Genomic DNA, 70,000 nt, shown 5'->3' with positions numbered 1-70,000 from the left:
TGCATTACCATTATATAATTTCAATTAATACGATCGCTTGCAGTTTAGACTATGGCGCGATTTCCAGTACTTCTATAATAAAGATCAGATGGATTCTAAATGTTTTGGAAAACTATTTTCCCATCACAGTAACGCCACAGGTTTGTGTGAGAAAGAACAATGTCGCAACCTGTGTTTACGAAGGGCGTCTGCTCAATGAAGAACACAAATGTCATAGCGGAGTTTTAAAAAAAAAAGAAGAAGAAGAAGCATCGAACAAAATGTTAATAGTCGTTTGTGACAGTCGTATTAGGGATGAGCATGTTTACAATGGGTGACTGTGGATCAATGGGTTCTCAAAGGCCGGAGACACACTGCGCCAAAAATCAGGGGAGTGCAAGGTGCAGGAGATAATATCACTCACTCTCATCTTTGGCAATGTTGGGCTGAAACGTCCACAACTCACGCTACTTACATTGACAGTTTCGAAAGCCACGTGGTTCCTATCTGAATCAGTCGTTGGATTTTTTTTGTTTGACTTACAATAAATGGACCATCAACTATTTTAATGGCCTCATACTTCATATGCATATGGATACATAGAAATGGGCTTTAAGCTTATAACTCAATTATAAAGTCGTGATTTGTTGGGGTTTTTTTTTGTTTTTTTTAAAATATATATTTATATAACTCCATTATGTGAGGATTGACCATATTTATATATATATCGCATGAGGCGATCACGGTCAATTCCCAGCTTGGGATGTATTTTAAGTTTCCATGTTCTCCTTGGGCATGCGTGGCTTTATAAACATGTAATTCATATCAATTGATGTCTGCATGTGTGTGAACATAGATTATGTGTTTATTTGTCTTTGATGTTTGCTCTGATGGACCGGCTCCAGGACTCCCGCTCCCCTGAGTGAGAAAAGGCGAATTGGTGGTTAAACGGATTACTGGATGTGTGTGTGTGGGGGGGGGACCCAAAAAACAATCATACGCAAGGGGGAAAAATGGCAACAAAGAACAAGTGGGATATCAAAGCATTATGTGTGAAACATTTAAGAAATAGATCTATGGAATATTATGAAGATCAGGTTTGAGGCGCGCAGCGCTGCCTGCGCTTTACCAACTCTCACCACTTGATGGCGACAAGCAAAAACTTCCATGCCTTGAAGAAATGTGATAGTATATGTGATTATTCCGCACACCATCATAGCACTGTAGTCTTGCATAACAATCATGACAGCTAAACGGGTTTAAGGCGCACAGGTAAGAAGCAACAACGCCGCTTCACAAGCTGACATGTCGACTGTGTGCTACCGAGACGTGTTAATAATGTTTGTCGTGGTGTCGAGGAGCTTTAGCCTCACTAGCAGGCATTAGCACTATAGCCTATTCAGGATAAGTTTGTTAAAACGCGACTGTGGAAGCTGTGTTTTTCGCCGAATACGTCGTTCACCGTGAGATTTTATTTGTCGTTGAATGCTGCGTGTGAGGGCACGGTGCTGCTGTGAAGAGGCAGTGTCAGATCAATATTACATGTAAAGAGACGGGCCAGTGTTTGAGCTAACCAGCTAACAGGCCATTATTGGCTGTCAAGCGAAAACAAGCACAGAGGGCACCCCGGTGGGAACCTGCAAAGTAAAAGCTCATGCTATCAACAAGACTTTGCTGCAGAAAATGGTTTTGTCCCCTAAAATTATGAACAAAAATTAAACATGTGATTAAATCAGCCTTGATTATTTAAGATTGCAATTTTAAATTTTTTTCTTACATTAATCTCCCGAAATGTCTGTTGTGTACTTATTAAATGAGGCTAATGAGAATACGCAAAAGGTGTTTGAACGAATATGTTTTCCTATTAAATCTGAGCCGATCCATTAATCGTCAGATGATGAGCAGATCCATTTATTCATCTTCTATACCAGGTTACAGAATACTCTTCAGACAGGTTGCCAACCCATCACAGGGCAAACACAGAGATGAACAACTACACACACTTGCAGTCACACTTCGGGGCAATATATAGTCCCAAATTAACCCCATGCATACTTTGAGACTGAGGTAGAAAACTGGAGTAACCAGAAGAAACCCACACACTCACAAAGAGAACATTCAAACTCCACACAGAAAGGCCTGGGCCGGTATTTACTCTGTTGAAATCCTCATTGTGGTGTGTCAAAACAATAGTCAAACTGCTTTAGGATGATGAGATATATCTCAACGTGAGACATTTCGGGCATTTCTTCTTCCTTATTTTCGAATCAAACCTCAAGCCTTGAACTGGACGTTCTTTGTCATGTAATATATTATCTGTAGTTGTGTCTCAATAGCAGTTGCGATGGAGTTCAATATTGAAGGGCTCGTGCTCGCTTCCGGTGTGTTCTCAATCTGTGAGTAGAGCTGGCTTGACACGCGCGGCTAGCCGCTAGCTCGGGAGAGACGGCAGCCGCTAAACCCGAGTGACACAGTGAGTGTGTTTACCTGTGGGACCGACAGTCTGACTGCGTTTAAACCGCAAACAGTAATGTTTCCCGCCCTGTCGTCTGCTGGCCCGAAACGCTTATGGGTTGTTGTTTTTATTTTTTGCATTGGTGGTAGACCTGTTATCAAACGGTGCTAACTCGGCTAGCCGCACTATGTTGAGATTAGTCGACGCTAATGTTAGTTACGCTGCTAATTAGTTTTCGTATGAGGTCAACTCCGATGTGATGTCGCTGTCAGAAAGCAGCAGCTGGCTTTAAAATGACCCCACGGCCGTGCAAACGACCTGGCGTCAGCGCAGAGTGGCAATCTGCTTCCGAATCGGTGTGAACTTGTACAAACAGACTCTACACTTGGAATATTCTGGGTTTGTATCACTTGCTGAACGCATTCGATCCTCTCCCTGTGCTGGCTGCTTCACCTTGATTGCTCTCAAATAGGTTGTCCTCTTAATAAAACTCGGGAGCAAGGCATCAAAGTGTCACTTTACAATGTTGAGCCCAAAGCTGTCAACTGAGTTGGGGATATGTGATTTTACACTTGGTGTAACTTGGTTATTTATGTGTGCTCATTAAATGCATGAAAACTGCACAACTATGCTTCATCCAAAACATCAGAGCCTGAGGGACAATCCCCGCATAAACAGTCCTGATAAGAGCTGGGCTTGACTATCAACTTGGATATTTATTTGCGTGAAAGAATTGTGGGACGATACTGTTGCACATAAATGTGTCAAGATAACGCTGCTCTGGAAGAAAAAACCCTCAAGGTCTGATTAAAAACAACAAAGTCTCATTCAGACCTCCGAATCTGGAAATGAACTGAGATTTCTAGGTCTAGTTTAACTGAACCTGTGGATTTGATATCTTTCGGGAAGGTTGGAAGTCACTGGAAAAGGTATTTTCAAATATAAATGCAAAGATTAGTTTGTTTGCTCTGGGAACTTTGTAACTCACTATGGAAGATACATGTTGGTCCAGGTCAGGGGATATTTTATGTTATATTTTCTCCAGGAGCATTATAAAAAAAAAAAAAAACAAAGGTCACAAGAGGGACACAATTTGCTTAATATTGATGCGCATTTGACTAAAAAGGTACCATGTTGCCTGTTTTTTGTAACATCACGAATCCGCTCTCCATAAATTGGACATGCAAGTTCACCTGTGACATCAGTACATTCCTAATCTGCTCTGCGTCTCTTGTTATAAACTTTGTGTTTGATTCACAATGTCTGACGTACTTCACATGGGTGTGTCAGAGACAGTCAGAGCGTTGCACCATATCCAGGTCATTGTTTAACTCCCTCTTCTTCTTTTTTTTTTTATCTCCTTCGCAGACTTACAAACTACTCTATGTAAGATGAACACTGAGGACAAGTTGGAAGGGATGCTGCTGAAGTGCAGCAGCGGAGGAATAGACGGAGGGGGGCGGGTCGCACTGGGCCCCGGAGGAGGGCTGGTGGTGATGACCCTCGGGGAGCGATCGCTCGCAAACCACCCTCTGCTGGCTGAGGACGACGACGAAGAGGACGACGACGAGGACTTGACCGGGACCTCGCTGGTCACGCATGACCTGGTCCCTCCAGAGCAGCTGATGATGCAGGAGGAGATGACGAAGAACGGTGCAGGAGGAGAAGAGGAGGGAGGCGGCGAGGTGGGAGTGCACTTCCCCCTAAAACTCACCAATAAGTTTCCCTGCTTGCTTCACATGCCAGTGAGTTTACGCTGGTTAAGTCGCAGATTTGGTTCTCGTGGCATGTCTGTGCTCGGAAAGAGCCCGGTATGGGAATGTATCTTTTTAACCTGTTGTTTTCCAGTGTCACATCATATTGTGTTGCATTTCGGTTAACAGCCAGTCACACTGTAGTGATGCAGCAAACATGACATTTTGTGATGCTGAGATTACCTGTGGTTATTTTTAGATGAACAATGGCTGTCCAGGAACTTGTTTTACTTTCCAACTTCAGACGTAATCAAAGATCGTTTCGCAACAGCCCGCATGAGATGATCAAGATCACAGTGTGAAGCCATTTTCAGAGCAAGTTTGTAAAAATAATACTCTCATTGTGACTAAATGTCCTCACAAACATCCTAAAATCTTCAGTATGCTCACTGTCTTATATCTGGTGTGTTGGAGCTACTTTAAGCACTTTGTTTTATCATTGCAGTTAAAGAATATCACCGCTCGAGTGGCTCAACATCAGTAAAAATGTGTTTATACGCTTTCCTTCAGCATCGGTAGAGAATAAAGATGCAACAACTATGAACTGTAAAAGACTTGTTTTTCTGAATACAAACATTGAGGATAATCTCAGCTAATCTGCAGGATTCCATGTCGCACATTATTGTCACTGTCTTTTTTTTTTTTAATTGACAGTTTGTTTGTTTTTTCTTGGAAAGCTCTGAGTACATTTAAAGAAAAAAACAACTTTTAGAGGAGATGCAAATGCTCTCACTGGCCAGCTGGCAGATGTAGTTTCCCCAGCGTGTTTCAGGTTTTGTCGGATTTGAGGCTTCCCTCCGCTCCGTCCTGCCTGAAGCAGCTCTGCGGCGAGAAACGCTCACATCGCTTGATTATCCTGCGTTTGCCCTGTTGCACCTGCCTGACCTGAATAAACTGCCGTCTGGCTGGGCGGCCTCAAAAGTAGGCCGTGTGTGCCATATTAAATGTCTTGACTATTTATGGTTTGTCTTTACAGTTGAGCATCAAGCAGGAGCTGAAGCTGTCGGAGCCGGCGGTCCATCTAAAGAAGGACAAAAAAGCAATTAAAGACTTGATGGTTTGTCCCAAGAAGAAGAAAAGGAAGCAACGTTCTCCGGCCAAGGTTCCAATCCAGCTCATCTCAATTATGTTTGATTTTATATATATATATATATATATATATATATATATAATAACCATAATGTGATGAAACAAATGGCACTTGAGTTAAAATGTTTTGCACTTTCTGCTATTTTAGATTCTCAGCATCAATGACGATGGGTCATTAGGTATACCAAACCCCAAGTGTCACGTCTGTGTTCATTGTAACGCTGCATTCAGGACCAACTACCACCTCCAGAGGCACGTCTTCATCCACACCGGTAAGAATAGCGCCGCCTTGTTGAACTGGCTGATCAAGCGAGGGCCTCAAATCCACTTACTCGTGTGTCGTTTCCCTCAAGGTGAGAAGCCGTTCCAGTGCAGCCAGTGTGACATGCGCTTCATTCAGAAATATCTTCTCCAGAGACACGAGAAGATTCACACTGGTGAGTGAGGGAATAACTTATCCAGAATTTTTAGTTTTTTTTAAAATACTGTTTTACATTCAGTAGAGTCATTGGGTTTTACTTGGTCTGAATAGGAGAGAAGCCTTTTCGCTGTGATGAGTGCGGGATGAGGTTCATCCAGAAGTATCACATGGAAAGACATAAGAGGACTCACAGTGGAGAAAAGCCTTACCAATGTGACTACTGTCACCAGGTATGTTGGCCGTTTTCACCTGAAAAGCAGTGAAACTGTGAATTGAGTGCCGGTAAACCTTGGAATGATCAAACCGTACCATCATTGTTTCTGACCGCTGCCGTCAGGAGCCTCAACAGAAATGAGAGGCTCATGCACAGGCTCATCAGAGACTTTCCCATCATGATGTGGGGAAATAGCCACTCCCCCTGGTGGTGGAGCCCAGCCTTACTGATATACGGAATAAATTCAGCATAATGTGAAAAAAACATAAGTTACCCGTGCCGTTATCAGGAGGTAGCGTTAGCTCCTGAGTAGTAACTGTAGCAAGACACGGGACCAAACTAGGTAACATATTCAGACGCATTATATTTTTAACTCTCCCATCTTCGGGAGCTTCTCCTTCTGGGCCAGACTGGTTCAAACTGGTTGAATGACGGCGTTTATACAAGTCATAGCGATAAATACATGGTAAACATTATGGCATTGTGCCGGTATTTCGGATTAACTGGTTTTCCTGTTAACTGGTTACCAACTTCTTTTTAGCTTCCATCGTTGCTGCTTGTCACTGCATAGTATTAAAATAAAACTCACAAAAAGCGTGACACTTTGAAACGTCATTGTAAATCTTGTTAAACAGCGTTTGTCTGGATGGCCATGGATTTCTACCGGGTTTTTAACATGTTAGTAGCAGCAACAAGTGATGCTAAAGGGTCACCAGTTAACAGGGAAGCCACTTAATCTGAAACACCAGAAAGCTGTTAGATGTTTGCAGTAGTTTTTGGTTGAAATGGACTTAAGCCTGTCTCCTTGTGTCCATGAATCTTAAGCTGCGCTGGGATTTGGCTGCTGTGTCCCGGTTTCTTACTTCTCCCACCATATTCACATCTGTCAAAAACTGAAACCCAAGATTCTGAAATTATAAAATGATGTTTACCTATGCTGATGTAAAAATGTGATAAAAAAACAAACATAAAACACTGGGGAAATAGTAATTCAAGTACATTTCATACGGAGACTGACAATCACAAACTGTGAAACATGAGATCCGACACGCTGACTCACAGCCGTTGGAAGTGATGGTATGATATCAAATGAGGCTTTATCAGGCTGGTTAATCACCATGAAACAACAGTCTCTTTATGTGGCTTCATGAGTTGTCAAAGGATGCAAGCAAAACACATTGCGGTGTAAATTGCTTTCTACTGTCTAATTAAGCACAATTGCCTGCGTTTAAGTGCAAACAGACGCGTGTTCCCATGGTTACCGGGCGATATTGCATATATAGACAAACCTGTTTACTGAATCTGCTTTAAAATGGCAGACACATTAATCAGTGGTTTAGGTTTTGAGTTCGTTTGAAATTACTGATCTGCTTTCTTTACTAGCGAGTTCATTTGCGTTGAACCAGACAATGTGAGAATACCATTAAATATCATCGACTGGTGCTTATGTAAGGTCTCATTGATCTCAGAAAGTAAAGAGCTTAAGAATAAAATCTTCAAAGCTGTGCACCAATGACTGGTTAAAATGTGTAACTTGAAAAAATCTGTCTCACGGTTCTTCACCACACTGTGTCTAAAGGTAAAATATATGTCTTGTGTCCACAGTACTTTTCCAGAACGGACCGAGTTTTAAAGCACAGACGAATGTGTCACGAGAACCGAGAGAGAAAAGCAAACAAGACTGCCAGTAAAGCTGGATCTTTACGCGAAAGTGATTCTTTAGGATCCACCTTTCTTGCCAAAGAGTGTGCACTGCCCAAGAAAAAACGGCAAAAGTGTGCGGACAAGAGTTCGGGACCTTCCGCCGCCGCCCAGCCAGAAGGACACGCGTTCGCCGTGGTCGAGACAGAAGAGAAAGACGAGCAGAAACAGAATAAAATCGAAGGTCTATCGCTATATACTGTGTCCTCTAAAGTCAAACACGAGTTTGTGATCACGGATTACTCTGTGGAGCTCCCCGAAGAAGCGGCGACCCAACACCAGGAGGAAGACGTGTCCGCAGAAGAGGCGACTCCTCCCAAACTCGTCCTGAAAAAGGTCGCCAAGAAGGGTCTCAAACAGTCCAGTGAGCCGGCTCCTCCCTGCTTGTCCACTATGTCTTCGTTCGAGGAGAACAGTAAGGTCACCCAGTACACGTTTGAAATCGTGGACAAGCAAGGTCTTTTAGAGGTGGACGGCGCCGCCGAGCCGGAGCCAGTTGACACTCTGCAAGTGGGACCAACAAAACCAGCAGCCAGCAGCACAAACTACGACGACGCCATGCAGTTCCTCAAGAAGAAACGATACCTGCAAGCGGCGATGGCCAACAACAGTCGGGACTACGGCCTGAACACGAGCAGCGTCTCCTCTCAGCCTCCTGTTACACAGACAGCGGTGTCCACTGTCATCGACGAGACGGTTCCCGTCACCATACTGGAGCCGCAGCCGATCAGCACGGAGATAAAGACGACTCACGACAAGAACGTCCTGCCCGACGAGGTCCTCCAGACCCTGCTGGACCACTACTCCAACAAAGCTAACGGGCAGACGGACATTTCCTTCAGCGTGGCCGACACCGAGGTGACCTCCAGCATATCCATCAACTCCTCGGAGGTTTCCGACAGCAGTCCCGTGGAGAGCCTCGGGGCCTCCAGTGCCCCGGCTCAGCCGCCCGCCGAGAAAGTCAGCCTGCTGCAGGAATACTCCAAATTCCTCCAGCAGGCCCTCGAGAGGACCAGCCAGAACGACAGCTACCTGACCAGCCAGAGCCTCAGCCTGGCGTCCGAAAACCCCACGCTGGCCGGACAGCCTCTGTTCTCCACAGAGAAGCAGTTCCCCTCGCCCAGCAAGTTCAAATCAGGTATGAGCTCCCCGCTGAGGTCCACGCTGGAGAAGCCTCACTTTGGGCTACTGGTGGGCGACTCGCAGCACTCCTTCTCCTTCTCGGGGGACGAGACCACGCCTCCCTCCGCAGTGTCCCCTGCCGACGAGGACTTCCTGGAGCAGGTGTCGCCCACCAAAAAGACGGACTCTTCACAAACGATACTGCAGACGTTTCAAATTAGCTCCTTCGACCAGAACTTCAAGTCCCACTTCCAGACTTCGAGATCTGGCTCTTCCTCGCAGTTTGCCGGCGCCAACGGGCAAGTCGGCGTCCGTGGACACAGCACAGACTTCTCAGAGTTCCCTTTAGTCCGAGTCACCGAGACCAGGTCTCAACTGAACTCCTCCCCCGACGTTTCGACCGGTGAATCGTTTGGCTGAAGGAAAGCGGAAGAGAAGAATTCATTTCTGTTCATTTCAGCAGCACTTTATTTCATCTCTCCTATTTTTGCCAAATCAAGTCCCACAGTGACCATGTGCTCTTTTCATTTTAAAGCTGTTTGTTAGAGCAAATATTCACGTTTAGGTTTCGTCTCATAACCTTAAAGAAGAAAATGAAAATTGATTGAATCATATTCAAATGAGCATTTCCCCTTTGAAAACACATAAAGCGACCAAAGTGTGATGCCAGAGATTGATCAATGTTCCCTCCTGCATTGCCATAGTCTGTCAATAACGTCGGTGTCAATCAGTTTGCCTTGCACAAAAAATATCGAGTTACTCTTGCTGCTTAATGCAATATTTCCTCTTACTGAACTGTAGGTTATATTCTCTGTATGTACACCTTTTAGTTAGTTTTTTTTTTTTTTTTTTTTTTACTGTAGCTACCTCCCTATGCTGGTTAGTCTTAAAAACAACAACAGCATATTTCTTAAAAAGGTAGAATCGTTTGAATGCAGCTGTTTTAAACTGACACAATAACAGTCATTCTTCGCTTTATGTTGAAGTCACTTTATTTGCACCTGAGATGGAGGATTTCCACAGGAACAATTTGCTTGATTGTATTTAACTGATCTGGAAACAAGGTTGTTTTTTTTTTTTTATTTTATTTTATTTTACCCCCCAACCACTTAAAGATCGGGTCTAGTTTAGTGCAATAGCCCCCAAAATGTTTGTCTGAGTGAATGTCGCCCTGCGGCTATGCTCCATAAAAGCTAAGCTTTGTTAGATTTTGATTTCAAATCAACTTTATCTCTCGTCTCCCCACAAAAAAAAAACGAGTTTTGGGCCTTAATTAGCTGCACACATGTAATAGTTGCAGGATAATCGTGAGTTTCTTCATGATGCGCAGTGAAGTGAGTTAACAGCTTTGTGCTTTTTGTAGGCACAATTTGCACATTCTTCACTTCACAGGAATGTACGAGTCTGTGTTTCAGGACCACGTGAAAGGAAGAATACAAAATTGAGAATGCAGTATTTTTTTCCATAATTCAAATTCTATATAAATACGTTTTTGTTATAATTTCGTTTTCGCCGACAGCCGTGCAGGATGCTTTTACCTGCTGACACGGCTCGACTGCGTCTGCAGTCAGAGCAGCATCTATTTGAAATGTACAAACATTTGATCATTGTGAAGCAGAATTGACCAAGCGTTGGATTTGTTCACCCACTAATAGGGAAGGTGAGCTGGTTTTAGACCGTCGTGAGACTGGTTAGTTTTACCCTGCTGATGATGCGTTGTTGCAATAGTAATCCTGCGACACATCAGATACCGTAAAGTTACAGTTTAAGACGACAAAATGAACATAATTCAGCAATTTTTAATTGACTAGAAATTCACTAAACGCCTGACTTGTGTGTGTTTCGGCTGCTCCTTATCAGAGTCACTACATCACGCGTGATCTGCCTGCTTCATTCGGGCAAATTCCCCTCATGTAACTGGAACCGTTTGGGGTGGAGAGATTTGCTCGGGTATCGGCTGCAGGATTTAAACCGGCAACCACACCTCCCCCCGGAACGATTAACTCAGGGGTGTCAAACATGCGGCCCGGGGGCCAGAGCCGAACAGCCAGAGCATCTAATCCATATTTATACTTTTTATTTATTAAGTATAAATATGAAAACTGACAGAGGCTGATCTAAAAACACTAGATTGGCAAAAATGACATTCAAAAGCGCCCTTGGTCAGAATTTGACCCCCGACATTAATGCGTCTGTGGAGGTCACATGACGCAACACCTTTCACAATAAAACAATGAGTCGAATTTATGTGAAATGATACTTTAGACACGTAAACTCAAACAAAATTTCCAGATGATGACAAATTGTTTTAATCCCGAATACGATATCCAGATAAAGGTGACTGAGGGTTTTTTGTTTTTTTTTAATTTTGCAAATATATCTGATTTCATTTAATATGTATATTTCAGAATAGACTGTCAAATTCTTGCAGTTCCAAAAGGATCAAAAGAAGGAAAGACTTTGCATTTGTCCATATCTGCAGTTTAATATGGTATGTTGGACTTGTTCGGCCCTCCAGAGGTCAGATTAGGGTGGATGTGGCCCCTCAACTGAAATGAGTTTGACACCCCTGGATTAACTTTTCCATTTGTAGGATTTTTGACAATAACGTCAAACATAAAACAGAAATGTCTTCTTTGTTCTTAAAGTCGTATTTCAAAATGTTTAGTTTTCCTTCACTGCGGTCCTGAAGCACAGGCTCCAATGTAGTTTGTATTTCCAGTAATTTGACTTCCCTGCAGCTGTCTTTGAAATTCGATATGCAGTATAAACCACCTAAAAAGTTGGCATCAGATTCAGTGTATCTGAAACTGACAGACAACGAGTCTGTTCTCGTGCAATTTTTTGTGTTCTTCGGTGTGACAAAGTTTTCTGGACGCGAGAACCCCGCATGTGTGGAAATGAGGTGCTTGGCTTCCATTCATTTTGCATTTGTGCCTTTTCCTTTAATTCCGTAATTTCCATTCCTGCACATGTATTTCTATTCACCCAGTCCACGCCCCAAGGTTACTAATTCCACTTGCACAATAACAACCGACACATAAGCTATGGATTATTTTTCGCCTTTGTAAAAGGCTGCGACCTGGGAGCTTTATTTAATTTTACCTGTTGTATTAAAAAAAAAAAATCCAAAAAAAAAAAGGATAATTTTCAGCAGAATATAGGTTGAATTGTCAGACTTTTTACCTATGTGTTGCAAGGAGAAGCATTTGACTGAGTGTGCTGTGGTTTGATGTTTAAGAACATTTGTTAGACGGCCATAGTTTTTAAGGATTCTCGTCCGTATGCTCAAATGTAGAAGTAAGGCGAAAGTCTGTCCAGGTTATTATGAAAATCCACGTTTTTCATACGAGTGATTATGAGTGAATTTGTACTTTACAACACTGTCGGTTTTCTATACGTACGCACGACGTGGTAGGTGCTGTTGGGTTCATAATTGCGCCAGCCAGTTTGAGGTTTGCGGCTGATATTGTGTTCCGGCTCCACTGACAATCAGGGACGAGGCGCCGCCGCATCCAATCAGCGCGTACTTTCTTTTCCCTCATCCGTCATTCCCTTCCAGATTGAATAGAACGGATCCTGCTGTAAATATATTGTATATTTTTTACGTTCTGAGAAGTACTGTTAGTTCTTAGTTGATAGAGGGATGAGGCCCAAGAGACATTTTTTTTTTTTTTTTTTTTTTTTTTTGTCAGTGGAAGGCTCGTTGCGATGGGAGAATTCCCGACGGCGTGGCTTTCTGAGAGTTGTATATAGTACTGGACCCTGGATTTCTTTTGTGAGTGGTTGCATTGCGATGTACAGTTGTATACACCTTCGGGGAGAGAAAAACCTGCCATCCCCACAAGATTTCCTGAAAGAAACGTGTGATCCCGCCTGAAATCAACCTTTTCGGTGTCGTATATACCCCCCCCCCCTTCGAACAGCTATGAGCAGCTGAAAAACAAGCGGAATATCACTGCACAACAAGAGTTGTGTTCCTAAGCTACTCCACTGGCTACCAGTGTCATTGTAAGCCAACTTTCAAAGCACATTGCTTTCATAAAGGTTTTCCCGCTGGTTTTGCTCTTGCAGCATCTTGAATTACAGAACTGAAATGCCAAACTGTTATAGAGATTTTCTCGTCCACGTAAGCAGTACTATGGTATTTCTTCTTTTTGATTGCCTGTTGTCAGTAACCTGGCCATAAGTGTCCTTGTATAAGCTAGAGAGAGAGAGAGAGAAAAAAAATAATTGTTTGTGTAAAGAGATGTGAATTATGAATTTTTTGATAAAGACTATTTTTGAAACTTGTCATTTAAGGCACTGATATGTACAGTATATCAAACGGTCACTCTTGCTACCCTCATTTATCCCCGTATAAGTCGTTTGTGTCAAGATCTTTCAAATCCAGACAGGAATCTGAGCTTTGACATTTTCGTGCTTGTAGAGAATTTGACAGCGGAGCCTCGCGCTTCAGTATGAGGTCGGACATGTTGATTTGCATGGTCTCTGGCTTGTTGGGTCGAGTGTTCTTGTTCAATGACAAATGTGCAGCTTTAATTGTAGCTGGTTAATTTCAAGTCAAGTAACTCATATGATTAGATTTTTTTTTTTTTTTTTTTGCAATATACTATGATTTGTAAGCAATCTGATTAAATCGTTGTTTTGATTGTTGTGTGTCATGTCCTTATAAATAAAATATTTCACAATATGTGACCTTGGATGGTTTTAGTTTTTCTTACACAGCCAAGGGATAGTTGTTTGAGCAATATGTCTTGTGTTATCAAGCGTTTTCAGGTTCCTCAGTCCCGGGTCGTATGTGTCCTCCTGCCCGAAGTAATGCCCTCCATTTTGAATGTATCTCTCTTTAAAAGGTCTCTGCACAGTCTGAAGACGACTTACTCATTTCAATCAGGTGCGCTGGTGCAGGGTGACATCTGAAGCATGCAGGGTCAAGTACTCTCTGGTCAAGATTGGACATAACTGTTCTGATGTGTTCGGAGGAATTTCAATGAGGGTAACAGCAAACCACTAGGGAGCACTTGAGTTCTGTAAATCCTTCTTCATCTGGGATTATGGCCACACAGGATGTCTTGTATATTAAAAAAAAAAACAATGATTTATTAGATTAGCTTCACAGCCTTTTTGCTCTTAAAGACTTGAGATTTCCTCTGATGCTTACTGATCTGTAAAAACAACACAGGAAAACAAACATGCACAGACTCTTACAAACATCCAATAGCCATTTTGCAAGTATACACGACACTGGAAAGTTATTTGTGAATTTAATTAGAACATTTGGGATGCTAAAGCCTTGGCACAAAAAGCTGCACAGTTTCAGAATTGATTTGTAGTTGATTCTCTAATAGTCGGTGGCTGTGAACCTTTGTAAACCAAGAACAGAGACGCCAAAGTGTACTCCTTTGTAAACCAAGAACAGAGACGCCAAAGTGTACTGATCACTTCTCTCCAAATTATAATCATATCCTCACTTGGGTAAAGGAATGGAAGGCACAAATGATCAACACTTTGTCCAGAGTGATCTACTCTTGTTTTCCAGGTAAGTAATTTATCATTGTTGCACTGCAGGCACAATCAGGAGTCACTCACGAGTAGACCAAAATCTGAAGTAATAGTCAAAGCTTTTTCATTTATAATTCCAAATGTTTCTCTTTCTTTTAACAAAGTTTTGGTTTAAGGAATCTGGAACATGAAAACGGATCTGGGAGACTGCTCTTGCCAGTGCAATTAATTTTAGTTTAAAAAAAAAAACAACTTGACTTTTTCTTATAACTTGGTACAATTGAATCCTCAAAATTGGTACCAGTTTATCTTTTTTTTCCACTTCTGATCAGTAGTAAACTGCTTCTCTTTAAAAGTTATTGTCTTCTGGTCTGGAGCTCTCCTTCCCCAAACCTGTTATGGAAATAAAGTCGACCGGTGAAAATATGAAGGGTGAGTGTACAGAGCAGCGCGTCTATTTTTCGGCTTTAATCATTAGTCACGTTGATCCAGTGCAGCTTGCCAAAACTAACACAGGATCCTTCTGCAAATGCATCTCAGTTTACCTGCCGGCTGCTGACGTTTTCACACAGAGGAGCCATGACCTGAACACTTATTTCCTTACTTTTTTAAATTTATTTTCCCCCTCAATCAGATCCAGTAAGGTCGATTGATTATAGATTTCGCTTTAATGAGACCAAAACGTATTCAGTTTAACGTTGAGGATTGCGCTTCAAGAAAAGGTAGGTCTTTTTATTTTACTTATTAACCGTAAAAGTTAATATTTGATTATTTTTAAATGTGCTTTTCGAGATTGAACAAATATTTGGTGGATTGTGTACTCTTGATATGGTTTGGTCACGTGGGCCACGTTAGAAATTAAAAGAAACGCTTTGTTTGTTTTTGTTTTGTTTTTAATTCTAAATTAGCAGAAAGTAAATTAAAGCTGTAATAATGACGACTGCACGCACATTTGGAGTTGAACCCTGTCTGCATGCGGTGTGAGGATCCCGCACACACCCTGCTGTATCCGGGTCTCTTCACTTTGCACCTGTCGCCGTTCAAGCGGAGCTGCGGGAGACTTCCAATTCAAACACATCCGGATTCCTGTACGTGATCCGAGCTGGAGTCGAGGTTTCAAAGTCAAGTTTTGCGATGAAGACGCCGCCACTGGGCTGGAGCGCTGACCCCACCAGTGAAGTGCAGGCGGAGGGTCGAGGGCTGGACGGGAAAGGAGGACCTGCGGGCTGCAGCAACAACACACACGTCCACGACCTCTTCCATGAGGATGCACAAGTAAGATGAGAATCTCACTTTATAATTGTTCATTAAATATTTTTCCTTCTTCACCTTCCTTTTTTAATTTTTTTTAATTTTTTTTTACTAAGTTAAATCTCTTTATGAAGAGTGAGCATGTTGCTTCTTCATTCCTCCCATATAAGGCAGCACATGACAGGATCTGCAATAGTTTAAGAAAGAAAAGGCTAAATTTGTCCGAATAAAGTGCGTGTTGGGCTATAAAACCAATTCCACTTTTCAAAACACTGCTTCTCTACTGGTTTTCAGCTTTTCCAGAACATTCGTTTTTGCTGTATTGATTAAAATGTGGATTTATGTGATAAACATACTAGAATGGTGGTGTAGAGGGACACAGATAAAAGAGACTAGGTAATATTTATTGAGGTTATTCAGTCCTCTAGCCTCACATTGAAGCATTTTTAGCAAATATTTACTTGATATGCAGAAATTATTAGTTTATTAATCGATATTTTTGTTTATCTTTAATAGAAAACATTTTTTTTATTCAGCAATTATTTGAATAGAGAATAAGAATGGAAAAAACAAACAAACACTTGGAATAAATCTGAAAAACTCTGACGGAGTACCTGGAGTTTTGAAAGTGGCATGAAATAATTGTTTGTTTGTGTTTCAGGGTCTTCAGCAGTCCAGTCAGCCATGGTGGAAAATCAAAGTGTTTGTGTGGGAGCCCGTTCTGTTCGGGACCTGGGACGGCGTCTTCACCACCTGCATGATCAATATATTCGGGGTGGTTCTCTTCCTACGCACGGGATACCTGGTGGTTAGTCAACAGTCGCTGTCACGTCAGCCTGCGTGACGTCGAATGATTCCTCTTCATATTTACTGATCTCTGTCGGACGCAAACCAGTTAAGACAGGTGGCCACCACCTCGCGTTCTGGTACTGCTGGAGATTTCTTCTTCTTTAGTTTGAGTTTATTCTGCCTCTACATGGTGGATTTGTTGTTTGCCTTGACTGTACTGTAGTTACAGTTACTGTAGTTACATTGTACAAACAATTTGATGAAATTACACAGCCGAAATATTTGACTTTAAATTTGATACATACGATATTCAATTACTTATTTTGCCAATTAAGGAAATGATTATGTTGTAGTTGTAACACACTTTTTTAATGAGCTAATAGACATATTATATTTTTTCACAATTGTTTGTGGAAATAGTCTACATGCCTTGGTGCTTGATTTTATACACCTGTGACCAGAGAAGTGAAAACTGAGCAAATACTTTTGTCAATATTCTGCATGTCTTTCTACATCCCCACCTTCACCTGCAGTTATAAATGTTTACTCATGACTGAAAGAATGAGATTGGCGATAAAACGTATCACTCTCCCACTGCATGGTTCTCTTTCGAACGTGTCGGACGTATATCAGGCAATGGGCAAGAGACCCCCGGGGTCACCTCAGAAAAGGGAGAAGAGATTATGTGTCTCCTTATTTCTCTGGAACCCAGCGTGGACAAAGCAGAAAAGATTGAATGAATGAACTGTGAATAGACAACGGCAGAGGATTGCAATATCAACATGTCTCCTGGGGTCCTGCAGGGGAACACGGGGGTCCTGCTCGGGATGTTCCTCGTCTCCACGGTCGTGCTGGTGGCATTAGTGACGGTGATGTCGGGGATCGGCGTCTCCGAGCACTGTGGGGTCGGCGGCGGAGGAGTCTATTCCATGATCTCCATGGTCCTGGGGGGCAGAGTGGGCGGCGCCGTCGGTCTCATTTATGTGTTCGGACAGGTGGGTAACAGGAGCCGACTGCCAGCAAGAATCTTTGTCCTGATGTTCCGACTTCAAACGCCAACGTTCCGCCCTGCAGTGTGTGGCAGGAGCCATGTACATCACAGGCTTCTCTGAGTCGGTGGCAGAGCTGCTGGGGCTACAGAACCAGTGGGCGGTCCGCAGCATGTCGGGGGCCGTGCTGCTTGGCCTGCTTGGAATAAACCTGGCCGGGGTCAAGTGGATCGTCAGGCTTCAGCTGCTGCTGCTGGCTTTGCTGGCCATTTCCACTCTGGACTTTATCATCGGCACGTTCACGCACCTCGACCCAGGTATGCAAGAAGTCCGAGCCGTGGTCAAAAGGGCCGTGTGAAGTTTGAAATGAATCAAGATTACAATCAAATATCAGCCAATGTATTTTCATTTCCAGTGCACAGTCCTCAAAATTTCAGAGCGACTAAAAACTCCTGAAGCTCAGCATGTAAACATAATCTGCATCTGTGTGCACGTGTTCAGAAACGTACATGCATGATTCATTTCAGAAAGTAAAAGGCTAATAAAACAAGAACAACATTACAACTTTTAACTTTGCAAATGCAAACACTGGGCCTGATCTGAAATCCTCGAATGTGGCAAGTCTGTCATGCCTTTTGTGTGGTTAAACATAAAATGTATGAAAAGATCACTTGAATTCATCATGGGTGATTATTTATTTATTTATTCTATATTTTTCCAAATCAATGTAAGTAATTCATCATAGTTTTACAAATGTACTCAAAGCAGCAGTTAAGTTCTGTTCAGAGATTAGTTCTGTATTTGCAGGGAGCCATGAGCTTTTTAGACCACTAGATGTCGCTCTAGTATAATTTTGATTATTCCTACTGGTACTGGTGTGCTTTTTTACCCGTTTATCACAGTGTGTCCTTGTGATGTGCCGTTTCCCTGCAGTTGTATTTGAAACTACATTTTCAAATAGTTTTTTTTTTTTTTTTTTTTTTTGCTTGGGGGAATTTTTGTCTTTTTTCACGATGAGGATATGTTGTCTTTTTAAAGGTTATTTTCTTTTGTTGGCCTCCAGGAAGTCCGACCCCACATTTCCTGCTCTCAGTGATTATCAGCTTCCTTTGCAGTGGGAAGAACAAAGTGCACCAGAACTCAGTTCACTCTTTCAATAACATATTTCAGTGAAAAGAGTGTTTAATGTGCTTTACATTAAAAACAACATTCACACACGAGCTTTACTACACTATCGACATTACTTCTCACACCTCACCAAGACGCCAGGCTTGTCTAATGCCGGGCATCGGATGGTTTTTACTTAAGATAACCATGTACCACGTAATTGTCCTGTGTCCGTCCTATGACCTCCTGTAGCCCCTTTTTAAACGCTCACTCTCCTTAGAGCACACTTCACAGACTCCAGTTTACAATCCCGAGCAACTGTGAGAGCCATCCATAAAGCCGACCCCAGCTTTTTCCGATTAGGAGCTGCTGTGTGTGTTGTGGTGACTTCATGGCTGGCAATGTACCAGCAGGTCCCCGAACTGGCTGAAACAGCCCAGATTAGCCTGAACTCACTGAACACCGAGGCACATCCTGGAGGAAAAAGAGCCACCGCCAAACGTATATGGTCACAGTTTGATTACTTGCCCCCTGTGTCCACTTTGCAGCACTGTCGCTGAGGGAGGTTTCACACTGCTGCGCATCCCTGCTACTGCTGACGCCTGCTGTCGGCAATAGCATAGCCAACTTTCAAAGCTTCATTGGCTTGTCACTTCCACACTCTTGAGAGACAAACCTGTGTGCACGGTATTTAAAAGTTAGGACTCGGTTATTATCGAGCCAGCAGAAAGTTCTCGTTTTTAAGCAATAAAGAGAGTGTTTTATCTAAAATGGCAACAAAAGTAGAGAAAGACTGAATTATTTGGCTATTTGGTGCTTCTGACTTTTATTGTACCTCATAGTCATTTCTGTGTTGTGAGAGTGTTTGTCTCCTACCTGCCTTATTTAGCAACATGACATCTACACCAGTGGTCCAACGCATTCATTCGCATCTGATCTTCCCTAACTGAGGATAAATGGAAAGTACACCCTAAAAAGGTTCTCTCAGACTCTCCCAGGCTGATATTCTTGAAATGGTCTTTTTTTAACATTTGGAAAGGCTCCTCCACATGGAGCGATTTCAGCTGTTTTATTATCATTTACCTGCTACACCTGGTCGCCACCAATTCAGAGTCGAGGCAACACAGCATCATATGAGTCAGTCTAAGGATTGAGTCATTGTTCTGGCAACAATTCTCTCTCTCTCAGAGAGGGAGATGTGCATCAAACCTGCAACCTTGTAAGTCAAAGACGACCTGTCTTACCAACTGAGATGCACTTCAGTAATTTTATTCTCTGCTGCAATTCTGTAGGTTGTTTGGAGTTTATCACCCTGTCAAAACATCATCACTGTGGTGTCATATTGAGTTCAGCCATCCAACAAATGTTATGGGGACCATTTGGAAAAGTAAGAATAATAAAAAGGGACAAGATGATTTTAGGGGAATGTTACATTATCGTAATCTATCTAGGCTGATGAAGTGGGGAATGTACAGGCACAATTTATTTCAATAGAAGTGCAGATAGACAGTCAGAAATACTGATTCAACATCTATGCTCTCAAATCTACACGAGTGTTTAATCCAAAAGTAATAATTTGAAGCACATTTCCCAAGTCCTGCTGTTCTGAATGTTCCCCGGTGTCTGTGTCACATGTCAGTCATGTGTCACAAAAAACCTGTCTCATTCCAACCTGTGGTCAAATCTTGTGCGTTTCGTATTTCCTTACTTTGAAAAAGACTGAGTGATTCTGGAAAGCATTGGGAACAAGAATGTATTACTCTCAAATATTGGAAACACTTAAAGCATAAGTGACTTTGAATGCGTAATTAAATAGTTGATTAAAAAAAAGTAATTTAACGTAAAAAAAAAAAATACAAATCCTAGTGCAGAAATCAAGTAAGCCAAAACAAAAACGTTTTTGAAAAATAAAAGGAGAGAATTGAAAACTTCTGAAGTACATCAACAAAGTGTCTTTGCTTTGGAACCTCCTTTTTTGTGTTTGTTTTGTGTGCGAATTACCGTTTTATTGACCATGTTTAGTAACTAACAACTATGGTATGTTGATGACGTTAACAGAATACATTGTTTTAAAGTACTGTTAAACTTTGACAGAAGTGCAGCTGTTCTGTTCTGAGATTTAAAGATTTGAGGAAAACCATGACAAAGTACCACACTTTTTTTAAGAATACCACAAATGTTGAAGCTTTGACTCTTACTTTAAAATACTTCCAGACGGTAAACCTGACTGATGCATTTTGCATTATCACACCATTATTTTCAGTTTTCATTCTTCAGCAGAGTTCATCTAGTCAAAGTGCATTTTCAGAAATCTGAGAAATGAATCCCATTTAAAGAACTCCTGAAGCTATGAATAAAACACATTTTTCAATGCTTGTATAGTCCGTCATACGGTGGCGGTGTTTATTTCTACTGTCATTAAAAAGTCTCAAAAGTTTTTACAACTTTTCAAATGGCTTTCAATGAAATGTTCAATTATTTCCTTGAGCACCAATAAAAGGATGACGTGAATTATTTCTGCTGGACCCTGACAGTTTAAAACACCAGCATGCAACACTGCTCAGAATGTTTTATTGCTCCCGATGGGAGGAGAATGCATTTCCCACTTGCACTCTTCAATTAAGTGGTAAATGATGTTGTTTGGTCAGTTGTTTCCACTGCATTGTCTGTACAGTCCAGCAGTTTTAACACAAACCCTGCAGAGTGAGGTGGGTAGAGGAATTATGGTGTGACACGCCTATTCCCCACAGCAACAGAAACCATAATGTGCTCCTTGGGTCTTGGGTTTAGGGTGTTAACCAGACTCACCCACATTTCTGGAAAATGACAAAGAGGGATGGCCGGAACTGAGATCTGAAGCCTGCTTCTCCCACAGGGACCACCACATCATCTTTCTCTGTGATCCTTACACTAATAAACGACTCTCAATCGCTCCAGTGGGACATGTCCCACCTCTGTAAGATCACACCCAGGCCTGTCTTCCATGTACGGCAGTTTATTCTGGTTGGTGTGGGAGAATGAGAGGTCAGTCAGACCGAGGGAGAGGCCTCAGATGCTCGTGTAATCCGACTACACATTCCAGTCTCTATCAGAGGAATGCTGAGCTCAGAAAGGCGCCCCACTCTGCCTTTGCACCAGCCTTTCGAAGAATAGGCGTCCAGAAAATGGGTTCAGTCTGACCGCAGCTTGGTCTAAAAACGGAGTTGGTCAGTTGGCATTTTCAGCAAAGTCATGCTTTTAAGCGGGGTTGCATGGTGACTTGGTGCAATGGCTCCCAGCCTGGGGCCCCAAACTCTTTCTGCGTTAAGTGGAGTGGTCAGCACTGCAGCCTCACACGCTTAGTGTTGGATTCGGGACGCAGGCCTTTCTGCGTGTGCATGGATTTGTAAGTTCATTAGATTCCTCACACTGTCCAAAGACACGATTGTGAGGTTAGTATGTGAATTTAGAGTCCCAGCTGGTATAATGTGGGCAATTTAGTGTCACCAATTCACCTCGTATGCATGTTTTTGGACTGTGGGAGAAAACTGGAGTACCCAGAGGAAACCCCCACACACACACACACACACACTGGGAGAACATGCAAACTCCCCCCCCAGAAAGGCAACGGCCAATAATTGAACTTGGACCTTCTCGCTGTGAGGCAAGAGCACGAACCACTGCGGATCCCTGGCACTGGATGGAAATATGAATTGATTGGATGTTTGGTTAATAATGTGCCTTCCTCTTTTTTTTTTTTTTTTTAACTATTAATATCTGAACCCAAAGTAAAGGCAATCTAACCAGTTGTGCAAATATGTTGCATGGTTTTCCTCTTTAATTCTGTGTTACACTGAATGCTTGAAGGTAACTTCATGACTTCTCTGTCTTTGTCTTACGCTCGCATTTCATCTGACTATTTTTTTATGTGGATATTTTAGAATCAAACTGCATTGTTAGGAGTAGGTTCTAACACCAAGTCAAGGTTACCGACCAGCATGGAGTTACAATTGATCATTCCCTTCAAGACTGGAGATAAGTTTGAATTTCACCATCCTGCCAGGCTTGTAATGTTTCTTTTGATGACTTAAAAGTCCCAAAATTAACAATGACCTCATGTTGTTTCGCAGCTCGCATGTTGTAAATTTAAAACAGGTCCAAAGCAGAAAGAGTGTTTCCTCCATTGACACAAAACCAACAATATGCTTTCTCTTTATAAACAATTGGGGTTGTTATCTGTTGGTGAGGGGTTCGAGTGAGATATATGGTTTTCATCCCGAATGACAGTATAATAGATGTGTTCATGTTCAGGATTATATAAATGTAAACGCCCTCAGCTGAAGGTTGAGGAAAGGCTCAGTTGTGAGAGCGAGCAGTCAGGCTTATTTGGATGTTGGACCATGATGTTGTAATATGGGCGGGGAGCTCATGGTGCAGACATCGACACTGGCTGCTTTAGATTTGTTTGGATAGTGGGCGATCTCACCGGGTCACAAAGTGAACAAAAGAAAAAAAAAAAAAAAAGCTTCATCCGTTTGATGCCAGTTTTTACACCTCTACAAATGCATATCCTGGAGTCCATGCTCAGTGTGAACAGAACATGTTAATGCTAAAGCTTAAAACAAAAGAAATAAGCCTAAGTCTATTCTCTCTCTCTCTCTCTCTCTCTCTCTGGGTTTCTCTCTCGCTCACTTTGATTCTTTTCTCTCAAACTTGGAAGCTGCTGAGCTTCTGAAAAGGGTGGTGACTTCCTTTTGGATAAACATGTCATTAATCTGAGAGAACACATTCTTTCCCATCGCAAGATAACCAAGGGGGAAATGTCCGGTGTTGTAACATAGGCGGGCCCTTCAGACTTGTGTGGTTTAAATGGCCCCCACCAAAGCTGAACAATCCCCCTCACACATTGAACAAACTGACCAACACTGACTGACCTGTCCTGGTCCCAGACTGTGAACCTGTCTCGACTGTCACTACGTTTGTTCCCCCCCCCAAAACACCTTTTATTGGTCGACAATAATTTAGTTTGTGCTTGGGGAATTTTATTTAGTTGGTTGCTCCCTTTTACAGGGAGGTAGGTAGATAGATAGGAGGTCTGCTAGCCACAGTGTTGACATGGTCAGTTTTTATATCTCGATGCGCTTCGTGCCACAACCATGACTCAACCCTGAACTCGATGTGCCACCAGTCAGGACCAGCTGTTTTGATATAGTGCTGCGTGATCATTTTCAGCTGGAGCCGGCAATTTGGGTTTTCTATTACATAAAACTATGGCGTTGGCTGTAACTCACACACACTTATACACAGCTCACAAAAGACTAGACCTGTGGTGTTCATGCAGGGGCACGATGACTGGATTAATGATGCCATTCATGTATTATGGGCTTGTCGCTGGACCATTCACAAGGTGTAGGGCAGTTCTGTATTGACGAGACACGCCTGCCGACACTGTAACGCCACCAAAGCCTCGTTTCGCATAATCTCATCATGTCGAGGAGACGTTGATCAATTGTTTGGTATCTCATTGGTCTCATGATATCAAAATGGGAACTACATGATGAGGAGGACTGATTAAATACTGATTCCAACTGAACCAGGACATTTATCAGTCAATTCATGGCTCAAACGTCATGAGAGAGCAGCGAGTTGTACAAAAGGTAAAGCAGCTTCATCGTGCTTAGAACTAAGGTGGATCGTGCGATCAACCTTTTGGTGTTTTGAAATGCCAGGTTATTTAAAAAAATAAAAAGTAGATTTGGCAAGGTGAGAAATGGCTAGTAATGTTTGTGTGAACGTGTGCACTGATGCTATTTCTGAATTGTCTCCTCTTCCAGAGCATGGCTTCATTGGTTATACACCCAGCCTGCTCATCAGTAACACAATGCCAGATTATAGTCCTGGGGAAAGCTTCTTCACAGTGTTTGGAGTTTTCTTCCCTGCTGCTACAGGTTGGTAAACCACCTGCTCCTGTTTGATCCCATTATTCCACTATTATATGAAAGTCATGACCTTTTGAAAATGCCCCCCTCCCATATCAACACTGCTTCTGTTGGAATAGATTTTGCACTACACAGTATGTTGTGTACATTTCTGGTTTCTGTGTGTGTATAGGGGTTATGGCAGGCTTCAACATGAGCGCAGACCTCCAGCGACCTGAACACAACATCCCTGTGGGAACACTGGCAGCTGTCCTTACCTCGTAGGAGAACTCAAACACACCTTCAAAAACACACATGATAGTACAGTTGAGCACAAAAGCTTAACAATAAAATGCTGAATTAAAAAAAAAAAACAGTCTCATTTACAGTAGGTACACATTAAGGAATTGAGACGCTTATGACGTCATACATTTTCTATAGTTATAACGAATTCCTAGAAATCCTTTTTGCAATGCAACCTGGGAAGTGATTCCAGCAATTTTTCGCAGACATGGACCCAGATTATCTTTAAAAAAACACAATAATCCTACACAAACGTTGACATCCACTGGTAATTTATTCCCTGTGAGAAAACCTGCTTTGAAAAAAAACTAAAAATATCCATGCACGCACAACATGCAGACTAGAACCACAGACTTCTTGGTTTCCAGCTTGAATTCTCACCACCACATGGGAGGTTTTCAACCTTTTTTCTCGGGCTCCCACACAGATTGCTACTGTGGACCCCATCCCTCCCTAATCTCTTATCTCCGAAAAACATTACAGTAAAGCTGAATAATACAATAATGACTCTCACCAACTCAAAAAATCAGGAGCCTTTACAATGCTCGAGATCCCAGAACGATTAAAAAAAAAAAATATGCAAATGTATTCTTCACATCCTCGAAGCGGACAAAGCTTCGGACCCCTGCTGTGATGTGTGGAGTTGCTAAAGGGGATCCTGAAGCCCCATTGGTAAATATAAGGGGGCATTTTTGTCTTTTTCCACATTCAACAGTAACTTTTCTTCTTCTCCCTGACTCCGTGGAGATTAAACAAACCCACATTCATCCCTATCGAACCATCACTTGTCAGATTGTTATGACTCGAGTCTCCTGTTAATAGTGAGAAAGAAGCACTTATTCATAATTCTGTGTGTTGTACTGTTGTTGAGCCACAGGTGGTTCCTGTATCTGGTCTTTGTCTTCCTCCTGGGGGCCATCTGCACAAGAGAGGCTCTGCGCTATGACTTCTTGATCGCAGAAAAGGTAAAACAGTTCTTTCTCTTTGTTTCCATCCCACTCTTGAGAGAGGCCCTCCAACAGATGGCTGAGGTGAGGGGATTCCCTACGATACCTCACTTGGTTCATTTTTTTAATTTTCAGTTTCTGTGGATACAGGATTCCCTGCATTTTATTCAAGGTCAAGTTTTATTTTCATTGACCTGTCATGGCAAAATTTTGTGAAACTAGAATCAATGCTGAATGCCATCCAAATATTTGAGAGGCACTATTAAAATGCAAATATTTGGGGTTTTTTTTGTTAACAAATCCCACAAGTCTTTCAATACTCCATTGGTGGTGCACTCATTGTTTTTCTAAGGGGCTGGCTGCAGCGGAACTGGATTGGGTGGAGCTGTTGTGAGCGCACTACTCCACCCCATCCTTTTTTGCGCTCTTTGTTTTTCTTCTTCCTCCAGGTCTCCTTGGTGGGTTTCCTCTTTCTGCTGGGCCTCTACATCTCCTCTCTGGCTTCCTGCATGGGCGGTCTGTACGGAGCACCCAGGATCCTCCAGTGCATCGCCCAGGAGAGGGTCATCCCCTTGCTGGCCTTTCTGGGACAAGGGGTGGGTTGTGCCTTGGATAGATTGATGTAGGAAGGAATGTCTGGATTTTGACAGCATGCTGCAAAATATTAGCTCAAGTCATTGAGGTGTCAATGGAAATTATTTGGGCGAGGGTGTGCAGTTTTTGCAGCAGTGAACCCGCCTGTAAGCACAAGAAACACTTTCACCAAAATGAGCCATTGTTTTTTTTAAACATTTGATATTGTATCAATGAATTCTGATTATTAAGTAGAATTAAACAGCATCACTGTTAATCTTGTGAACGCACATGCTAAACTTCTCTTCTTTCAGAATGTTTTACTCAATAAGGATTTGTTTCTGTTGTTTCATTGTAGAATATGGGATGTAAAACCTAAAGAAAGTAGCTTTTCCATTGAGGATCAGAACATTCTTACTTTTCATTCTTTCTTCACTGTCCTGTGAAATACTTGTAGAGCAAAAAAAAAAAAAAAAGCCAACATGCTCTCTGCATATAGTCAATATAATAGAGTAATCATAGTATTAGAGAACAGTCCACTTTATCTCCAGTCCAGTTTATGCAGAAATGGCAACTGTCAAACTGTCAGTTTGTAATTTACACTTTTAACCTTTAAAAATAAATACATTCCTCAAATAATCTCTTCCATCACTTAGTAATGCATTTCAGTCTTATTAGCACATTATATCCAGGGCTGTAAACTTGCGCGTGACTCAAGTTTCTGATTTTAATCTCACGTCTTTTCTCACACCGCTGTTGAATGTTGAACTTCTTTGAATGTTTCGCATGAAAAATAAACAAAATAAGTTTTGATTTAATACAGGAAATCCCGAGGCTTATTATATGCTAAAAGTGATACTTTAATTTTAGATTTGGCTGTAACCCATTGCCTCTAACCATCAAACCTACCAGTCATGGTTTAACATTGCAGTTTTTACATAAGTGTCAAAGTGAAAAAAGAATTTGAATTAGTTCCCGTTCAATTGAGTTCGTACAGTTCAGTTTACTGTAATTAGTATGATAGTTTGTAATTTGGGGGATTTGACAAGAAGGAATAAACAATCATGGGCCTAACAGCTAACCCTCATGCTATTGATAAGATGAGTGTGAAAATTTTTATATGGATTTTCCAGATTCGGATTTCTTTGTTGGTAGAAGGGAACATTTATATTAATGAACATGTTATAGTTAGTTTATCTAAGATTCATTTCCTTTTTTTAATGGTTTTACAAAGCATTGATCTTCCAATAGATAATGACAAGTATCCAGTGATGGGTAGAACCCACATTCTGACATTTTGTCACATTAATCATTATTTTAGAATCTCAATTGCTTCAACGGTTGGTCTGCACGACAGCCATGACTAAAGGTCATTCACCATTTCTTACCAACCGTTAATAAAACCTCATAAAATAAGGAACAGCCTTCTTGCATTGAAGTCTGATATATGCTGTATTTTTAATAAACCTAATTTCAAACTATGCATGCAAACCATGATCCTCAGTCTGGGTAAGTCTGGATTTGAACCTTCTTGGACGTGTCGTAATTGCAGTTAACAAGCTTTTGCCTGATGAGAGCTCCATATGAAATCATGCTGTGAGGATTTTGCAAATATGTGTGCAATTGTTTTGTCGTCACAAACTGAAAAACAGCCTTTCTTTACGAGCTGCTAATTGGTTCATACAATGTATTAGGAGCTCAAGTTTTAAAAACTTTGTACAAAGTATAGTTAAGTATTGATAAGTTACATCAAGTACTCTTTCCCTTGAAAGTAAAATATGTCTTTGGAGCTATAAAATTTTCACCATATTGGTCAATCAAATATGAGTCCTCTGAAGTTTACTGGAGAAATAAAAGTCCAGCATAACCTTTAATAACTGTCATATTCTAACCCAATAAATGTGGCTAGCCTGGAAGTATCGGGGGGTGTGGTGTGTGAACTCAACAGGAAACATTTACAGGACTGCCTAATTATAGAGTTGCATACTCCATCTCAGTGAGTGGACTGACTTCATTGTAGCAAATAGTTACGAAACACTGCTGCTCCACTCGTATGCGCGCGCGGTCACGTTGATTCCCTGACCCCGTCCACCCTGGTTTTCCTCATACTTCCCTGGATGGCAGCAGTGTCTGACCTCTCAGCAGGCTGGAATGAGGCCCTAGACATCTTGGCCCAAATCAAAGCCTCAGAACAAACGCAGGAAGGGCGACGGGCAGGGCCCCGCTCCGCTGTGTGCTCTGGAGGCCCGCCAGGCACACAGTGGTGCTCCTTAAACTGTGTGACAGGACCTGGGAAGTAAAAGCAACCTTGTTAACAAACCACATGTTAAAAAGGCTTTTTTTTTTTTTTTTTTTTTTTTTTTTTTTTATATATTTTGGGAAAGAATTACTGTTGGGTCATTGTTTTGGTCTTAAATACAAATGTTCTGTATTCTTGGTTTGTTAAACCTTTCTCCTGTCAGTCATAGCATTTCTCATTTGTATTGTGAAAGTTTCAAATGCTATATACTAGAGTATATTTAGGTTTTAAATTGGTGATGGTTGACACAGCTGCAATAGCAGTTTAGTCAGAAAGGGCCCAGATTTTGTGGAATTTGTGTTTTTTCTGCAATTACTCCAAAAGAAAGTTTTTACTATTGTATTTATCGTAATTGCATAATATCACACTTCCTGAAATTAACCTCCTTATTAACAACATATGATAGAGTCTGACTTGTATGAGTAGTGACACCATTGCTATTTGAGTGGTAAATGCAGACACTGAAAAACAAATTCTGAACACCCCATTTCACAATCACGACTGCAGTTTATACGTATGATGTTTATCTATTTCATTTTTATCCTGATCTTTTTATTTAAGTGCTTTTCTATTGGTGATTGGTCATGTGTCAATTACTGGCATTTACTTTATAGAACAATATGAAACCTTGTTTACGCATTAAGTTACAAGATGGTCATTATTTTTGGCTCAGTTGTGCAATTAATTTACATTCAGCAGATGTACTGTGTTCAAAATACAGAAACAATAAGCATGTTTTTTTAATAAATGAACAAACTAAGTCAATATAAAAAGTAAAGTGAAAATGAAAACATAGTTTTTATGTCTGTCTAAAACAGTTGACACCATCTTGTGATTTTCTTCCTCCCTCTATTCAGAAAGGTCCAAACAGAACCCCAGTGGCAGCCATCTGTCTGACCAGCTTGTTGACCATGGCCTTCATTTTTATTGGCCAAGTCAACGTGTTGGCACCTATCGTGACGATCAACTTTATGCTGACCTACAGCTTCATCGACTACTCCTACTTCAGCGTGGCCATGACATTCCAGCTACGGACTAAAGGCAAGACGGGCAACCTGAGCTCGACCAAGACAAAACGGAAAAGGTCGTCTCGGCAGAGCTCCAGACCACTGATCGACACCACTCTACCAAACTACGGGAGTGGAAGCGAGAGCCCACACAGCAAAGGCACCTTGTTGGCGTTCACCCGGGACATGGATCACATCTTTCCACCCGTCTCAAAAGTTGAGTCAGGAGCTGACAAGGCGGCGTCCACGCAGGACTGCGGCAGCAACAGATCGAAGAGCAGAAGGACAAGTGCAAAGCAGAAGCTAATAGACAGCTTTGCTTTGGACCCGAACAAAGGGGACAAAGAAGAAGACGGCTTCAGTTCAACTCAAACAGACGAGGAAGTCGAGAAGAAGTGTGAAAATGGGGAACTCAAAACTCAAGACCAACCTGAACTCCAGCATCCCCAAAATATGCATCACAATGAGCAGTACGCGTCTGCTGAGATTCACAGTCGCCACACAGGTTGTCAGATTCACACATTATACTAAAGTGATGAAGCTGCTTTATCGTAACATCACCCTTTCAATTATTGCAGGTGCTGAAAACAAAGCAGAACATCAAAGCATGGACAAGTCCTTCTATGCAAAGTTATCTAACCACTGGATTGCCCTTATTGGGGTAAAGTACATTGTACATGGTGTGATATGTTTGTGCTTTAACATTATTTACACAAGACCGAATTAATGATTTGAACTTGTTTATTTTCAGGCAGCATGTTCCATACTGATCATGTTTGTCATTCAGTGGCTTTATGCTGTTACAAACATAGCTGTTGCCTTCCTGCTCTACTTCTACATTGGAAAAGCAAGTCCAGGACTCCCAAAAGGTGAATATCTTATATATATATATACATCTAGTTATTTCTACTTATTGTAGCTTGGCCTGATGGCCTTTTCTAACATTTGCTCAAATGTGAATTCTTCTGTACCTGTGCAGTCCTGTGCTTGAACCCCTTTATTTCATCCATGTTTGTTGTAGTGAACTAGATCTGATCCTAGTGTTTTTTGAAATTGAATATGAAACAAAATGGTATGAATAAGTTGATTAAAGTTATGTTATTATGATGTTTATTTTCTCAGAAAAGAGAAAGTAAAACATGGTGTTCCACCCTCCATATTCAATGCTCACAATGAGATCAAGTTAATAAATGCAGACATCAATTGTGTATAAACATTTTACTTGCTACTGTTTCCAAAGAAAGCATAAAAACGGCTATTGAAATGTGTACTTTCGTAATGAACTTTCAAATATTAGTAATGTCAGTAAATAATATTGATTTGAAAGTTGAAAGAGGAGAATTCCATGGCCACTATACAGTAATGTGGTGGTTTTCATAAAAAGGAATAAAAAAAAAAAAGTACCGGTATGGTAAAAAAAAAAATTCTACAAACACTCAATTCATTGTAAATATAGTCTTTCACTGTTTACATAAATATTGTCCCACTTTAAACTGACTGAGCTTATTCGGAGATCCAGCCAGTTGATGTACAGCTGATATGTGAACTGTTGAAGAAATTTCAATAAATTACAAGATGAAAACAAAAGAACACCTCAAGCAAAGGTCATTCAAATGTATTAAGCAGATGGCTATTAAAAGTTGTCAAGTTCACTTCACTTCCCACTGAGTTAAGCAGAAATCCATCATTATGAATTTGAAGTATATCATATCTTGTTGGTCTGCTGAGAGCTGGATGTAATCACAAACTGAGAAGATTGGTTGAGGGAGGTCACCAAGACACTGTGCGTCCACTCGAAAGGAGATAGTGGCATGTGGGACGCTCTCAACACAATTGGGAGAAGATTATTTTGTGTTGCGACAGAAATATAATAAAATAAGGACCATCAAAGACCATCAGACAAGATGCTGTTTCACAAACACTTCAACAAGAATGCACCATCTCCACAGTGAAGCAGGGTGGTAGCAGCACCATGCTCTGGGATGACACCAGTTCCCACAGAATTAGTACTGTGATTATAGTAAAAGGAGCATCCAGGCAGTACTAGCCTCTAGAAAGTGAACATTGACGTAAACATTTACTTTTTGCATATTTAATAATTTGACATTAGTGTAAAATGTGTCATCAGTTTGGTATATATATATAAAAAAAAGGTTTTCATATCGGCATTGTGTTGAATGCATTTGCATGACATTTTGGCTTTAGCTCATTTATATGATCCTTTACATTCAGAAGTCTTGTTTCTCTACTGTTTTATATGTCGGTACTTAAATACAGTAAGTTGGCCCACAATCTGACATGGTTCGATACGTGGATACTGGTGTGCGTTTCACTTGCGGTTTATTTGCCTGGCAGCTGTCAGAGCTTAGGATTTCGCGAATAGCTGGTCGGGACACCCTGCATCAGTGCAATAAACTCGTCGCATTACAACGGGCCGCAGCTGCCTGACTCAACACATCTCCTGGTACACGTGCTGCAAGTGTCAAACATTTGTCTTGCAGGTGGATGTGAAGATCTTAATGTGTCAGAGCGATATACTGTACTTCTGTATAGTAATTCAACTTCCCTTACTAATACCTCAATAGGTTTGATGTGTGGAGTTTTATGTGACTAAAATGTGCAAATGCCACAACAGAAATCATCAATTCCTTGGCAACATAGTGTGATTTTCTTTGCAGGTATTGCAGCTCAATTCAGCTTTTGCACTTGGCTCAAATCTACACTGAGTAGCATTATCAGGTACTGTATGTTTTTTTTTGTTGGTTTACGTTCCTCTGATGTATGCTGTAATGAATGAGGGAGCAGCAGCTAAATAGTGTTTCTGAAAAAACACCAGTGACCCCCCCACCCCCCCCTCATATCTCAACTTTTGCTCTTTCAGTGGAAAGAAATCTTCCTGTGATGAAATTGTGCTTACACCGGCCCTGTCTGGAGTCGGGTTGAAAACCAAACAACTGACAGAGGAAAATGAAGATTTTGCCTCCCGTGACCGCTATCACCACTCCTCTGTCATCAGCGCCAACGAAATGGCGCAGGCTCCGTTTCACTGACGGATGTAAATGCAGCCTCAGTTGCTGACGTCCTGAAAACAAAATCCCCTGCCTTAAACTCATCCACGTGTTGTTTGATAGGCCACAATCTGTGCACTGTCATGAAGACCGCTGGAAGGGGTTACATGTGGTGGGTCAAGGAAACCTGGTCTGTAAACATATTTCGGAAATGAGGACAGCTCGGCTGTAAACGTGTTTTGAATGTGACATTGACTGAAACAAAAAAAGGTCACAAAATAAACTATAACTTTACAATGTGTTAATACTTTTCTGTCATACATTCTTCATACAACAGTGATGAAAAAATCATATCAACATGACTTAATTTATGAAATGTATTTTTAAACCATATCTCAAAATTTTGTTTCCTTGCTCTGACGTTACAACAGGGCGAGTTGCTGTATTTGATTATATATGATAAGCAGATAGTGTCTTCAGACAACGGGCTAAATACGTTCATTTTGCATGAGTAATTAATAGAATTTAGCAAATTTTGTGACATAACATGATATGAAGAGTCGTTCAGCGCTATAGCAACTGTCACTTTTAATACCGGCTCCCAAGGTGGAACTTTTCTTTCACGCTTGCAATTCCACCAAAACAGGGACCGCCAGAGGCTACAGAGCGCTGTTACTGCACATGCTCACCTCCTCCATGGTAAATAGTTCTTCTGCTCATACACAGCAATAAACATGGCAACCCCATAGTGGCATGACTCCCAGTCTAAGCGATAATAGTCGTTTTATTATCAAACTTTTATAATTGAGACCTGATCGTATCCAATTCATCATCCGTCCATACAAATGCCTGGTACTCTCGATTTTGTTAATGTTTATAATTTATTGTTCTTTGCACACATGTATGTGTGGTTTCATTAAAAAAAACGAGCAACTTCCCTCGTGGCCCTGCATACTATCTACATCGTTGTCAGTGTGTCTGCTGCCACAGTGTAAACACAGCACTTTTCTTCAATAGACAAGGTATTGTCACTTAAAACCTTGTGTAAACAAAACAGAGCTGTATTATTGAAAGAAAAAGAAAAGGCTAGATCACATTTTGGCATAACAAAGGCCATATTTATTGGATACATCATAAAGTTGTGCCTCAGTGAGAAAGAGACAGCAGCTCCTCAACGGTTTTTTTTGTACCTCAAAAGTAACGAATAACGTAAACTGAAGTAACTAACTCGTAATTAATGAAGTAAAGTTACTGCTGCAGGAACGCGTTACTTTACGACACTGTCTTCCGACACCTGCTGTGTGTGTGTGTGTGTGTGTGTGTGTGTGTGTGTGTGTGTGTGCGTGTGTGTGTGTGTGTGTGTGTGTGTGTGTGTGCGTGTGTGTGTGAGAGAGAGAGAGAGTGAGGAGGAGGAGGAGGAGCCCGGGCTCCTACGCCGTGATAACAGCCTGCAGCCCGGGCTCTGTTATCTTCCGTTCCCCGCCACCTGAAGCCGCGGATCTCCTCCGGACCTCCACCGGGATTTATTCGTTTCCTCTCCCCAAAACGTCCCCCAGAAGCCGCGGCGGCTCCTCCCATGGTGTCCCCGGGAGTCTCCCCGGCACTCACTGGAAACAATCGGCCGCCGCTTCGGGGCGTTGAGGATCATGGAAACGTGGTTTTTCGGTGTGTCTGTGGCGGTGCTCCTGCTGGCTCTGCCGGGGCCCCTCGGTGCGGGGACCCCCGATAACAACTCCAGCACCAGCACCACCACGGAGGGATTTTATCACTCAACGTCCACAGACGAACTCGGAAACTTGGAGAACAATTCAACTTCTTCCTCCAGCGAGAGTTTGTCTCCATCACAGAGGAGCACGCTGCTCTCTCTCAGTGCCGAGACTCCGGCTGCAGACCCCGGTAAGACCCGCTGTGAGAGGCCCGCAGAGCCCAGTGGGACCGATCTCAATCACGGTCTGCAAAGTGTATAAAACCAGCCCAAGAGAAACGCTATTATTCCTGATTAGCCTCTTCTGGTACCATAAGGATATTTGCATTAAGCCCAAGTAAAGGTTTCTTATTTAATGCATGCTGTTCTGGGTTAAAAAAAAAAAAAAGAAAAAAGTATTTCATTAAAGTATTTGATTAAACTTCATGATTTAAATCAATGAAACCACTTTAATTTGTTAGGTTTGATGGCCCACATTTAGGCACTGAAAACCCTTAAAACAAGCCCCATAAAACTCATTTATTACAGGGGCCACAGTATTCACAGTCGTGTTGGAGTCAACACTTTAGTTCTTACATTTCTTACAGCTTACATGCAATTGTAATATCTTTAATAAAACCTGAAGAAGTTGAAATTTACTGGGTAAAATTTCAGCATCATAACATTTTCAAGTATACCTTCTTGTGCAAAACAATCAAATGTCTAAAACCTCTTTTTGCAAACTCCCCCTCACCAAATGGTGATCTTCCTTCACAAGCTGTAGGGATATTGTTTGGCCGTGTCCAATGCTCTTAGTAAAACATAGAAATCCCCTTTCTTTAAATGAGCAACAGTAGTTATTTTTAATGGCAATAAAAATACATGTATGGCCTTTTTAATTTTTCATCACATTTAACTAAGTCCTCCGGCGGGCTGGTCTATCTGGCCAGTTTTGTCCCCCGGACTGTTTATATTTACATCATTGAAACATCTTCTTATGGTTATATTTGTCTGGACAGTAGCAGTAAAATTTCTTATTCCTACTTTTGAAAGGTTTTTATTGACGTCACGTCGATCACTTCAAATTACATATAGAATACGAATCCACAATTCCACATGCACTGATAGAAAGAAAAGCTCCCTTTTACCACAAATAAATGTACAGCAGAGTCACATTTGGAAGTGGCAACTTTCTGCTTTCAGCATCATCATACTGCAGACTTGTTGAGGGTAGAAAGCGCAGCGTCCTATCAGTCTAAACCCAAAGCAGCTTAATAAGAAAGGGGTTCAAGGTGACTCCTTCCAGCCTGAACTCTAAACTGAGCTCTAAAAGCAGCGATCTAAAACTGGGATCTGATTCCACAAGAGAAGAGCCTGATGATTGATGTCTTTCTGTCAGAGGGTCAAATAATGTCAACAAACGGCTTCATCACAGGGCTGTTTGAGGATTATGTCTACTAATTTAAGAACTAACTCAGGGGCGGCATGGCGCTCGTCTCCTAATCGGAAGGTTGCTGGTTTGATTCCCGTCTGGGGACAAAATAGTGCAATGTAAAGTGTCTTTATAAAACCCATGCATTATTATTATTAACTGTATTTCTCTATAAGCAATCAGTATGCATTTAATTGATATTGTTCACCATGATGCATTGAGTAATTACAGAGTAACTGATTAATCTCAGGCTCAAATGTAGTTCAAATGACCTTCCTTACCCCATCACAGCGGAAACAAATCCTTTTTTTGGATTTTTTTTTTTTTTGGTAATTTGCTCACAGGCAACCAAACAATTAGGACGGTGGCTGCATGCGGTCAACAGGCAGCCAGTTGCTCACGTCCGAGTTAATCAGACTCACAATAATCAGCTCAGATCTACTTCGGCATAAGAGGTGCTCAGATTGCACATTTCTGGAGTTCTAATCTCAGATGGAGGGTCCATGTACCTTTGACTCGTAATGTGAACCAGTCCCAGATGTATGTGGCGTCTTTGGTGAGGCAACCTTCATTCATCAAGCTGGTTCCCACTCACTTTGCCTCTCTGAGAACATTGTTTGCCCAGTCGGCAGTAATTGCTTACAGACATGCAAGTTAAGCCCCTGTAATGTTCTCCACATCTCTTCATCTTCACTCCGACTTGACTGAATGTGACACTTGTTTCCTGTTGAAGATCAGGTGCTTCTGTTGACGCCGACCTCCTTTCTTCACGTACTATTCTGACATGTGGGGAACAGATGCATCAAACCTGGCATATTTTTGTTTCCTTTCGTTTTAAAAGCTCAACACCAATTATAAAGAAGCAGTAGTCAAGCGTCTTGCTTTCTCATCTGTCAAGGTGTTGCTTGTACAAGACAAACAGCACCTGAAGGATTTTTTTTTTTCATTCCACCTGGTGAACGTTGAAGCAGGAGCACAGACGACTTTCATTTTCAAGCCTTAGCTCTAAACAAATCAGACGGAAAAAATTGTCCAATCATTTGTTGAGCAGACCCTAATACTATAAATTGAACCAAGAAGAGGACTAAACAAAACAAAACAAATAAGCCGTGGTTTCAGGGAAGCAAATTTCACATCTTGCCACTGGTATTATCATCTCCAAAAACAGCTATAAGATATTAAATAGCTGTAGCTATTGATACATTTAAAATGGCTGATGACAGTGTTACTCGGAAGGCTGGAAACATATTTATATTGTGTTGTTGTATAAGAATAGATATGTTGATTTATTTTAATTTGTACGGGTTTCATAAGGCTGCACTTCAGTAAAGGGACAGAATTGTCTCCCTTTTGAGGACGCTGTAGCTGTTTTGAACCTTTGCTCACATCACTGCAGTAATCTATGCATCAACGAAGCGTTGTGGCTCAAACCTGCACTATTGTCTTAATATGTAACATAAGTATATGAACATGAAATGCTTTGGATGGCTTTAGTTTAGTGAAATGTCAAATGTATATTTTGACAGAAGCTCCCTATGTATTGCGACTTGCTGATATATATATGGACATGAATTTTTGCCATTATGAGTTGCACATGTGGGGGGGGTGCTACATTTCAACATGCACGGCCTGGATTCACACATCCACACAATCATAGTGGGAGTTGCCTCAGTGCAGTTTCACGGTCGTAATGACTTCACACTGAGTGCTGCACAGATGCTGCAAAGGAAAGATAAGACTCAAATGATTCACTTTCCTCCGGACGAGTCCCCTCTGAATCGCCTCACCCGAACGTTCCGCTCCAAGGTGTCTGGTGATGAAGATAGAACGCGGTCCCCTTTTGACCTGGCTCATGAAACATCAGGCAGCTCATTCACAATTCATAAATGTCGGCTTATTATAGTGCTAAATGTGTTTGCCTAATATGTGAGCAGCAGAGTTCCAGAAGTACAACAGATGTCGGGAGACAACACTGACGGCCATGTTAACAGCTGAGAGATAAACAGCAGCAGACCAGGGAGTGTCCATCTCTGGTTGCCAACACGACGTTCCGGTCTGAGTTTGTTTGCCCAGACGGGATCCAGCGGTACGAAAATGAAATTACGAAAGAGGAAAAGAAAGTGTGGTGGCCCACTTTTCTCCGTCGACTCTCGGTGGGCTGACGGGCTGCTCTGCAGTTGAGCCCCTTGCCTCCATTAGCTGGCCGCTGCCGGTGCCTCTGGCTCTCATCCTGGAGAGGTGCTGTTGTTTCACTGCTGGAGTCCAGCCAGTCGAAATGCTGTCGGATAGCACAGTGAGTGAGTGACGGGAGGACAAAATCCCTTCAGATAAGAAAGATCTCACACACACTCCCATGCCCTGCTGACATGTGTTTAAGTACCTAAGAGCCTCTGTGCAGTCTGTGGGATACTCACCTGAACGCTGCCGTCAATGCGAGTACGAAATGGAAAATATGTACAGGACGTGTGTACAATTTATTATGTGGGCAGTTTTCAGCCAGCAAAAAAAATCTGATTGAAACCAGTAAATACAGTTAATTTGTAGACTGATACAATGTTTGGCCACAGTATGAATGAAATAAGAGTTAGTTTTAACATGTTTTGTTGTGTGTTAAGTGTTAAGTTGTGACAGTCTGAGCTTCAAAATATACCCAGATTGGTTTATTATGATATGATATATGATATATTAAAATGATTATAAAAATCAGTATTTTCATTCTATTTTCCTTTGACTGAAGTAAGTGATTGCTTGGATGTCCACATATTCTTGAAATGGGGATTGTATGAAACGGCTACCTTAAGAATTAAAGCAAATCATTTGTATTGAATGTTTAAATTGAGGCCTTGGTCTGAAGTGAAATGATTAACAAAGAAATCCAGTTTCTTTTTAGGTGTTCAAGGACACTTCAGGATAGGTTAGGTCCATTGTCGTCTGAGACTTATTGATTCAAACTGAAGCATTGTCATTGGATGCTTTGGCCAGGGATTTTTGTTGTGTGTCAAAAGTAAAAAGGCAAAATGCCAAATATGCATCTAAAACTACAGTGTCGACTGCAAGGCAACATTCTTTTGTTGGCATTCACTTCATGGTCTTTTTTGTGGGACTAAACAGTTGACAAAAAGACTTTGAAAACCAACACACACACACCTAGATCCGCTCCGACAGCTTTCTGCCGGTGCCCAGTGCTCACTCAGCTTTAGGAAGGAAGTGGCTGAATCCCAACAGAGACAGTCACCACCATATTTAGGACTTCAAGCCATTGTTAGAGTAGACGAACTGGCTGCCAGTTGTTCTCCACCCAAAGTAAAAAAAAAAAAAAAAAATCTGACAGCTTCTTGTCACTTTCTAAAGTCTGGTGGAGTCACATAGAGTTAGTAGAGCACCCTCTTGTGGCAGCAGCTCAAATGAATATAAATAAAATACTGGAAGAGGCAATTAAGTATCCAGTCAGTGCAAATACTTTTAGAGCAGGATGATAAACACAAGATGTAATAAGCTAGTTGTGTTTTCAATATCACTATGTCACTAACCGCTTGCTTTAGTTTACTCTATTCAGTTGAATCGCTTGTTCAATATCTAACTGCATCTCAATCAAGTGAAAAAAAACCGGAATGATTATGAAAATACTACTAATAATAATACTAATGATAGTAATAATGCATTTTTTCTGTTTTGCACTATACATTTGTGAATCTCAAAGTGCTAAAAACAACAATATAGGCTAAAAGCAGCAATTTAAAACACAAAGCAGTAGCAGAAATCAACAAGAGCTGCAAAATAGGAATGTTTTTAGGACCTCTTTAAAAGAATCAGCAGTTTGTGGAAATACTTTTATTCATAACTGAAAATGAAGTGACAAAATGATAATTAGACACAGTAAGCAGAAGAGATGACACAATACTTAAAACAATTCACAATTAATAATGCTGCGCTGCTATTTATTACTGAATTACTAACTTATTTGTATGTGTGGATGAATGGTTGTGTTTATGGACGTATGACTTATTTATTTATTTGTACTTTTAATCACCATGACAAGACAGGTAATGCAGTAATTTAGGAAAAGGCAACAGAAGTCTGAACATCTGAACATCGTCAGGATTCCTCTGAACATCACAAATCAAGAGATCCGTGCACATTTTAGTGTCGGAATTAACTTCTTTAGTTAGTTAAAAGTAGTAAAAGTATTTCAGTTGAAAAGATGGAATCAGAAATTGTAGATGTTCAATGCAATGTCATGTCTGTAGCGCCATATACAACACTTCAAGGCACTTTTTACAGAGAACTCTGAAAATATTTGTATATATCATGCAGTTTTGTTGTTTTTTTTTGGTTTGGGCCTTTTTAATCAGTGACTGTTATATAGCGCATCAGTTTAACTGAGTCTTTAAAATGATTTCAATGATAAAAACAGTTCTTGTTTATCGAAGTAACTTTTTGTCTCATTTCAAATAATTATTACATGTTTGTCTGAGGTATTGAGTAATGTTGTTTCTCTATTTACAGACACTCGGTGGACACAAACTTTTACAGAAACAAACAGCAGGTCCCTGGAGCCCATCAGTTTGTCCACTGAGTCACTCACCTCCATCCTTGTTACCACCACTGAGAGTAGCAGCAGCAGCAGCAGCAGTAGCAGCAGTAGCAGCAGCAGCAGCAGCAGCAGCAGCAGCAGTAGCAGCAGTAGCAGTAGCAGCAGTAGCAGTAGCAGCAGCAGCAGCAGCAGCAGCAGCAGCAGCAGCAGCAGCAGCAGCAAGGGGGACTGGGAGGACTTCACTAACACAGACCAGATGCCAGGCGTCTCCCATGCTGTGTCTTGGGAGGCCGTGTCCTGGATGTTTACAGGGGAGGCCCACATGCCCCAAGACAGCCCAGACACCACCCTCAGACTGGAGGACGCCTCAGCTTTGTCGTCACAGACGGCCGCCCTCACAGACAGCAGCTACACCACCACCATCGGCCGGGCAGGGGAGAGGACCCTCCTGTCTGTCACCTCCTCCTCCAACAACAGCACCTCATCTGCCTTCACAGAAGACTCTGAATCCCATCAGCCTCCCTCCACCGGGGGTATTCCGCCAAGGCCCGCAGAGACTGAGGAGTACACCCACAGCGCCCCGTCCACAAGGACTGATGGAGGAGAAACAACGAGCCAGCATGTGACCGGCTCATTCGGGGGGACCTTCACAGAGAGCGGGAGTCCAGTCTGGCCCAGAGAAACCCAGAGTTTAACTGAAGAACCTAATGCCACCGAGCATCAGCACACATCAGCGGAGTCTTCTGACTCGACGCCGTCTCTCCGGCTGACGGAGGCCAGCACTGACCAAGCGGAGGTGTCCGTTTCCTCCTCCACTCCTCCCTTCACCTCATCTGTGGGAGGAGCTTTCAATGTCTCAGGGACAGACCAGGGGTCCACCTCCAGTGTTGAGGCCTCCACAGAGTCCTACACTGAACTCCACAGCTCAAGCACCCAGGAGGACACTGAGAGGAGGTTTTCCAACACCAGAGAGGATGACGTGGGTTTGGGTCTGACTGCAGGGCCCTCGACGGTCAGCAGTAGCACGTCTGAAACAGATGAAGCTGTTACGGAAATGCCAGCGGTGGTTACTGATGCCTTTCTGTCCACCAGCCCTGTTACTGTCACAGAGCGGTATGTTTCATGCTAAAATAAAACATATACACATATAGTAGTAGCTTATTGAATTAACTTATTACAGTATTTTGAGTAAATACTTGGGGTTGCATGTAAAGCAAGTCCAACGAGGTTTGATTCCAGGTTCATGGCCTCCTTGTTAGTTGCCTTTTTGTCCAGTATGAGATGTGAGAGGCTTCATCCTGAAACCCCCGAGATAGTTGTTAAAGACAATGAATAAATGGATTGATAGTAAATTTATTTAATGCTAAATTAACTCTAGGTCATCCTTTTTTTTTGTGTGTAGAGGGAGTGAAACACTTGACAGTTGTGGTTGTCTCTTTACCAGATCCCACACGACTGAGGAAGACACCTTCAAAGCGACGCTCTTCACCACCACAACCGCCACCACTCCCAGCACCGCCCTTCCTCTCCTTTCAACCTTATCCTCAAGTTTGAGCACCACCTCGAGAAGCGCCACTGTCGGTTCTTCAACTGAAACCAGCGTCCCTTACACCGCTCGCTCGACTCCAGACGCTATCCTGGCAGCGCAGACCTCTACAACACAGGCCACTCTCCCTGCTTCACCCAGCCAAACGCAGGGATCCTACAGCGGGGTGGCCACACCCACAAACGCCACCACACTGCGGACTGAAACAAGCACGGGACCCGAGAGACTCACCACGGCTCAGAGCCAGTACATCACAACCGCCCCCGCCGAGAGCACGACGCGAGCTCCAGATGTGCAGCACACACCCATTGAACCGGCTGATAGAGGAACTACAGTGGTGGTGACCACACCGCCCACAGACGTCCAACTCCCCAAACTGCCAACATCACACTGTGAGTCGTCTTTAAACTTCAATCTTTCACGTGTGTGTGTATTCCTCTTTGCCGAAGTCACTGTTTGACTTCATTATGAATACGCAGTGTTGAAAGTCCAAAATCTTGCCTCAGAATTAAGTTTGTCGAATCAGAGTTTTATTTCAGATAATATATAATTAGTTTCATAATAAATAATTAATATTAAAAAAATCACTATGATGTCTACAGATTGTCTGAAATTGGCTGAGTGTCTCATACTTCTATAAATGTATTTAGATATTTGAAGTCTGCTCAAGTGATGACAGCGAAGGAAAACAATTCTTAATGTGCTCGATACTTGAGTAGTTTTAAGAGTGACAAATGTTTATCACAGAGAACCTGCATGTCCTCCTGCACTGCATCCTCACTGGACTCCTCTTCCCCTCCATCCTCAGCATTGATTTCCCTACATAGCTTTAATCCCTCTTGGATACATGACAAAACCATCACAACCTCTTCTCTCACTTACCCACCAATTTGTCCAACAGCACCCGTCTTTCAGATGCTCTCGCTCTCAATCTGTTCCATTGTGGTGGCTTCTGGTAAAATCCTCAATATCCTATATGTAAAATACTTAGGCTTGGGGTCAATGCAACTCTCTTTTCAACACACAGCATAGCTGGTCTCATACTTTTCCTACCAACCATTCATCGCTCTAATGCAAACCCCCATGTATCCAGGTTCAGATCACAATTTTCACAGCAAGCATCACAATCCATACAGAAAACCCATTTGAAGCAGCTCTGCTTGTGTGTTTTTAGGACTGGGTCATTTTTTCCTCCTACTTTTTAAACATGCAATCTCCCCTTTCTGAACTCCAGGGAACCCCTGTGTGTCAAACCCTTGTGTGAACGGAGGGATGTGTGTGAGCTATAAAAGCCATCAGTTCACATGTCACTGCCAGCAGGCATGGACGGGACCCACCTGCAGCCAGGGTGAGCTTGTATTCTTTATCCTGTTAAGTTACAGTGACTACCTTTGTGGTCAGTGGAGTTATGACGGCCTGCATGTGCTGTGTGTTCAGACGTGGATGAGTGCGAGCAGGATCTCTGCCCTGTGGGCTCCAGATGTGTTAATACACCAGGGTCCTTCAGCTGTGAATGTCCTCTCGGTTACGACCTTGAGGATGGACGCACATGCACCAGAGGTAATGCAGCTTTACATACAAGTATAGTCTGGACATTACTCCTTGCAAGGTTTTTTTTTTTTTATGTCTGGATTCACTGATGATGTTTCATTGTCATCCCAAAGCAAAGACATTCCTGGGGACGTTCAGTGTTAACAGACTCCCACATGACCACAGCAGCTTCAGGGCTGCCACCATGCATGAGATCCAGAGAGAGATCATTCAGCTGGTGAGACACAAGTCCATCCCACTGCATCTTCTCTGCTCATTTATGAGATAATCCCCAACAAATTGGTTTGTTTTATATCTGTCTGCCTGCTCTTGCTGCAGCTCAACATGTCGTTGTCAGTCCTCAGAGGTTACAGCCGTTCAACACTGAGCAACAGGTATGTTCATGCGATCGCTAAGCTATTAAAATTGTCTACATTTAAAAAAAAAAAAAAAAAAAATATATATATATATATATTTAAAAAAGAAATTGTTGTTTTATTTCCCACCGTTCATGACCTGAAGGATCCAAATTTTGGTGTTAAATATCAGATTATGTTTGTAGTTTCTAGTGCAAAAGTTACTCTCTTATGCATCTGAATGTGTGCAGAGACTTGTAATGTTATATAGAGTGCAAAAGTACGAGGCCAAACAAGTGCTCTTCGCCGACCTCAGATCCCCCCCCCACAGAGAGGAGAACGGAGTTCACATCTTGGCAGTCAACATGTTTACCATCTCCACTGATGTGACGACCGCTGAGGTCTACAACAGCATCCAGATGTCTCTGGGAAACTGCAGCTCGTCTCTGACCCACTGCCGGATGGTCCTGCACCACCAGCTCACCTACCACAGTGAGTACAGCCATCCGAGACCACGACAGAGAGTGTCATCACGACCTGTGGTGGTTTTGATTGATTTGATGTCGTTCACATGTTGTACAGCTGATAGGGGGGAAATTGAAGCTGAAGCAATACAGGATATTTCTCTCACCACCAGGGGGGAGCGTTGATCCATAAATGATTCTCTTCTCAGCCCTGGAGGGTGATGGAAATATCAGCAATGTCACTTCAGCGTAAATAAGCAGAAGTAAAAAACAGTTTTCTTTTCGATATTGATTAAATATTATATCATGTGTCATATTCTAGTGGAGAGTCTTTGTGTGGCTCAGAAGACTCAGTGTGACACCGAGCGCTCCACCTGCAGCGACAGCAGTGGCACAGCGTACTGCCAGTGTCTTCCAGGATACTACAAGCACAATCCCGAGGATTTGTCTTGCTTAGGTGAGCTCATTTTGATCCAGCATTTTATTTTTGTTTACCCCCCCAAAGAAAAACAAGCACTGGCACCCACGTCAGATTTTTTGCTTTATTTGGGGTAAACGTGAAATAAAAGCCTGACATGTGAAAAGAATGCAAATAGTGCTTAAATAACAAATGTTATGACTCAAACTTACAAAACAAACCTTTTGTTTCAGAGTGTGGAGACGGTTACAAGCTGCAAAATGGCACATGTGTTCCGTAAGCTTTGCTTCCTTTGTCGTTTTTTGTTTTGTTTGTTTTTTTGAATAATGTCACTGTAGTTTCATTGAGATGTTAAAATCAGATTCTTTTTCTACTTTATAGGTGTATGTTTGGATTCGGAGGCTTTAACTGTGGAAACTGTAAGTGACAGTAAAAGGCAGGTATAAAATCTGAAATGCTTTTAAAATGCGTGCTTTTTTGTAGAACGTTTGTGTTTTTATTTGACTGCAGTTTACAAGCTGATTGCTGTGGTGGTGTCGCCAGCAGGAGGCGCCCTGCTCCTCATTCTCATCATCGCTCTTATTGTCACATGCTGCAAGTAAGACAGCTTTCACTGTTAGCGTGAAAATCCCCATTGTTCTTAAAGTCACACAGCATCGATTAACTGATGTAATAAATGAACTATTGAAATGTTTGCTCTTTCAGACGAGACAAAAATGATATTAATAAGATCATCTTCAAGAGTGGAGATCTGCAGATGTCCCCGTACGCAGACTTCCCAAAAAATAATCGGATATCCATGGAGTGGGGCCGGGAAACCATCGAGATGCAGGAAAACGGCAGCACCAAAAACCTACTGCAGATGACTGACATCTACTACTCAGTAAGTCAACATCTAACTGTTCTTCTCTCTCTTTCTTCTTAAAACTCTCTTTCTGTGTACGAATCCAGCCAAATCCTGTCATTATACCGAAGGAAACTGTCTGTTGAGGGCAGCGTCGCAAACTGTCCTTTCTTTCTGTTCTGTCCATCCCAGCCCGCTTTACGAAACGCAGATCTGGAGAGAAACGGCCTGTACCCGTTCACGGGCCTGCCAGGCTCTCGCCACTCATGCATCTACCCCGCCCAGTGGAACCCGTCTTTCATCAGCGACGATTCAAGGAGACGAGACTACTTCTAATAGCCCCATCTTATACACATACACACACAGAAAAATACCACTTCTTATGTTGACAATTGAGGTGTGTTGTGATGGTTTTCTATCATGAGGGACGACGTTAATGTGCGAGCTGCATTGTTTTTGAATAGGCCAATATTGTTCAGGGCTGCACACGAAGTATGTTTTGTATATGTGTGCATTTGTGTATGCATGGATGCGTGTGTGTGTGCTAGCCACATCCTATGGAAGTAAATATTTCTTTGCAAGTAAAATGTGTTCCCGTGTTGCCATTTCAGTGTTTTTTTTTTGCATGTTAAAGCTCATTAACCTCAAACCCATGTATGTTTTACAGTGCTGCTGTAGTGTCCTGTGTGTTGTTTCAGCTACTGATTCTCATTTGCTTTGGTTTATATGTAAGAAATCCATCGCAGTTACATCTTCTCTGTTGCTCGCGTTGTCGGATTAATGTTGTGACTGATTGGTATTGCGGTGCAGATTTGTTTGGAAAAATTTGCACAATTGTATTCTCATGAGTGATATGGAAAAACACAATACACTGCACTAAAATAGGACATGCAGTAACACGTCCAGAACATGCAAACACACTAATACTGTAGTTCACTAAGTGCTGAAATGAGACTGTGTGTGTGTGTGTGTGTGTGTGTGTGTGTGTGTGTGTGTGTGTGTGTGTGTGTGTGTGTGTGTGTGCGTGCGTGCGTGCGTGCGTGCGTGCGTGCGTGCGTGCGTGCGTGCGTGCGCGTATGTGGCGTGCGTGTGTCAATGCTGTGATTTGCAAATATTCCGTTTCTTTTACATTAAAGAAGTGATGGAACATTAATCTAAAAAATCAAAACACTGAAGGATGCACAACAGAAACTGAGGAATGACTTTGCGATGTAATTTCAACTTTATTTATTCAAAGTATGTCTGCCTTGGTGACATGTAGCATCTCACACATACACACTGGTCGACTTTACAAGGATATACCTGTGGATTTAAGTGTATGTGTGCCTCAGTTTGTGTGAAAACAAGGGTGTATATTTGTAAGTATTTTCATTTGTGAAGTACCAGGAACTGTTGATGAATATTTGAATGTAAAGATGTATTATAATTAGCTATTTCTGCATTGGACTGAGATTTTTATGTGCGTTTTGTTGTTATTCTCTGTTTTAATGGTCTGATTCTGGCGTTTTAGTCAGACGTGTTTATTTGAATAAAAGTATTGCACAGTATAGTGGTCAGTTCTTTTCTTTGCCACATTTTTGATAATTCAACCAAAAACAGCTGTGTAAATACACTCGACCAAAATATGAATGCAACACTTTTATTTTTGCTCCCATTTTTTCCAGAGTTGAACTCAAAGTTCTCAGACCTTTTCTATGAACACAAAAGGCCTATTTCTCTCAAATATTGTTCACAAATGTGTCTAAATCGGTGTTAGTGAGTGCTTTTCCATTGCAGAGATAATCCAGCCACTCTACAGGTGTGGCAGATGAAGATGCTGATTAGACAGCAGGATAATTGCACAGGTGTGGCTTAAGCTTGACACAAAAACAAAGATGGCACATATTAGGTATGTATATTATCTGATTGTCATTTTTCAAGCTTCTTATTAAAGCTACAAAGTGAAACATGTCCTATGGAGACATTTCTTTAAGGGTTCTGCAGTATGGAAGCTGACAGGTGAGGTGTTACGTTGCAGTGCCTCTCTTTCCTCTGCCGTGGCTACGCTTCTTTCCATTGTGGTAACAACCGTTCTGGCCCATTTACCAGTGGATCCTGGTTTCCAATGAGACCTCTCTATAAGGCTTGTGTTGAAGAGACCTCAACACACTGCGATACAGGACCTACCTTTTCCAAACCAGCGATGGACTTCAGACTTGTGAGTATGGAGGAGGAGACCTTCGTACTGGCTAATGGTCCTTTTGTCCTACTTGTCGCTGCTGCAAACATCTTCTATGGATTGAGCTTATTTGTCAACAGACGAAGACTCAAGCCTCTTGTGAAAATCCTTCTTGGAAGTACGATCTGGTGTGCCATTATCTATAGCGGCTCTACGATTGTACTATACTGTATGCCGAAGGATCAACAAAGCCGGCTTGTGTTGTGGACAATTGTGGTTCACTGCACACACAGTAGCATGACATGTTATGTTTGTCAAACCTTCTACCACTACATCCATATTGTGCCTGCACGGAAAGCTCTCTTCGTATGGATAAAGAAAAACATTGGGCCCATCATCTATGTGACTTTGGTTAGTCATGTAGTGCTATTTACAGTGACTGATGCATTCGCTCTTGTAGAGATGATGCATGACGTCAAAGCGCTCACTTATAACAATTATACACATACTGAACATAAAGAGGAAACGTTTTACAAAGGTCTCACATGCTTTATCATCACCCAACTTTTTGTCCTCCTTGGTTTCTGGACCATGATGGTTTCCAGCTTTTCCACGGTCCACTACCTGCAGAGACACATGAGAAGTATGGCAAAGAGTGGCGGCCGCCTCACCACTCCATTGTACCGAAGTCAGATGATAGTCGCCATCACTGGGATTGTGCAAGGACTGGTCAACATCTTATTCTATGCTCACTATGCCGGTCTGTCACTCATCTATTCCGTCTTCACAGAGAATGTATTGAACACTCAGGTATGTTTGACAGTCATCACAGTGTACTTCTCAAGTAGCACAGTCATTCTGGGCATCGGTCAGGCCACAATCAGGCAAAGTGCAGCTGTAGTGTTGAAGGCACTGAAAGCACGATGTGTTCTTGGCATGGCAGCTCATGATGTGACATCACACTCCAGCTCCAACTGACATTATGTGGAATAGTTAAACTGTTGACATGATTTAAGTCGTTTCTGTAGCGTGTGAACTTAATTAATTTAATTTCATGTTGTACATGCAACTTAAAAAATGTGGTGTGTGCAATCGTATAACTGTGTCCCATGCATAATATATTGTCTGTATCCTAAATATATTAATTTGTGATTTGTTGTGTGTCTTTTTTTTTTGCTATTAGAATTAACTACTGCAATTTCTTTTTATTTTTGTCATGCCGCATGTTGACCAATTTCATGATGGGATTTTCATGTGACACAAATGACTCAAGGATTCTTACACGGCAACTTGTTGGAAAAATTGTAAATCCGTGTGAGTTCAAATGTCAGATGCATGAGATGTTTTTTTTAGCCCACTGGGGTGTCTTTTATACTACACTTATATAAGCTGAAGTATTGTTCTTTCGAATAGGCTTATAAAGTCGATTTTCGTTCCACTATCAGTTTCACAGAATTTTACTCCTCGTTTGCATTGATGTACAAATTACATTTATCAACCATGAACGATTGTCATTAAGTACACCTGTTATATAAACACTCTGAAATGTATGAGTAATTAAATATTGGTGTTTTCATTCACTCCCTTTACTTTTTCTTTCTTCATATCAAATTGTGCATTTAGGCTATACTAAGTGATGAATTGCCACATTCAGCTAAGTGTTATTTTGATTGAAAGAGTAGATTTCAAATACTTCTCCCACAACCGTGGGTATATAAGTACAGTATTCAGAATCCGGTTAGAAATCCTAAATATGGACAACAATCATTTAGGACTGTAAATGAATTTGCACTCTGTGGCCAGCAGAGGTCAAACTATTCAAGATGTTCCCTTCACAACTATCGGACACCTGATAGTTTAATTTAAAGTTATTCTTAAACCCTACGAATTGTATAAAACCGCCATTAATCAATGTTTCTATTTTACACTGTGGACTTATGAAGATATTTTAGAATTTTGCATCTGTGGTCTTTTCAATTTTTAAATCAAAATGTCTACAATTACAATTACCATTACATTTCTTACTCAATTATGGCGAAAGTAGGTTTAAAAAATATTCTTGCAAAAGTGCATTTACCAAAACTGCTTATACAAATAAAACACCTAAGTTAAAAGCATTTATCATGTGTATTGTATAATTTCTGGCGTTCATTAACAACAGTGATAAAAACATTTTTTTTCACAGGATCTAGTTAAAAAAAACGAGACAGCCCTTTCTTACATAACTTATTCATGTTGATCAAGCAAGATCTTTCTTTGTTTAAACTGAGTATTTTTTTTTACATGAATAATAAAATCCCATTAATTTTGTCTTTGTATATAGCCATTCCATGGGTATTATAGTGGTTGAAGTTTTGAACTACAGAATGAAATACAGTCTAGATAAGATCTTTTTCTGGGTGTGAATGAATTTAATAAAAATCCCAATGTTTGGGGGAAAAATCATATTTTTTTTAAATATTTTAAATACTAGATACGACTTTATTGTTGATTTCACAGATTCAAATAAGTTGAATTTACTCCTCGGATTTATTTTTCACAGTGGACAATCAGAAAAAGGAAAATAAACTAAACATGTTTGAGTCGCTCAGAGCATAGAAATGTCCCAGCTTGTGTTTGGGACATGAAGGCATCAGCAGTGGGATCCATCCCCTCGTCTGTCAGAATCATTTCGGTCTCCGGTGCTGCTGCTGTTCTGCTGCGGTGGAGGAGGAAGAACGAGATGACGGCAAACCACACTGGAACTCACGGTTTCCTGGAGGGAAATTAATTGATTGTCACTCTCTATGGCAAATCGGACGTATTGGAAAAAGCAACGGTTTACCTCCTTGTCAGGTGAGTACGGATTTCACCGTGGACGTTACGTTTTCGTATAACTAAGTTCGTATTTAACGGCTAACTTATCTGCATTTTCCATATTTGATTAGAGCAACTGACATTTAGTTTGCCAAACTAACCCGTAGTATATTTTTTTTCAAATATTTTGCTCCTATTACATGTCTTCAAGTCGGAGCGCCTGTAATTGGTTTTTTCAGTTCTTACTCCCTAATGATACTGTTAAATGCAATAGCTACCTGTGAATAACTCAGAATTTATTTAGGGATAAATCGTAAAGCTACTTGATATATCTACCTGTTCTTAAATTCATTAATAGTTAGGATGTGTACACACAGCTGACTTTACTGTGCACTAACGATTGAGCCCTTAGTAGGAACCTGCACGGCTTAACAGTTGGTAGTAATTCATATTTAGTTCGTATTTAATGATTATAATTGTCAGTTGCTCAGATTAAATATGGAGACTGTGCATAAGTTAGCATTTAAATACGAACTCATACTAAATACGAACGACTAGTAACAGTTGAGCCGTGGACGTTACGATGGTGAAAGTATATTAATTAAAAATACAAGGCACTATTGTGACACTGAATCTGTGTTGCGCATGCGCATAACGGTTTACTACTGCTTATTTGCAAATTAAAATTACTGAAGGCTAGTAAAACTGTTGAAATATCAACTTTACCAAATGTATTTATTCAAAAACTAACCCCTTTGAAGAAGATGCAACTTTCTACTTTCTTTCTTCTTTTTCTTTTTCCTCTTTTCCTTAATGCTTGTTTGGTTTTCGTGTTGACATTATGTCACTACAAAGAAACATTTTGAAAAAGCAAAAACAACATCTAATTGGCTGTCAGTGTAACACTGCTCACAGTAAAGCTGACTTGGTAAATATATAAAATACAGATCTGAATGTAAGAAACGGCATTAGATGAAGGTTCATAGATCTGATGTATGATTAGTATTTAATCAGATCTGCAACTCGTAAAATAACCCTAGTAGATGCTTTTCAAGGCAATGTGTAATTTTTTTCCCCCAGTCTTTCTCAATAATTTTATCAGTGTCATTTTGCCCCTTTGCAATGTTTCATTGTTCGTATTCTTGTTTTAACTGCATTGCTGCTATATTTTATTAGAGTAAGTTGGCATTGGTAGAAAAAAAATCAGCCAACCTGTGTTCTTCTTCCTGTCAGATCCTTTTAAAGCACAGTGTGTGAAGCATCCTGCCAACACTGTCTTCAGCATCAGGGGTTCACACAGGGCTATGGCCCCAGCCCTGACTAAAATCCTGAATAATCGCCATGGGCTCCTCCTGTCCTCACCTCCTGCCCCCGTCAGAACTGTCTCAAATAAGAGAGCCATGTGCATTGCCGAGCCGGAGCCTCACGCAACATTGACGGAAGATGGAGACCTGCAGACGGTGTGGCCGAACCTTTCCTCATTTCAGTGTTTGGAGTCCTGTTCCCATTTGAGCCTCTTGAATGTCAGTGTCAACCCGGTGCTTTCTCCATGTCGGAAGGCATCTGCCAACAGCCAGTGTGAGACAGACTCTCTGCCTAGTCACAGTTCCCTCGTCCAGCGCTTTTCTTTTAATAAAGGCCAAAGAAATGTTCAAGCAGTGTGCTCGGCCTTCCCAGGTGTACCAGGCATGTTTTTACCCCCTGCTCGTGAACACAATAGCCAAGAGGCTGGTGTGCAGCGTGAACAGAGTGCTGCTCCTGAATGTAGGCCAGATGGTGGTGATGTGCATTATTCCTCTCTTACCTTCAGCAGTGTTTATCCTTTGTATTACCATGAGGACATTAAGTCCCAGAGCTCCGGTCCCTTGTTTGCAAACCCAGCTCCACCAACACAAGTGAAACAAGTGGCTGGGGCTGGCTGTCCTCCTTCAGCTCCATTGCAGCCTTCTATTGGTTGGAGGACTCCTGATCAGCTGGCATCCACAGCTGGGGTGCAGGATGCTCTTGAGGAACAGCTGTCCAGACAGCCAGGGCTAAATGATCGAGCTGGGAAGCTCCAGAGGAGACTGCAGGGCCTGCTTGGAGAACAAGTTGTGCGACACTGCAGTCGGCAGCTGGAGGGACTGAAAAGGAACCCTCAACATGGAAAGGTCTTTCTTGGCGTCTTGGCCCCAGCAGGCCCCGATGTACTACCTCCACAAGTACGCATCGTACCACCATTTGATGCAAAAGAGCAGTCCAAACATTTGGGTTTCTTCAGCGAGGTGGAAGAGTTTAGCCACCGCAGCCAGCTGGTGCTAAGTGACCTGCAGACGGCCCTGGACTCTGAAGCCACGGCCAACAGCAGCTCAGATGAGGAACCAGAGGAGAATGGTGGCAGGACTCCACCCATGTGAGTAACCATGTCCAGACTTCTTTCCACTTATACAATGCAATGTCATTCAGTAGATCACCATGTCAATAATAATACTTTCAGTTTATCTTGAGATTGTGAGGCGGCTTCATTTTGGCATACTCATGCGACCGATCCATTTTTAAGGTTCTGTGGTTGTTGATTAAGCTTGACTGCAGGTTTCTAATGTTTCGCATTAGTCATCTACATACAACAATGAGAACATGAAAAGGCCCTCTCAGTATAATGCTGTCCGCCTACACTCCACCATAAGCTATAATCTAAAAAATGATTAGATAATCAGATAATCTCAATTAAAAGCACAATTAATACCTTTCTTTAAAGACCGAATGTATGGCAGTGCTGTTTGACTGGATCATATTGTACAAATGTACCCAGTAAAGAAGTCAGTAAGCATTAAGCTGCATGGTTTTTGGGCTAATATTCAAAATAATTGGTATAAAATGTTTGTGTTTTACAAGCTGTATGTCCAGCTTGCCTAATAGAGAACACTGCTTTTCAGAAAAAAACATTTTTACACTTTTTTTTTTTTTTTTTTTTTTTTTAGTTTTGTACTGCTTTATCTGTGCTTCCCCCCCCCTCCAGGTTTGTGTGTTTTAAGAAAATGAAAACAAGTCGGATTATTTTTGTGAAATGAAGCAGTTGCTTGTGAAAACAAGACCACACAAGACTTGGAACCACATATTTGACTTTTTAAGGTCAGATAAATGTAATCTTTCCAGCTTCAGATTTTTAGGTATTCTGCTGAAAGCGAATGTAAAAAATTCCACAAATGCAGCTGCCATCCCATTGCCAATGCAATTGTTGTACTTTTCTTGGATTTGGCTTGTTGGAATGTAGCTGCTTTTCAGCTGAAATCTCTGGCCTTGTTTTCATTCACAGAGGTGGATTCCCCACTCTCGGCATCCAGTTAGTTCAAGGTATTGAAAAGAAAGCGTTCGTACTTTCTATGCTATTTAAAAAAAAAAAAAAAAGGTATCATACAGAACTACAATTGGCAAGAGTGACACAAGAGATCATTGCTCAGTTTTGTACGTCAGGCTTTGGAAAGTCAGCTGTGTGGGTGTGTGAGATCCACAGTGCCTCCACAGTGTTAGTTGTTATGCTTGGCCCTCAGTGCAGTTTACAGTGCAGGCTGTTGTGAGTACAAGTTCGGTCCTCCCTGCCGTGGAGAGTGTTATGACATTTTTTTAAGCAATGCTCATACCTTTCTCTTTCCATGGTGCAGTCATCACACATTCAACTGACTCAGCCGCTCTCTTTACCCACAGGGTAGGAAATAAACACCAGGTTTATAGCAAAACTTCACAGCCTTTCTGTGGCATTGTGCTACAGCTCCTGCTCTTCCTGGAGAGAGTGCTTTTGAAGTGATATGCTTCGTTTCTTGCTAAAGGGGCAGCAATATTTTCTCAGATGTAGGAGGGGGGAAAAAATGCAAACAGATATATTTTTGGCACAGACACTTGACGGTGTCACCTTTTTATAGGAAAAACTGCTCTCTACACAATCAGTGCTCTATGTGATGTTCTGTAACCCCTTTAAAAACCAGGACATCCCAATTGAGGGGTCAGAATGAAAGATTAAAAAAGAGGCACTCATCATGTAAAAATCGAATCATCTTACGTATGAAAGTGAACTAAAAAAAAACCTCAACGCCAAAAATATATAAAACATTCTTCCATGGTCCAAGCAACTGCAGCACCAACCAATTGATTTACCAAATACAAAACTCCACGTAGCAAAAATTTGTCAATCCACTCACCACATTTCCAAAGTTTGCGCCCTGCCACTGTGTTCCACACAAATTCTTCAACCAAATAAAGCACACTCCACAGATTAGGTTGTGATTGTTGGCCTGTGTATCATACAAACTGCTGTTGTTTGTACAATGAGTACAATGAGGGTTTTTTTTTTTTTTTTTAAGAAAGATGTAGCTTTTTTATTTGGGTGGCTTTTTTCTATGCATTTTTGCAATGCACTTTGTATGTGTCTGTGTTCGTATGTGTGTGTGCACTTGTTTGGTTGTCTTAGAAGTGTCAGCTTGCCCTTTGTCCGAGTCTCATCTCCTCCTGTACGTAACAATGCCGTGCGCTCCATCTCTAAACCTTCCCTCGGGACTTTATATGCCAAGTTGCTTCTCAAAGAGAGCAGCTCCTTCCTGGGGAGGGGATTGTTCATCGGTGTTCGTTAGAAAATGTGGAACTAGTAAGACTTTATTATTATGGCTGTGAACTTGTAAAGCAGTGGTTTGGCTTTTTAAACCACTTGTTCGCATGACTTCAGTTCTGTTTTGGTAGCCGTCTTTAAATATAGAGTATGGGAGTATTTGTGAATGGCACACCCAAAAAACCTATTGCCTTTGCAAGAAATAAGCAGATCAAGCAGAAACACTGCAGCTTTTACTTAACAATATACATATTGGCAGTATAACTAATGTATTTGTGTGCAGTTTTCAGACCTCCATATTAATAGGTTTAAAGCAGCCTTTCTCTCCCTCTGTCCTTGTCTCGCCTAATGCAAGGCAAATATTCCTGGAATTTTCTCATTATACAGTTGGAAGGAGCCGGAGGGCAGCCAGGTCTCATCATTGTCTGTAGAGGAAAGAGTGTGCCTACTATTAAAAAAAAAAAAAAAAAAAGATATTATATCAGGGTTGAGTGAAAACTCGGTTAAAAGCCAATTATTGGTCCCCACTTTTAGCTCTGAGTTTAAATTTTTCACAACCATGAACTCTGTGGTCTTGTGTTCAGGCAGGCAAACTAAATTTGAAGTATATGACTGAACATGGTAACAGTGGAATAGCGGCCTCATGATATCAAAGGGTTTGGAAAGTACTGTGTGTGGCTACTCGCTGACCAGCTTAACCTTTCCCTCTCCTACATCCTACATCAGAGTGTTTGATGTGGAGATCCCTCCCTGTCCCAGCCAAGGTCCAACAGCACTGCCATAGCAACTATTGCCCTGCTGAAGTCAGCCAAACACACACACACGCACACACACACACACACACACACACACACACACACACACACACACACACACACACACACACAGACGCAGAAAGAAGATAAATGCTAACTGAACAGTCTTGTGCCATGGAAACACACACACACACACACACACACACACACACACACACACACACACACACACACACACACACACACACACACACACACACACACACACACACACACACACACACACACACACACACACACACACACACACACACACACACACACACACACACACAAATCAGCAGTGATTTCTTCTGTGGCCTAGATAGGCTTTTGTGCTTTAGTAAAAATTCACCCCCTGCTGTGAAGATGCTAAACAATTTACATGCCACACAACAACATGGCTGGGTAAAATAGGCCAAATGTAGGCAAAGCTTCAGGACAATTTTCTAAACTTATTGTTACGCTCTGTCTTTGTAGGTTTATTCTAGTTCCTCTTCTCTTTTTGTGTCACTGCTCCCCCTTGGTAATATTCACACATTTCTTCCCCTTATCAAGAATTTCCATTGGTGAATATTTAGGCTTTCATTTAGTTGTGTTACCACATCGAGTATCCTGATATGTTTACTTATTCTGGCTAAGATCCATGAATCTCGACTTCTTTTCTTGTGGTGTTCTGAAGTGGATGTAACATTGTAGTGCTAAGACTTGGTTGTAAATGTTTGTCATGCTGTCATCTATCACACTGCCCTTCATTCCAAAATCAGCAGCACCTGTGAGAAGCAGTGGCTGGAAGAAAGAGCAGAGCTGGGCAGCAGATGGAGCTGGTTGGAAATACAAATAACAGAACTGGAAGGGAGAATACAACAACTGCACGAAGTCCACAAACGCATACGCTCCAACAAGGTGAGCTAAAAGTCAACTACCTATGTCGGTTGACACCTACTAACTAATTGATGGGCTTCTGTTATATCATGATACCACAAGCCGAGTTTATATGAAATAAGGTTGACCTGTTATCCACATAGATCACCACCCACAGTTAGGCATGCATGCAAAAGTGTGAATTACTGTTTTACTGATTTTGCTGCTATTTAATGCAATACATCTTCGGTCAGAAAGGTTCTGGACTTGCTGGGACCTGCAGGTGGGGAAGTGTTGGTCTTTAATTTTTTTTTTTTTTGGCAGCTGAAGAGTGAATAATGCTCCAATCAATAGCTGACAAAATGTTAGAACTTGATTCGGCTTGATTTTTCTCATCAGTCCGACCATTCCACGGTTTTTCCAATGATCGCGAAAATATTTTAATCCATATTCAGTTACACCCATACTGTTTTGTCAAAAGGAAATATCCACTGCTTACTACCATATTCACATGAAAGGAAATCATACTTTTCTTTGAAGGTTTAGATATCAGTCACAGTGCATATTACAGCTTCATGAATCAGAGTGGAAATATCCAAAAGAAATGTGGCACAACCACCATGGTTGGCTGGTGATGATGAATTAAACTGATAATGGCTTAACTTGTGTTATTATTGTGTGCTTTTTCTTAGTGTGGTGTGGTGCTTGCAGATTCCCAGCCGCACACTGACCGGCAGGTAAAACAGTCCTTAATGAAGGGGATTACAGGTTTATCCTGCGCGGGTTCTGATGCAGACAAAGAAGCCTGCAGCCCGAGGCGCCTTCTGCACAACATAGAAAGACAGGTAAATGGACGGACTGATACACACACACACACACCTGCATAAGAAGGCATTAGAGAGAAATTAAGAGGATTACAGATTGGTAATTTCATACACTTGCCAGGAGATTATCCTGTTGTTTCTTATCTTTATTTTGAGTGTTTTATTTAAACCCCACTACAGATTAATAAGTCTGTAATGTTATGACCCAGTGTTAGTGGAAGGATAAAATGAATAAATTACAGTATGCTTAGTACTTGGGTTGTATGTTATTATGCTACATTAAAGGCTCCTGGTGGAATGAATGAAATCCTGGTGTTCAGCACTGTATATCCAGAGATACACAGCTCAAAGCACACATTGTATATGAGACCGCTTTTACTAAAAAAAAAAAAAAACAAGCCCAAAAAAAATCGTACTTTTTGCATATGCAAGAATAAATCCTCTGAGGAAAAAAAATAAAGAATGTTTTCTTTACCTTTTTAAAAAAAAAAATTCTACTTTTTTTCTTTGGTCACATTAGTTAGAAATAATCATCCACACTCATTGAACACAACACTACAATTGAGCTGAAAAAGACCTTTGAGGTGGTGAGTAAACATAATTACAAACATTACAATGAATTCAAAATACTGTCAACACAGTGTGTGTACTTTGGTCGTCACCTTCCTTTCATTTAGAAAAAAGAAATGTTGATTTATCTACAGCTTTTGTTTTGCTGAACTAATTCCTAAAGGGTATGTGTGCGTGTGTGTGTTTATTGCAGAGTGCCATTGTTAACAGTCTGATGCTACCGCTCAGCTTTTCACCGCTCTTAAAACAGCCAACCAGCCGGAAAGGCAAGAGGACCGTCACCAGGTAGAGAATATGACAAGAATCTTTGCTTTAATGAGCAGAATTTAAAGGATGTGTTCCCAAATTTTACTCTTAAAATGTTTGTGGAAAAAAGAAAAGCTCAGACCACAATAGAAGACAAAATGTTCCTTTCAAGCAGGTTGAATTTAATCATTTGGACTACACATTTTGTATACTTTTTGCACACAGAAACAATTGGTGAATTATTGCTGAAAGCATGCTTCCTCACATAATATATTAATAAAACAGCTTGTTTCTCCCATCAATACTCCACTCATCTCTTCCGTTTGCCTTCATTTAACTCCCTCTGTTTGGCTGTGAAAGCCACATGAATAAAAAGCATTCTGTTTGTTTATTCATGTACACTAACAAAGGAGTCCAAGTGAGTGTCATCAGTTTGTACTGTTACTGGCAAACATCTTAAGAAACGTATGGCTTGAAAAAACCCTGACAATCCATGGCCTCTTCTGATCTGCTCCTGCAGTGGTCAGAGAGGAGACGTTTTATTGCCCAAGCGCTGTCAGAGACTGACCAGCAGGAGGCTCTTCAAAGCAGATGTGTCAGGCGGGTGTGCCCGTACCCGACCTCTGGCCTCTTGCGACAAGCCCAAACTATTCATGTTCGACTCACACAACTCCAGCAGCCTACTGGTAGGTCATATGTAGATGCAAGTGAATCCTTCAGTTTAAGTCATCTTAACTCCATGTACTATTCAACCAGGGTTTGATTTATGGACGGTATGTTTCTAACCATGGGGCGGGAAGAGTAAAAGATTGGATCTCCAACTGTTGGGGTCCTTTGTATACGATAAAGACGTATTCGACTTCTTGCAGTCGCGTTCATTATCAATGGATTCATTCAGCATAAACAGTTTCTTGTGATTGTGACATGTAGGAACCATGCAGAAATTACTACTTACCGTGAAGGAAAGTATATGTGCAGTGTGTGAGTTTGGTCGACTGAGTTTCTCTGTGAGGAATCTTCTGTTTTATTCGAAGTTGAATTTCGAGAAACCTTTATTTGTCTAATCTGCTGATTATCTAGCTAAACTAAAACACCCCCCAGAAGAGGAGATGCGTAGGGATCCTCGTGATTAGTCAGTTGCACAATGAGACATTCATGCATTAATTGATCAGCACAAGATGTATTAGATGATCCGACGAATTAGTATTTTTGTTCTTGTATAAGGCCCCTTAACCGTTCTGCAGCCACTTGCGACATAGTTGGATGTGAAGTCAGAGATATATCCTCCCACAAACCCAGAACAGTACTTTCCTCCTTAATATGAAAACAAGGCAGCATGCAGGCTGGGTGAGGAAAGATACTGAAGTTTCAATTCCAGGCTCAGTTTATTTCCAATTATGTGCCTGCTGCTTGCACAGCATCCACTGGTATCGGTGTGTGAATTTCTGTGTTAAAATGCTTTAGATCACTAAAAACGGCAAATACCATAAATACACTGTTTGTAGTATAGATACATTTTGCCTGCACATTACAAATTGAAAGGCTGATGATAGTTGTCTGATTTATTACCATTACTCATGGATTTATGTGAAGCTTAGTTTCAAAGCAACTTGGTCTCGGGCAGGCATTAGCGCTGGAATGTCATATCTCTAAAATAGATCCTCCAAATTAAACAGGAATTAATGTTAAAAGCCGGACACCTGCTTTTAATTAAACGATAATATCTTGTGGGGTAAACAGAAGGTAGAATGTTAAAGGTCCAGCGTTGGCTAATCAGACAGTAGTTTTCACAACCTTCATGAACTCGAATCAAAAGTTCGAACTCACATTTCCATTTCCTTACAGTTTCAAATATCAGGATGCTTTTGGAGCCCTGACACCAGATTATTGATAGACTTTTTGGCTGCACACTACTTATCTGAATATGCCAGAGCTCATGGCCATTGTGTAGACCGCCACTGTTGTATTTTAACCTGATTAAAGTATTTTAATGAGTGTGCTCTTAATATTTCAACCAAGCATTAAAGTAAAACAAAATCGATATCGTTTGAAGACACTATAAACAATGCACTGCTGATACATTCTTCTCTTTCTTGTTTTCCTGCTCTAGGACTCGACAAACTCTGCATCGACCCTGTCCTTTTGCCTCATGCCATCTTCCTGGTCATGTCGCTCTTCTTGTGATTCCGGAGTCTTGTGTTCTGATCTGGACTGCAGCAGCGTCTCCCCTTCATCGACCTCCAGATCAACAGGTCATCCAGTTCTCTCTCTCTGTCTCTCTCTCTGTCTCTCTCTCTCTCCTTTACATTTGTCTTTATGAAAATTAATTTGTTTTAAATAAGTAAATAGTCACATGCATAATTTAATGAGGCCTTGGAAGCAAGCCTTTACTACATCTTCGTTCCTCATATATGGAAAACGCACTGACAATACGCCCTTACCCGGCAAGATCAGGCTGTGTTATAAGCAAGTGACTAACAGTTTAAGATTTGCTTGTTAAAACGTGCACAAGGCTTATTAATCCCATCCCAACTCACCTGTGTCTCTTTGTTCTCATAGGTCGGACTCCGCAGATTCAGACAGAAAAGAAGAGAAGAAAAAGAACACGCCTCTTCAAAGTGGTAGAATGTACGTACATTATGGCGTGGTGACATCAGGTTGCAGTTATATTGTTTGTCTGAATACCAGAATGTAGCATAAGGAATTGCCCCAAATATTTGAACTCTTTAAAACATCAATGTACCTAAAAAAAAATAGAAATGTTAATCTCAGTTTGAATTTGAGTCGGTGTGAATGAAAATTTTTATATTGGCATTTATATATAATAGGATGTCATAGTGTCAACCAGAACAAAACCCTACATATTACATAATTATTAGCAAATAAAGTTACCTTAATTGAATGATTTCCTGCCAGTATGTTTGTATGATAATCACAACCCAGGATGGAGAACCAGCATCCTGCTCTATTATGAATTTACAAAAATAATTCCTCCAAGTATGACTTCTTAGGGGTATCCATATTTTCAAAATTATACTCCTTGACATCTAATTGTACTTCTTTTCATTTATTTTTACATTTTAAAGTTCAAATACATCAATCAGTTGTACGGATTGCATGAAAGTCATGTTTTACCTGAACAAAGCAGAACAAAAACAAAACGGCACCTGTCTGAATGACTGGAGGATCATTACAAATCTGTTTTTGCTTTAGGAATTTCTTGATGCCAGTAGATGTTTGTTGACTATATTAGAATATTGCTATTGTGCTAAGAAGATGTGATTTCATTCAATATGCACCATTTTAAGTTTGTTTTATATTAGACTCTGATATACTGTATATGCATCTATACATGTGCTTCTAGATGAAGAGGGCGATCAGGACCCGCTCTATGTCCCAGAAGATAATTCAGATGATGTGCTGACGGTAAGCTACATGTGTGCATCACACAAGCAGGCCTCATAATTAACATCACATGCCAAAATAGCTTTTATGCTGTTCATGTGTTCATCCATGTGATCATAAACTTGTCACCCGTGGTAGGCTATATAAATCAAATGCTATACGAGTACTATCACACAGCTGAATTTCAAATGCAATCACACTATGACCTCCAAGCTTCTCAATATGGTGCCATTGTTTATATCCAGTGTTGGGCAAGTTCCTTCAAAAATTTAATGTATATTCTTAGTTACTGTCATTTGAAAGTAATTAGTTAAATTACAATATCACTGTCTCTGGATTGTAATGCGTTTCACTATTTTCGTATTACTTTTGAGCTTCTTTCTCCAAAATAATCACAGAAATGTGACTAGGTATTCTAAAGGGCTTAAACATATAGTTTATTGCAGCTGATTATATGTTCAGCGGAGGGTGATGTAGCATAATGACTGTGAAGGCAAACAACTTCATATAATAGGACACAGTAAAGGCTCATCAGTAAAAATAACCATCACAAACGCAAAAGCAGACAAAGGATCAGAGTCGAGTACGTTACTATAGAGATGCAGCAAATATTTACAGTCGAGGTATATTCATATGAAACGCGACGGAGCAAAAGCCACCAAAATGTAACCTATAGTCTTAAGACACGACAGGAATGTCTGTATCTTTATGTTTCTATTCTTCTATTCTCCTTTAATTCAACGCCAGCTGAATAATATAATCCTTAAATTTCACACACAAGCACACGTAGTAGATATTGTACATAACTTTGCATGGCAAACAACACAAATAAAATATGGTTCATAGTTCCACAATGCAACAATTTGACCAAATACATGATATTGTCTAATTAAACTTGTACCAATAAACTGTTCAGACTGACGCCGTATTTACTGACAAATGAGAGGATACATAAACAGGCCGCCTTCTTACAAGGTTTCAGTGTTAATTGATTAATATAAATTAGGTTGTTTAAAGTGATGAAAAAGTATTTTTTTTTGGTCAAACCGCATGTTGTATGATCAGCGGGTGACCAGTAAAGGCTGCAGTGAATCTGGTAACACAGCAGTGAATACCACTGACATTATTAGATATTTTTGTAGCACCTGTCTTCGCTGTTGCAGCGGTTTGCAATTTGCAGGTGGTTCCTGCACACCGTCACACAGCCAGCTGCTGATAGAGAACAATGTGACTTCTGCTGCTACTTGAGATACAAATGAGCTTCTAGCATATTGCCTACCTCACACTGATGAGAAAGAGACGTCGTTGATGACGTTTTGTTAAACGGTTGATGCCGTAAGTCCGAATCTTTACAACTTCACTGAAGCGTATTTTTGGAAGTGGAGAGTTCCCTCGATGCCGCACACAGATTGTACTTGACTAGTGTGTTCTTGTCCTTTTACTCTGACAAAATTAATATAATAGGAATATGTCCATCTCACAAATGTAGAAATCGTGTCTGTCGCCGTCTTAGTGTACTATTCCAGCAGGAAATAACTCTTACTGGCAGATATTTTTTTTCCCCTGTCTCACGTTGTTTTATTAAATTCTTAAAAAATAAATAAATAAATCAGTTTGAAACCCACGGTAACTCACTATTACTTAGATTGCAACAAGTATATTATAACCCAAATGTTATTAGTAATGTGTTATATTACTGCATTACAATAAATGGTTACTGTAACTGTTACTTTTGTAGTGCATTACTCCCAACACTGCTTATATCCGCTTTTTAAAAATACAGATAATACCTCATAATATACTGTACTCACTCATCCCAAGTCAACCTTTGCACACTATGTGGAGCACTTAATGTGTATGCTTCCAATGTCATTGTCAATGCAGTCTGTCAATGTAGAGTGACATCAGACATATTAACACCTCTGAACTGTTTGTGAACTGTCGCTCTTCAACAACCACTTTTCCTTTTAGGGTTTTGTTCGTAGTCATCAGGGAGATAGCATGTACATCAACAGTGTACTCTTTCCCATGTCACTGACTAAAGCGGAAAAGCTACACTACAAAGAAATTGTGACTCCCAGGTAGGAAACATAACTGCAACTGATCATGCTCTGTGTCTTGATCATGACAGGACACAACAAACCTGCAGTAGATGATGTTTGCTCCAAGCTTTACTTTATCGTTTGTCTGAATCATGTTGCCACCGGAATGTATGTAGATCAACACTTAGTTGCTGAAGGACTTCTTTCAGTGTTTTGTTTGTGGCATTTGATGTGTTGAAATATAAATAGACACATTTAAACACATTTGTTTTTGCTACTGTTAAAAAAACAAGAGTGTCTGCGTATGAGTTTAAACACAGTGCAAAGGTGATGTTTTTCATTTGTTGATATGATTCTGGAATGTCGCTCCAACATTGGCTGAGAATTCTTTAAAAATTGTGATTCTAGTGGAATTGCAATTTTGTCATAATTTTACAGTCTCATAACTGGTCATAGCTATAAAAGTAACAAAATAATGTCACAATTGAACTGTATTGGGAAAAAATACAGTGATAGTAATTGAGCTAATTGAACATTTACTGTTAATTGTTACTTCAAAAAACACGTTTTTCAGATTAGGAATTGCTGGGTGGATCATGTGAATTATTATTACTTGATTAGATCAATACCGTTACACTGATCCATTCATCATCAATGGATTGCAAAATTACCGTAATTCCTGGACTATTAGCCAGTACCATTTCACACGCTTTGAACCCTACGACTTAAAACATGACAGAACTACTTTATGGATTTTTACAGGTTAATGAGCTTCATACCACCAATACATCAGTGATGCATTCAGGTGCATTATGTAACTCCGACCTTTCTTTTTTCTTTTTAAATTTGGTGGGTGCAGCTTATATTAAGGTGTGCTCAATAGTCCGGAAATTATGATATTTAAATTAATAACTATAATGCTTGACAGAATACATCTACCCTTAGGATGTTGAACGTCAAAGGTCTAATGTGTTGTATTTTAGTTCAATTGAAAATTAATATAACTTGAAATAATTTACAGAATAACATGCCAGCATTCCTGATGTGATCTCCAAGGCAGCTTTGTGATTTGCCGCCAGTATACATCCCTGAATTGACGGGTTTTCCAACCAGCCTCTGTCTGTTTAGTGCAAGTTTTGCACTACTTGATGGTGCATTGTGTCACTCAAAAAAGTATGGAGAGGTAACACAGCAATCCCGGGGCTACTACACAGTGGAATCATCTACAAGTAAACCAGGTGTTCTCTGTTTATCCACTGGTCCCTATCTGGGACGCTGCAGCAGCCAAACAAAAACCAAAAGACCAAAGTCTGACTGGTGCTAAAATAACACAACAGAACACAAACCTAAATCTTTGATTTAAAACAAAGACATGTCTTGAATTTTACGTAGTGCTCCTTTAAATCCTTTTAAAGTATTGTTTGCGATAGCTCCCATAAATGAAGTCTTGTCTGTCTTACAGGTGGCGTTTCGTTGAAACTGATTCTCTGTTGGAGCCTGTAAATAAGGCTTTCAGTGAGGACGGGCAGATAAAGGTTTATGACTATTATCATGGGCAATTCAGTTTTCATTCTGAATAATGATCACCTTCATTCTGTTTGTATGTGTATTGTTTCTACAGGTTGAGGATCTCAGTGAGGGAGTCTTTGCCCAGAGACACATGACTTTGGAGCGGAAGGAGAAATTACCCACGCTTTCCTGGGGCGAGAGAAAATATTCCCCAAGGTCGACACACACACACACACACACACACACACACACACACACACACACACACACACACACACACACACACACACACACACACACACACACACACACACACACACACACACACACACACACACACACACACACGCGCTTTAAAGATTATTCAGTGCACCTTTTGGTTATTATCTTGTGACGAAAGACTAAAACGTGTGAAGCACTACCCAAATGCTTTGAATTCTAAGCTCGCAAAGACTGCAGCTGTCACGGACTTGTTTTGGCTATCTTAATATATATATAAATATAGCCCATGTGAAAGTATGACTTTGAGAGATTTTTCATGGGGTATGCTTGTTTTCTCACTCCAGGTCAGGCAGCAGGCTATCAGGCAGTGTGGGTGGGATGTACACATCAGGAGAGGAAAGCTCTGTGGAGTGTTCTGCTCAGCTGGGTGCTGATGAACAGTCAAAGTCAGAGGAGCAGCTGGTAAGATCAAAAGCACCACATCTGAAGCCTCAAATCCCAAAATTGAGAATCTTGCCGTCTGCTGATCCAGGTGATACAAGAAGCAACTGATGCAGAGTCATATGCATCAAACGTCGACTGGCTGTGACGTTTGGTTGCTGTTTTAAGTGCCAATGAGACCCTGCTTACAGATTAATACATTCTGCTCATTTTTTTCTCACACAAGATGTTGACTTGGATATTCGAGGTGTATTGAGTAGGTTGAGTCACCTCAACCAGCAATCTCAACTTTTATCTTTCAGTCAAACGTCGTTTCTGTTGCACATTTCTGAAATGGATGATGGAGGATTCCATAATAGGAGCAACCCACAGAACAGATCTGTTGCTCGTTACATGACTGCATGTTACATGAACGAGCATCTGTTGGGATAAGATTTATTGCCAAGAAGCTTTCTTACAACAAAGACTTTAACTGGGGAACCACTGTACATCGTCATCAGAGGTCATTATCAAAATCAACTACAGCTGGGTCAAAGGTCAAAATGGCCAAACATCTCCTGTCACTAAAAAATCTATGTAAATCAATATGACAAAAAAAAAGTGATGGCAATGAAACAAATGAAGAAAGACCTAATAATTTAATATTTTGACTTCAGCCCTGAACATTGCTGGAAGAATATTTTTGTACCATTGCCCCAGACGATAAAGCAGCAGTGTTTCTACTGGAGTGGAATATAGAAAAATGATTCGAGTCGTTCCCGTCCATCTTCTGCTGAGCTATAAAAGCTTCGATGGGTTCTTGAGAGCCCACACAGATGCTCTTCTCCCTTCTTGCTTCCTCCAGTGGTGCTGTGATTGTGGCACTCTCTGCCACTTCGCTTTGATTGAAGAAAGAATGAGTCACCACTTAACCAAACCTTTCTAATCAACCTTCTCAACACCACCAATACACAAACCATGATTAAAACACAGTCTTTGAACCTTTTAAAATCGGTGTCCCACTGAGAAAATATGGAATTATGACCTTTACTACAGAAATGTGGACAGTTTCCCTATTCTTTGCTCGTGCATCATATTAAAAAAAGAAGAAAAAAAAAAGACCTATAATGATGAATTCTAGACAAAAACGAAGATGAATGCTTTTGCTGTTTTACATTATATGGCCTCTGTTTCTGCCGGCAGCCTCAGCCATCCTGGGAGCGACGAGTGTTTCCTTTAGACGATGAGGAAATTGCCTCTCTCTCTGATGAACGACATCACATCCCATCAGGGTGGACAGAGTCCACGTCAAACAACCCAGACCTCCTGCCAGATCAGACGTCTGGAGTTACACTGTCCTCTTGTGGCCAACACCGGAGCAGTACACCCAATCACAGTTTTCCATGCAGGTTAGGAATGAGTGGATTTCATAATTCGATACACATTTACTCTATGACTTGATACAATTGTATGGCTTGCTTTAAATGCATTTCCTTCATAATTTAATTCATAAATCATGTTTTTTTTTTTTTTTTACTTAAAAGTGTTTATGCATCCAGTATGTCAGTCATAGCATTTTGTTAATTTGTACAAGTGAATAAAAACATCGTAGTAGTCATGAATTAATTACCATGATGTATTATAATTAGAAACCGACCAAATAGTTTTCTATTTTCTTTCCCAGGTCTCCTCACATTGAGAACCTTGAGCAGAACATGTGCTCTGGACTCGGGCTTACTCTGAATATTTGAGCTATTCCACGATTATTGTTGTGATCTGTAATCACCCAAATACTTTTTAACAGAACTGGTTATTTTAATGTATTGCGACGTGTGTCACAGTAGTTTTAACTCACTTGTTAGCCACTGCAGTTCCAGCTACTATTTCAGGTTTTAATGCTAACAAGGTACTTACTGTATGTATGTAGACTAATTTGTATTTTTTTTTAAATGAAATAAAAATAAATTAAATTAAATTCTGTGTAACCCCATTGTAGTCAGCTCTGTATAGTGTTAGTAGTTTTGACATTTTTTGTACCAACAGATGTCTTAAAATGTCTGTATAGAAAATATATTTGCTTTTATAAAATGGTTACTTAATTTTTATTTGGTTTTTCATTTTATAATGTCATTTTATGTTGATGTTCTGACTTTTGTAATTAAAAAAAAAAAAGTTGTCAATAAGCATAAATATTCTTCAACATAGTGATTGTATTTATTGGCTGGTATTTTACAGTTTTCCACCTCATTTTCCAACTGGTGATCTGCCGAGAAGACATCAGTAACATGCGGTGCGTAATACAGACACACAAGAATGTTAAGTCAGGAATTCAAAAACACAAAACAACTTACATCTGAAGGTCACTATCCATGGATGCACTAATCTAAAAATAATTTAATCTGTTGAATTATAGCTTTCTAAATGCTCATAGGCTTTTATTTCAGCAATGTGAAGAATGTCTGCAACTCTTACCAAGGTTACTTAATTGAGATGTGATTTATCAATGCTAATGCAGGATGGACAAACTATTGAGGGGTCATTTCAGTGATTTTAGAGCATTAACATTCATGGAGGTCATTGCTTTTTAAGACCAACAGCTCACACTCGGACCCCGCATGCATCACCTCTTATAATGTCCTTCATGGCTACCAGGAGGCCTAATGGACAGATGGTGGCCAAGGTCATCCCTCTCATCTACATTTATGTAATTCGGTTGCTTTATCCAGGCATTGGGTTCCAGGAGTATGGATTTAGGAACCTCATTTAATAGAATGGATTTATGACTTAGAAATGGCTTAATCCAGGTAAGCTGTTCATGAAGCTATCCTTTCACATTAATTCAGATCTCAACTAAGATAAATCGTCCTTAAACATGATTCCTTCCATTTTTCTTACGAACCAGGGATATTTAATGGAATGAAAGCAGATGTAGACAAAATATTTCAAACAATTGATTGTTGCATTGTGGGTTCTGACCAGCAAAAGTAACATTTTGTGGTCAGATTTAGGGCCAATTTCTCCTGAAAAGACAATATAAACCATCCCAAGGAACAATCTATATATTTCTGTATTTTCTATTTATTAAGACTGACAAAAATAAGAAAGTATGTAGTTTGAAAACAGTCGGTCAGAGCCTTTCCCAGCTTCATTTTCCTTTCTTGTTAATGCTGGTAAAGTTAATTCAGAGTCAAAAATAAACATTTAAAATCACAAGGAAAAGTAAGTACATATAGAGACTTACCCCATACCAGTAGAATACATTTTGGTCTTAATTATGTGAAAAAGATTTTGTCCTGTTGTTTCAAGCGGTGAGGGAGAGGTTGTCTTCCACAGTTCTTCTATTTTCTTTGAGGTTGTAATGTCGATGCTTCCACTCTGGGGGGCGCTTTAATATCAAAGCATCTATTGTCAGGGCTTCTTTGCAGTTGTAGAGTGGTGAGGTCTTCCTCCTCCTGCACAACAGAACGGGTGACACAGAGACACACAACCACACACACACATTCACACTTCAAGCAGACAGACTGCTAGAAGCATTTATCCAATCAGGTGCCGCTCGTAACTCTGAGCTGAGAAACAAAAATTCGGTCATTTTTTAACTCAGACTCCCGAATGTCAGAAGTTTCCTTCTGACACTCCGTCTTCTGGAGTATGAATAGTTCATGCATAGTTTTAAAGGGGTCATATTATGCTAAATTGATTTTCTAATGGTTTTCCCAAAGTGAATTGTGTCCCCATACCTGGAAATGACACCCCAAAAATGAAGAAAGTCTGTCATCGCTCTCCCTGGCTTGTTTAATTTTTTTTTTTTAAAGTGTGTGGTCCAATGGGTGAATCAGAAATCAAACCACATATAGTGTCACTGGGGGTTTAGCCAATTCCATTCAAGGTAGGCCCTCCCTTTGACCCTCCGACAATAAGGCAGCTCTGCTCTGGCACATGGCACCATGAGAGGATGTACTTCCTCCTCTGCCCAAGATGGGCATGTGTGGGCGGAGCCAGTCCAGCTCACACTGATACAGCAGATTCTGAATGCAGCTCATATGAGCCAATATTCAAATGGAGGAAAATCAAGGAAAGGTGGGAATTGGGCAATAAACCATGAATACAATGTTTTTGTATCAACGTGACCCATGTGAATGTGTTGAAAAGCTGTATTATATGACCCCTTTAAGACTGTGGGAGTAAACCCACGGAAAAAGAGAACATGCAGTCTATACACAGAAAGGCTCATCCAGTGTTCAAACAAAGACCTTCCCACTGTGAGGTGACAACATTACCACTGTTTCCAACCACTTCCAAATTCTTTAATTCAAACTCTTCTAAAGTAACCCTGAGTTCCTCAGAGCAGAACTG

At 41.0% G+C, this 70,000-nt stretch overlaps 4 protein-coding genes across 5 annotated transcripts; all 4 read left to right on the top strand.

Annotated features, from left to right (window-relative positions):
* Positions 1-3,825: 3,825 nt before the first annotated feature.
* On the top strand, positions 3,826-9,194 carry znf148 (zinc finger protein 148; the record flags this gene model as incomplete). Its single annotated transcript, XM_080497898.1, has 6 exons — positions 3,826-4,179; positions 5,165-5,290; positions 5,426-5,549; positions 5,631-5,714; positions 5,810-5,928; positions 7,518-9,194. 6 exons carry the CDS (start codon positions 3,826-3,828, stop codon positions 9,153-9,155), a joined length of 2,445 nt encoding a protein of 814 aa, XP_080354024.1. The 3' UTR covers positions 9,156-9,194.
* Positions 9,195-15,374: 6,180 nt separating this feature from the next.
* slc12a8 (solute carrier family 12 member 8) lies at positions 15,375-32,536 on the top strand (the record flags this gene model as incomplete). The annotated part of the gene is made up of 13 exons (XM_080498174.1): positions 15,375-15,515; positions 16,153-16,299; positions 17,084-17,275; positions 17,355-17,586; positions 24,190-24,303; positions 24,467-24,554; positions 25,454-25,541; positions 25,973-26,119; positions 29,253-29,907; positions 29,981-30,063; positions 30,154-30,271; positions 32,081-32,141; positions 32,284-32,536. 13 exons carry the CDS (start codon positions 15,375-15,377, stop codon positions 32,450-32,452), a joined length of 2,235 nt encoding a protein of 744 aa, XP_080354300.1. The 3' UTR covers positions 32,453-32,536.
* A 1,360-nt stretch (positions 32,537-33,896) lies between these two features.
* heg1 (heart development protein with EGF-like domains 1) lies at positions 33,897-46,756 on the top strand. 2 transcript variants are annotated; one of them, XM_080497570.1, is made up of 14 exons: positions 33,897-34,306; positions 40,033-41,173; positions 41,505-41,998; positions 42,841-42,954; positions 43,044-43,166; positions 43,271-43,374; positions 43,476-43,531; positions 43,824-43,984; positions 44,279-44,413; positions 44,608-44,650; positions 44,756-44,793; positions 44,885-44,972; positions 45,080-45,257; positions 45,411-46,756. In XM_080497570.1, exons 1-14 carry the CDS (start codon positions 34,057-34,059, stop codon positions 45,552-45,554), a joined length of 3,069 nt encoding a protein of 1,022 aa, XP_080353696.1. In that variant the 5' UTR covers positions 33,897-34,056; the 3' UTR covers positions 45,555-46,756. The 2 variants fall into 2 exon arrangements, with proteins under 2 accessions (XP_080353696.1, XP_080353695.1); XM_080497569.1 differs by having other exon boundaries at positions 43,809-43,984.
* Positions 46,757-50,087: 3,331 nt separating this feature from the next.
* Positions 50,088-67,629, top strand: kansl1l (KAT8 regulatory NSL complex subunit 1-like). The gene is made up of 15 exons (XM_080498173.1): positions 50,088-50,211; positions 51,406-52,564; positions 56,313-56,451; positions 57,102-57,254; positions 57,997-58,088; positions 58,570-58,735; positions 60,160-60,301; positions 60,609-60,677; positions 61,414-61,475; positions 63,426-63,535; positions 64,959-65,031; positions 65,118-65,221; positions 65,572-65,689; positions 66,851-67,056; positions 67,332-67,629. Exons 1-15 carry the CDS (start codon positions 50,163-50,165, stop codon positions 67,396-67,398), a joined length of 2,709 nt encoding a protein of 902 aa, XP_080354299.1. The 5' UTR covers positions 50,088-50,162; the 3' UTR covers positions 67,399-67,629.
* Positions 67,630-70,000: the final 2,371 nt, after the last annotated feature.

This window comes from Blennius ocellaris (genome assembly GCF_963422515.1).
Source record: "Blennius ocellaris genome assembly, chromosome: 6".
In the NCBI taxonomy this organism is placed as follows: Eukaryota; Metazoa; Chordata; class Actinopteri; order Blenniiformes; family Blenniidae; genus Blennius; species Blennius ocellaris.
Note: the sequence above shows the minus strand (reverse complement) of the source record. Positions and strands in the feature narration are given on the sequence as shown.

Coding starts and splice junctions, on each gene's coding strand:
- heg1 (XM_080497569.1), top strand. CDS start 34,057: ATGGAAACGTGGTTTTTCGGTGTGTCTGTGGCGGTGCTCCTGCTGGCT. Junction 42,955..43,043: donor GGGACCCACCTGCAGCCAGG/GTGAGCTTGTAT, acceptor CTGTGTGTTCAG/ACGTGGATGAGTGCGAGCAG. Junction 45,258..45,410: donor TGACTGACATCTACTACTCA/GTAAGTCAACAT, acceptor TGTCCATCCCAG/CCCGCTTTACGAAACGCAGA.
- kansl1l (XM_080498173.1), top strand. CDS start 50,163: ATGGCAAATCGGACGTATTGGAAAAAGCAACGGTTTACCTCCTTGTCA. Junction 58,736..60,159: donor ACAACTCCAGCAGCCTACTG/GTAGGTCATATG, acceptor TTCCTGCTCTAG/GACTCGACAAACTCTGCATC. Junction 61,476..63,425: donor ATTCAGATGATGTGCTGACG/GTAAGCTACATG, acceptor TTTTCCTTTTAG/GGTTTTGTTCGTAGTCATCA.